The 69,563-nt window shown below is 41.8% G+C and overlaps 8 protein-coding genes across 10 annotated transcripts; 7 read left to right on the top strand and 1 right to left on the bottom strand.

Annotated features, from left to right (window-relative positions):
• Positions 1–27,207: 27,207 nt before the first annotated feature.
• On the top strand, positions 27,208–28,031 carry LOC118488817 (glutathione S-transferase T3-like). The gene is made up of 2 exons (XM_035986189.1): positions 27,208–27,400; positions 27,484–28,031. Exons 1-2 carry the CDS (start codon positions 27,208–27,210, stop codon positions 28,029–28,031), a joined length of 741 nt encoding a protein of 246 aa, XP_035842082.1.
• Positions 28,032–28,676: 645 nt separating this feature from the next.
• On the top strand, positions 28,677–32,873 carry LOC118479260 (F-box/FBD/LRR-repeat protein At1g13570-like). 2 transcript variants are annotated; one of them, XM_022165978.2, is made up of 6 exons: positions 28,677–28,773; positions 29,253–29,882; positions 29,951–30,058; positions 30,148–30,318; positions 30,408–30,823; positions 32,840–32,873. In XM_022165978.2, exons 2-5 carry the CDS (start codon positions 29,286–29,288, stop codon positions 30,738–30,740), a joined length of 1,209 nt encoding a protein of 402 aa, XP_022021670.1. In that variant the 5' UTR covers positions 28,677–28,773; positions 29,253–29,285; the 3' UTR covers positions 30,741–30,823; positions 32,840–32,873. The 2 variants fall into 2 exon arrangements, with proteins under 2 accessions (XP_022021670.1, XP_022021671.1); XM_022165979.2 differs by having other exon boundaries at positions 28,686–28,773; positions 28,922–29,882.
• LOC110921637 (glutathione S-transferase T3-like) lies at positions 30,853–32,639 on the bottom strand. 2 transcript variants are annotated; one of them, XM_022165984.2, is made up of 3 exons: positions 32,267–32,639; positions 32,100–32,221; positions 30,853–31,896 (listed from the first exon to the last, which is right to left on the bottom strand). In XM_022165984.2, the coding sequence occupies exons 1-3, from the start codon at positions 32,500–32,502 to the stop codon at positions 31,148–31,150; spliced, it is 1,107 nt and encodes a 368-aa protein (XP_022021676.1). In that variant the 5' UTR covers positions 32,503–32,639; the 3' UTR covers positions 30,853–31,147. The 2 variants fall into 2 exon arrangements, with proteins under 2 accessions (XP_022021676.1, XP_022021675.1); XM_022165983.2 differs by having other exon boundaries at positions 30,855–31,896; positions 32,100–32,639.
• A 5,136-nt stretch (positions 32,874–38,009) lies between the features above and the next one.
• On the top strand, positions 38,010–39,589 carry LOC110923460 (F-box/FBD/LRR-repeat protein At1g13570). Its single transcript, XM_022167546.2, has 4 exons — positions 38,010–38,651; positions 38,717–38,827; positions 38,910–39,068; positions 39,146–39,589. Exons 1-4 carry the CDS (start codon positions 38,268–38,270, stop codon positions 39,386–39,388), a joined length of 897 nt encoding a protein of 298 aa, XP_022023238.1. The 5' UTR covers positions 38,010–38,267; the 3' UTR covers positions 39,389–39,589.
• Positions 39,590–43,650: 4,061 nt separating this feature from the next.
• On the top strand, positions 43,651–46,031 carry LOC110924098. Its single transcript, XM_035986817.1, has 3 exons — positions 43,651–44,103; positions 44,503–44,565; positions 45,466–46,031. The coding sequence occupies exons 1-3, from the start codon at positions 43,914–43,916 to the stop codon at positions 45,726–45,728; spliced, it is 516 nt and encodes a 171-aa protein (XP_035842710.1). The 5' UTR covers positions 43,651–43,913; the 3' UTR covers positions 45,729–46,031.
• Positions 46,032–46,104: 73 nt separating this feature from the next.
• On the top strand, positions 46,105–46,809 carry LOC110922749. The gene is made up of 2 exons (XM_022166961.2): positions 46,105–46,312; positions 46,394–46,809. Exons 1-2 carry the CDS (start codon positions 46,229–46,231, stop codon positions 46,709–46,711), a joined length of 402 nt encoding a protein of 133 aa, XP_022022653.1. The 5' UTR covers positions 46,105–46,228; the 3' UTR covers positions 46,712–46,809.
• A 4,737-nt stretch (positions 46,810–51,546) lies between these two features.
• On the top strand, positions 51,547–52,724 carry LOC110924099. Its single transcript, XM_022168137.2, has 2 exons — positions 51,547–51,823; positions 52,099–52,724. The coding sequence occupies exons 1-2, from the start codon at positions 51,547–51,549 to the stop codon at positions 52,722–52,724; spliced, it is 903 nt and encodes a 300-aa protein (XP_022023829.2).
• Positions 52,725–53,956: 1,232 nt separating this feature from the next.
• Positions 53,957–57,655, top strand: LOC110923035 (F-box/FBD/LRR-repeat protein At1g13570). Its single transcript, XM_022167224.2, has 5 exons — positions 53,957–54,088; positions 55,434–56,107; positions 56,178–56,285; positions 56,375–56,533; positions 57,284–57,655. The coding sequence occupies exons 2-5, from the start codon at positions 55,460–55,462 to the stop codon at positions 57,578–57,580; spliced, it is 1,212 nt and encodes a 403-aa protein (XP_022022916.1). The 5' UTR covers positions 53,957–54,088; positions 55,434–55,459; the 3' UTR covers positions 57,581–57,655.
• The last annotated feature ends 11,908 nt before the right edge of the window (positions 57,656–69,563 follow it).

Genomic DNA, 69,563 nt, shown 5'->3' with positions numbered 1-69,563 from the left:
ATGCTGACGCGAGATCTGGGACCATACCCCTTCAAGTCCCCCCAGTCTAGTGTTGCTGCCACATACAAGTTGTATGTGGGAGGAGTACTGGACTATGGTGTTTGGAAGGTAGTTTGGAGTCTGGAGAAGATCCTAGACCATGTGGATGGTCTTTTCTGTATGTAAATCAAGCTGGAGGTCTGGAAGGGTCATCGGACGCCTCTTCCGTATCGGTGAAGGAATTTCGTCTGATGCGAAATTCTCAGCCGATTTATGTCACCAGGTGGGTTGCCACCTGTTGTTGTGCCGAAGGTCTCTTAGAGACTTTGTTAGTAATGCTGCACAAACTTCGAACCAACCTCTGAGATGGTGGTTTGAAGGTATGCACAGGCTTTCAACCTCTGAGAGGTGGTCTTGTCTTCAAACCAATTGTTGAAGTGGTGCATGAAGAACAAAAGAAACTTTGGATCAATCTCTGAGATCGGGATCAAAAGTAGTTGATGCTTGTAAGTGCTTTGCTCAAGCTGTATGTTCAGCATCTAGTCATGAGATGACGATCCCTTTTTTGTTGGGTTTTCGTGTTCGTCGTCATAGCTCTCTAGTAACCGCACGTCCTTTGCGGTTACCTCGTTGCGTCATTGTTGGCTATGTTTGGTCGAACAATGTAGATTTGTACTATGGGTAAATAAACATGGTCATAGGCAAGGGTATACCCACCATTGTTTATTCTATGCGGCCCATAGGCGGGCAAACAAAGTCATAAGCAGACTTGTTACCGGTGTTCGGACGCTTGCTGTTCGACAAGGGCTTGTTTAGAGCGCTTATCTGCGTTCTTTCTGGAGCCACTTACCTTCACGCTCCAATACCGAGTTTGCCTTGAAGTAGCTCCGCTCGGTGATGTGGAGTGAGCTTGGCTCTTCCGTAGCAACCAGTCTGCGGAAGCTATGGTTATGTCCGTAGCTACCCGTGAGTGTCTGCGGTTTTGCATTACCATATTCGCTCGAAGCGGGTGTGTTGCTCGGATGTAGCTCTTGAAGGTTCAGGAGTCAGGGTTGCTGATGTGCGCGCGCGTACATTCCCTTCCTTCTTTATGTTAAAGAAGGTGTTCATGTACCCTCTGCGGTTGTGAACCGGACAGGAGGGATTTGAAGCTTGAAGAGAATGAAGGCGATGCGGTTTACCTGTGTCTGAGATGCGGTTCAGTCCAAAGAACAACGCTGGTTCTGAGCATCTGACACACCTGAACGGGCTCGTGTGTGTCATGTCCGCATATTCCACGTGTGCTCGTGGGTAGTGCGGATAGGTATTATACCCCCTTATAGTGTAGAGATATATTTTTTTACCTATTTTTAGGGGTATGTTAAAAAACGACATGCGGTATGGGTTATGGTGCGGTATACCAGAGAAACCGCATGCCGCTTATAATTGGATAATTTGTCGCTTTTTGTTGCATACGTGGCTGATCTCACGTGTGAGTTGGTGGAAGTTGGTGAGATCTTCCTGGCATGTGCTGAAATGAAAGGACATTTGCACTGCCCGAGGCATTAAATGCACTGTAGCAAGGAGTGTAAACGTCTCCTATGTCAGGCGCGTGGGCGGCCACGCGCGCGTGATAACCGTCAGCGAAAACGGCGCTTGACACGTGGTGTCGCGCAATTCGCTCTTGTTGAATGTGATGATTCGTTTCCTCCCTCCGCATTAATTGCGATGGGTATATAAGGGGAAACCGTTCGAGGTTTCCCCTCACTTGTTCGAAATTTCAAAAATTTGCCGGTGAGAGAAAACTTTTTCTTTGTCTTCTCCGACGATATTTCTTGAAGTTCCGGTGAGGTTTTTAGTTTTTCCACTCACTGTCTTGTGTTTATTTGATATATCTGATGGCTGAACCATCAAGTCCACATAATGTGGAGGGTGAAAACCCAGAGCCTTCCTCGCCGGTGGCGGCAGAGGAGGAAGAGGGAGGAAACGCCGGTGGTGGTTGCGCGGTGTTAAAGTGGACCAAGAAGAGCTTTGATCGCCTGCTTCTTGATGTCCAAAAGCCCCCTGAATATGGGGCCTGTTACCCATCGGAGGGTGACACTGGTGCTGATGCTCCGGCCGGTTACGTGACCATGTGGGCAGACTTTTTTGGTGACTGTAATCTCCGGTTACCTTTGACTGTTTTTGTTGTCGAGGTTTTGGAGTGGTACAAGGTCCACATTTCTCAACTGAGTCCGTTTGGTATGATCCGGATTCGAAAGTTTGAATTCACCTTTCGTGCTCTTGGCATAGAGCCTACCGTTGGAGATTTCCGACGGTTTTATCAAATGACGGTGTCCTTGGGGTTCTTTTCTTTCCGTCAGCGAGAGGGTAGTCCCAAGCTGATGACTCCTCCCAAGGGGATGACGATGTGGAAAAAGAAGTTCTTTTACATCAAGGCTGCTACCATTGTTGCAAAGATGACGTTTCGGAATGTGACTGAGACGATCATAGCAGAGACCATTGCGGTCCCAAGTTTGAAAACGGTGGAGTGGTTTCCGCAGTTGCAGACCATTGAGTCTGTGAAGTTGACCAACACAGAGTTGTGGGTGTTACGCATGATGTTGACACGGAGGAACAAAAAGTCGAAGCCCGTGGTGCGGGAGAAAAGTGGTGGTACGTACTTTTCATTTGTTTAACTTTCTTATCCTTGTATGCGTTACTGACTTGTGCGTGTGTTATCAGAGGACGCTCCTGTATGGAGGATGTTTGCCCCGGATTTCCAGGGTCAGGTGGAAATAGTTGTTTGTGCGGATGGCGAGGACGAGTTTAATGTTATCATTCGAGATAACTTCCGGGTGCCTACTGAGGCCGCATTAGCAGTTGAGTTGCCGCGGGGCAAAGGTATGTTTAGGAATCCTTTATTCTTGTGATAACAATAATGGTTGCACTGACTCACCTCTTGGATGATTTTTATGCAGGTGATCTTGGGGCCTTAGGGGACCCTGCTGAGAAGGGTGTGCCTAAGAGGCAGACGGTGAAAGGCGTGCGCTTTCGCCAAAAGAAAATATCGGAGGTCACTGTTGTGCCTCATTTGGTACCGCAGGCGGCAGGTATCTCTCACTCTTCTTTCCGTAGATACTTGGATTATGTGATAGTATCTGATACCCTTGAGGGTTTGGGTACAACTGCGGGCTCGCAGTCTGGTGCTGGGAAAAGGCAAGTAGAAGAGACGGCTGCTGGTGCCGGTGGACCGAAACGTCAGAGGTTGCAGTCTAAGAGGACTGGTCCGACATCGAGGAAACCTGCGGTTACTGTTGGTAAGTGTAGTGTAGCTTGTCTTAAGTGTTATGTACAACTTGTTTTGACAGCTATTTGACTTTGTTTTGCAGAGCTTCAAGATAAAGATTTTTCTATCTTTGATGCTCCGGAGTCACCCCCGCGTGCCACGGGTGCGGGTGCGACTGAGGGTACCGCAGAGAAAGTTGCGGACCAGATCTTCGATACCGTTGATTCTTCCAACAACCTGATCTCTCCCCCTGAAGGGGATAATTTGGATCTGCGGTTTTCGGATTCTGGGAGGCAAAAGTCTGATGCGGAGGCGCAGAAGACTGATGATGAGCCGCAGAAGTCTTCTGCTGGTGTGAAGGGTACCGGTTCGGGTGCCGGTGGTGCGGGTTATGATGGGCCTCCAATTCAGCCTGGGGAGTCTGAATTGGAGTATTATTACCGCACGTATACCCAGGGTCGGAGTACCGTGTATCACCGCCCCCCTGGACTGTTATGCAGGGGGATGATATTTCCAATGACCCTTCGGCATGTAAGGAGATTCTGGGTGGTCTGGGCACCCCCTTCGAATTTGAACGTGCCCGTGCCGCACCTCGTGAGCTGCGTATAAACCAGCTCTCAACAATGTTAATAGGAACTTCCATTGTGGCGAATGCCATTTTGGAAGATTACAAGGTGTTGGGCCGCCGCGAGGAAGAAGCTGCTCGCCTGCGGGCTGAAGCGGAAAAGTTGGTCGAGGCTGCTCGTGCGGGTGCGGAGCAGCTTGAGAAAGATAGGGCTGCTTTTGAGAAGCAGAAACAGACCTCGGAGTGGGCTGCCACTGCTCAGCTTAAACAGGTTCGTACTCTTGCCAAACTCCTTTCTGATGAACGCAAGAATTGGAATGAAAAGTTGTCCAATGAGCGTAAGAAGTGGAATGAGTCTTGGGCTAAGCAGAATGACACTCTGTTTCGTGCTCGGCAGGAGTTGACGAACGCCAGGGCAGCGAACGTTGCCTTGGGCAAAGAAAAAGCTGCAGCTGAGGCCATTGCGGTTAAAGCGCAGCAGGCGGAGGCCGGGGCCATGAAGGCGCTTGAAGAGGCCAAGGAAGCCGGGGCGCGTGCTGCAAAGGCCCTTGAGGAGGCCGAAGAGAAGGAGAGTCGTTCTTCCAAGGCTCTTGAAGAGGCGAATGCTGAGCGCATTCGTTTGGATAAAGTTGTTGCCAGCCTGCAGGTATGTTTCGTTACCTCTGTTGTATATTTCCTTCATTGTTTTGAAAATGTTTATCGAGTAAACTGTTTTCTGTTTTTTGACAGGCTGAGGTTCAGGCCCGGGAGGTCGCGGTTAAGGACCTTACTGCCCGCGTGTCGGTTGCGGAAGAGCGGGCTGATGCCGCTGTTGAGGCCAAGGATGCCTTGGCGTCCTCTTTGGACCAGCTGAAGGCTGACCGTGAGTGGTTGCGGACTCACGGTATCGCGCGTGTAAGTATCCGTTGCCTTTATATTTGCTTAAATTAGCATCCGAGACTTATGATCCTTTTATTGCAGATTGTTGAGGCTATCATGGATGCCCCTGAGACCGCAGCTGGTTTGGACCTGGTTAAGGAACGTGCCCGCGATGCTGGTTTTAAAGCTGGTTATAACCGCTGTATTTCCCATATGAACGTCATGTCTATAGGCGGTGTTATCGAAGAGCGATCCGGCTTTCGGGACGTGGATACCGAAGCTCACCTGAACGCGGCCGTAGCCTCCTTTTATGATACGTCCCTCTCTTGTGTAGAGGAACTGGACAATTGTTTAGAGGCTGCGGACTATGTTGATCGCCTGCGGATGCTTTATCCTGATGCGGAAGAGGAAGATCCCGCTGGTGGTGCCGAAGGAGGTGCGGGAACCAGCGGTACAAAATAGGGTTCAGGTTGGCTAGTGTGCCTCCTTTTTGTTTTCCTCTTGTATAGAATAGGAACTTTATGTAAATCCATTAAGCATCACGTGGGTGCTTGAATTTTTTGAATATAAAGTTTATTGTTCAGTTTGTACAAGTGTTTTTAATTCTTGCATGTCTGAACGTATGTATACGGAACTTTACCCATTTGTGAATGGGGTCAAGTATACTCCAAACTTTTGTCGTATGAGTACGCGTCAATTCTGTTATTTACCCCGTTAGGTTTTTAGAATCGTGTAAGCTTTGTAAAAGCTTATATATCCGGAACTCCACCCGTTTGTGAATGGGGTCAAGCATACTCCATACATTTGTCGTATGAGTACGCGTCAATTCTGTTATTTACCCCGTTAGGGTTTTAGAATTGTGTAAGCTTTGTAAAAGCTTATATATCCGGAACTCTACCCGTTTGTGAATGGGGTCAAGCATACTCCATACCTTTGTCGTATGAGTACGCGTCAATTCTGTTATTTACCCCGTTAGGGTTTTAGAATTGTGTAAGCTTTGTAAAAGCTTATATATCCGGAACTCTACCCGTTTGTGAATGGGGTCAAGCATACTCCATACCTTTGTCGTATGAGTACGCGTCAACTCCATTGTTTGCCTTTTTGGGCTCAGGAATTGTGTTAAGTGTTAACAAAAAACTTGTTTATCCGGCCGGATAAATATGCAAGTCTTTTTGCCTTCTGCTGGCCTATTACAATATTTGTGTGTGGTTACCACTTTGTATGGGTATCGCGAATGAAGATTTTGCCAATCTGTTTTTGGGATACCGCAAAGTGGAACACGCATTTGTAATAGTAGTAACAAACAATAATGTATAAAATTGCTTATTTATTTATTTGCCAATGGCCTGCGGCCCGATAGGTTACATAGAGAAATGTAAGAACATGGCTTACATATAACAGCGTCGAAGCTGTTGTGCATTCCATGTTCGTGCGATAGGTTCGCCTTCTAGCGTTTGTAATTTGTACGCGCCTTTCCCTAAGACCTCTTTGATGAGGTAGGGTCCTTCCCACTTGGGGGCAAGTTTGCCTGGGCGCTCGGCATTAGATGCCTCATTGTCGCGTAGGACGTAGTCTCCTGGGTTGAAAGTACAAACGCGGACGCGCGTGTTGTAGTACTTTTCAAGTTTGGATTTATATTTGGCCTCGTTGATGGCAGCGTTTTCGCGCCTTTCTTCCAAGAGGTCCAAATCGATCCTGCGTTCCGTGTTGTTGTCTAGTTTTTCAATAGCCAACATTCTAGGAGATGGGAGACCTACTTCCGCGGGGATCACCACTTCTGAACCGTAGACTAGGCTGAAAGGTGTCTCCCCGTTGCTTGTTTTTGGGCTTGTACGGTGAGCCCATAAGATACTTGGGAGTTCATCGACCCAGCCACGCCTGGCCGTTCCCAACCGTGCCTTGATCCCTTCGACTAGGCTTTTATTGATACTCTCAACTTGGCCGTTCCCTTGCGGGTGTGCGACTGATGAGAATATGTGCTCAATATGTAGTTCTTCTAGCCATTTTTGAAATTCGTCGGCAGCGAAGTTGGTGCCGTTATCGGTGACAATGCACATTGGTAAACCGAAACGGCAGATGATGTGTTCCCAAATGAACTTTCTTGTTATCATAGCAGTGGTTAAGGCGAGCGGTTTTGCTTCTACCCATTTTGTGAAGTAATCGACCGCTACTATGATAAATTTAACCGCACCTGGAGCGTCAGGGAAGGGTCCCACAACGTCAATTGCCCATTTCTGAAAGGGCCATGCGGTTGTGACGGGGACTAAGTTGTTCTTTGGCCGCAAGGTTTTTGGAGCATGATGTTGACAGTCAATGCATTTGCGCAACTCTTTGACGGCGTCCAGGTGCATGCCGGGCCAGTAATACCCGGCATTCATGATTTTGGCCACTACCATGCGCGGTCCAGCATGTATGCCACATATGCCCTCGTGTATCTCTCGGATGAGGTATGTGGCATCCTGTGGGTTGACGCATTGCAGGAGTGGCCCAAGGTATGACTTTCGGTATAAGATACCGTCTCCCATTTGATAGTGGCACGCTTTGTGTTGCAACTTGCGTGCCTCTGACTTGCTTTCGGGAGTCACACCTGATTGTAGATATGCGATAATAGGTGTCATCCATGATGTTGTACCGTATTGAATGACATTGACTTGGCGTAGGGGTACCGAGGGATTTTGCAGAATTTCGATGCGTATCTTCTTTGCCAAGTGTTGGAAGCTGGTAGATGCAAGTTTTGATAGTGCATCTGCGGACTTGTTTTCGCTTCGATTAATATGGCGAATATTGAACGAAGCGAATTTGGATATTAGTTGCAGGGCTTGCTCGAGGTAGAGGATCATGATATCCCCTTTTGCGGCATAGTCGCCGCGTATTTGGCCTGCAACTAACAAAGAGTCGACGTGTGCTTCCAGATGTTGCACGCCGATTTTGACTGCTAAACTTAGCCCCGCTAACAGGGCCTCATATTCTGCCTCGTTGTTTGTGCTTTTGAAATCGAGGCGGATTGCATATGTAAGCTCTTGGCCGTCAGGGCTGACGAGTCGCAGACCTGCACCCGCACCTTCCTCGTTGGAGGCACCATCGGTGAATAGTGCCCATGTTTCTGAGGAGGATGGCGTTGGTGCAGGAGTTTGTGCTTCTTCGCATTCTTGGATGCGATTCACCGGTACTTCGGCGGCGAAATCAGCTAAGATCTGGCCTTTAATCGCGGGGCGCGGTTTATAGTGTATCGTGTGCGCGCCCAGCTCGATTGCCCATTTTGCTAATCTCCCAGAGATGTCAGGTTTGGATAGGATCGGGCCGATCCTGTAATTGGTTAGCACTGTGATGACGTGGTTTACGAAGTAGCGTCGCAACCGTCTTGAAGCGTGCACTAATGCTAGCACCAACTTCTCCATTATTGAGTATCTCATCTCTGGGTCGTTGAGCATCTTGCTGATGTAATAGGTGGGTGTTTGAATGTCACACCCCCAAAAATCCACCTGCGGAGTATCACCGCTTGGGAGCGTGACTGACCAGGATCAAGCCACCAATCATACAGAACATTGTATAAAGTAAAAGTAATCACATTATAATCCAAACCATTTCCATATGAAAGGTGTTTCCAAAACATAAGTAAGTTAACATTGTTTAGCGGAAGCGTATTATTGTAAAACCCATAGCAAATAAGTATCAGACATCAAAAGTGTTTAACGAGGTGATCACGATCCAAGCCCCACAACGACCAGCTCCTCCGTGTGCAAGCTCCAAGTACCTAACGATCTGCAAGGCATGTAACAGAATGATCAACAAACTAGTTGAGCGAGTTCACAGAAAGTAAATGCGTAATAGTAAGTTCGTTTGCAACAAGTGGCTCTACTGGGCCGATTGTATGTTCTATTGGTGGTGTTCCACGTTACTGGTGGTGGTGTTCCACGTTTCCTGTGGTGGTGTTCCACGTTTCCTGTGGTGGTGTTCCACGTTTCCTGTGGTGGTGTTCCACGTTTCCTGTGGTGGTGTTCCACGTTTCCTGTGGTGGTGTTCCACGTTTCCTGTGGTGGTGTTCCACGTTTCCTGTGGTGGTGTTCCACGTTTCCTGTGGTGGTGTTCCACGTTTCCTAACCACTAGACTACTCGTAACTATAGGTATCCTTCACAACCGAGGATAGTGATGTGGTAGTCTAGTCATAGTGTCAATAGAGTATCTAATCAACCTTCCAATCCCATTCCCAACCCCGGGAACCCCATGCCTTGGTAAGAGTGTGAACTCACCTTGGTTTGCTCGGTATGCTAAATAAGTGCTCACAGTTAATTAATCACGTCCGGGATAGTAAGCAAAAGAATTGATCAGCAAAGTCTCCGTAAGGGTTGTGGTTGCCGTCACAAATTAAAAGTGTTCTAGGGTTTTTCTCCAAAAAAAACTGCCGACTATGCATGTGTTTCGTATATAACATTTCACAGTAATGGGCCAAGCCCATTTAAAATGACTGGGCCGAAACATATCGAAGGATATGTTTCGTGATTCTTCGGGCCGAAAGATGTCGAAGGATATGTTTCGTGCTCGAAGGATATGTTTCGTGGTCCTTCGAGTCCTTCGAATCCTTCGAACTATGTTTCGATCTAGACTAAGTGTTTAATAATAATTCTAATAATAATTCCAATATTATTTTCTATTATAGCAAGTAATCACATATAGGCACAATGACGATATGTCTCATTAAAACACAACGAGTACAATTACAAATCCATAATTCAAACAGCTAGACAGTCAAAGTCAACGCGCATTAAATGCGAAAGTGAAAGTCAGAAACTCAAGTTGTCACATTATCCCCAACTTGAAAGAAATTTCGTCCCGAAATTTGGTACGCACTCACTGAGGAAGCTAGGTAAGCTGTATTATTCACTGGTTTTTCCCTGGGGTGTCACATCATCCCCCCGTTGATTTGGAATTTCGTCCCGAAATTCAGTAGTCGTAGCTTCAGCCTCAGTAGTGGTTGCATGGTTTTCGAATAACTGGGGATACTTTTCTGTCATTTGATCTTCGCGTTCCCAGGTGTACTCTGGGCCACGTCGGGAGTTCCAACGAACTCGAACAAGAGGGATTCTCTCGTGTTTGAGGACCTTAGCATCCCGGTCCGTGATTTCAACTGGTTCCTCGACGAACTGCAACCGCTCGTCGATAGTCGGTTCCTTAAAGGAACTATGAGGGTCTTATCTGACAGACACTTCTTCAGATTCGACACGTGAAATACATAGTGAACTGCACCGAGTTCAGTTGGTAGGTTCAGTCTGTAGGCTACTGGGCCTATTCCTTCAGTGATTTCAAATGGTCCAACATACCGTGGATTGAGTTTGCCTCGTTTACTAAATCGAACCACACCCTTCCAGGGTGAGACTTTCAATAAAACCCGGTCCCCGACCTGAAATTCCAAGGCTTGCTACGCTTGCCCGCGTAGGCTTTCTGACGGTCGCGTGCTGCCGTCATGCGTTGTCGTATCTGTGCAATCTTTTCTATAGCGTCCACTACAATCTCTGGACCCGTAATTCGACTATCCCCCACCTCTGCCCAACAGAGAGGTGACCGGCATTTACGTCCGTAGAATGCCTCGAATGGAGCGGCTTGAATGCTGGTGTGATAACTGTTATTGTACGAAAACTCCACTAAAGGGAGGTGCTTTTCCCAGCCGTTGCCGAAATCAATAACACACGCTCGAAGCATGTCTTGAATAGTTCGCTCAGACTGCCCATCCGTCTGAGGGTGATATGCTGTGCTCATGTCTAAACGTGAGCCAAACGCTTTGTGCATCGCATGCCGTAGTTCTGACGTGAATCGTGCATCCCGATCCGAAATAATAGAAATGGGCACCCCGTGCCTCGAAACAACTTCCTTGAGGTAGATATCTGCGAGAGTGGAGAACTTATCCGTTTCCTTAATAGCCAGGAAGTGTGCAGACTTGGTGAGTCGATCCACGATCACCCATATTGTGTCGTTCCCACGCTGAGATCTCGGTAGGCCTGTAACAAAGTCCATGGAAATTTCTTCCCATTTCCACTGTGGTATCGTAGGCTGTTGAAGTAGGCCAGCTGGTTTCTGATATTCGACCTTGACTCTCGCACAGGTCAAGCATTTTCCAACGTACGTAGCAATGTGGGCCTTCATACTAGGCCACCAATATGTAGTGCTGATGTCGTGGTACATTTTATCCGACCCTGGATGTACCGAGTAGCGAGACTTGTGTGCTTCGTCCATTACGAGTTCGCGTAAACCGCCATAGAGAGGGACCCAAATCCGGCCCGTGACATAGTAGGCGCCGTCCGCCTTTTGTTCCATTTGTTGTCGTGAGCCGCGTAAGGCTTCAGCCTTGACGTTTTCGGGCTTCAGGGCTTCTGTCTGAGCAGCTCGTATCTGAGCAGGAAGGCTAGACTGAATCGTAAGCTGTAGCGCTCGCACGCGCCGTGGTAAAGTGTCCTTTCGACTAAGGGCATCCGCCACAACATTGGCTTTGCCTGGATGATACTTGATAGCGCATTCGTAATCGTTAAGTAACTCGACCCATCGTCGTTGACGCATATTCAAATCCTTCTGCTTAAGGATATGCTCGAGACTCCTGTGATCGGTGTAAATCGTGCACCTGGTACCGTACAGGTAGTGTCGCCATATCTTAAGCGCGAAAACAACAGCTCCCAGCTCTAAATCGTGCGTCGTGTAGTTGCGCTCGTGAACCTTGAGTTGACGAGAGGCGTAAGCGATAACCTTGTCGCGCTGCATTAACACACATCCCAGTCCCCGAATGGATGCATCACAATAAACCACGAAGTCGTCTGTGCCCTCTGGCAATGAGAGGATAGGTGCATTGCAAAGTCTATCCTTTAGGTGCTGAAAAGCAGTCTCCTGGGGCTCTCCCCAGCGATAGGTAACACCCTTCTGTGTCAGTAGCGTAAGTGGTTGCGCGATCTTTGAAAAGTCTCTAATAAACCGTCTGTAGTAACCTGCCAGACCCAAGAATTGACGTATTTCTGTCGGTGTACGCGGTGCAGGCCAGTTTCGGATCGAATCTACCTTGGATGGATCGACATGTATCCCATCCTTGTTCACTACGTGGCCTAAGAAGTGGACTTCACGAAGCCAGAAGTCGCATTTAGAAAGCTTGGCGTACAACTGTTCCTTCCGAAGGAGTTCCAAAATAAGACGAAGATGCTGCTCGTGCTCCTCCTGACTCTTGGAGTAGATCAGAATGTCGTTGATGGAGTCAAGAACATTTTGTCTAGGTAGGGTTTGCACACTCTGTTCGTAATGTCCATAAATACGGCGGGTGTGTTCAATAATATCAAACCATTTATCACATCAATCATAAAATATAGTAGTTGAAATAATTCATAAAACCCAAAACATTTGATGTTCAAACCAAACTTTGTTCGAATAGCGGAAACATAATAATGAAAAACCCCAAAAAGAAGTCATAAGTTCAATTAGCGTTCATTGCGTCTCCTCCTCCTAACATGAAAACTCGACCTCTTGCCTCGTTGCCATTGTTATTGTTGTTTCCCCCGTTGTTGTCGTTGTTCCCGTTGCCCTGGTTATTGTTGTGGTTCTGATTCTGGTTCAACTGAGGACAATCGCGTTTGTAGTGTCCTTCTGCCCCACACTGGAAACATCCCCGGTTTCCACGCTGTGGTTGCTGCTGCTGGTTCTGTGGAGCTGGCGGTGGGAGTTGCTGGTTCTGATTTGCAGGCCGTGGACTCCTACAGTCTTTGGCCTCATGACCCATCTTGAGGCATCTTTGACAACGAACCTTATTACACTGGCCACTGTGATGTTTGTTGCAGGTGTTACACTTTGGAAGGTTTCCTCGATACCCTCCTTGTTTATGGCTGCTAGAGGAGTGCTGACTTGGACTCTGGTAGCTGTCCGTCTTTCGCTGCTGAGACTGCGCCTGCACTGAAGCTGACCCCTTGCTAGAATCCCCCTCCCATTTTCTTTTACTTTCACTGGGAGTAGCAAGTGTAGTAGAAGCAGTAGCGGTAGCAGTAGCACTGATACGCTTTGGCAGTTTGTTCTGATCCACTGCCTGATCGGTGATGCGATGAGCGAGACGCTGGATCTCCTGAATGTTGTTGAGGTTAGCCGAGGTAACGTGGCTCTGAATCTCTGGTACAAGCCCCTTGAGATACAACTCAATGCGCTTGTATGGTGGGTCTACCATGGTTGGACATAGCACAGCCAACTCGTTCGACCTCTTGGTGTAAGCTTCAATCTCTGAACCCACCATCTTCAAGTTGTACAACTCATCCTCCAACTTGTGAATGTCTTCTCTAGTGCAGTATTCCCTCTTGATCAGTTCTTTGAATTCATTCCAGGGTGTGGCGTTAGCAGCCGCCAACCCTAAGATCTGCACTTGTGCGTTCCACCAAGTGAGCGCAATCCCTTCAAGTGTGCCAGTGGCGAACTTCACCCTGCGAGCCTCAGGGCATTCACACATTTCAAAAACCGACTCGAGCTTTTCAAACCAGTGGAGGAGTCCAACTGCCCCCTCCGTGCCGCTGAACGAGCTAGGACGACAGTCCATGAAATTCTTGAATGTGCACCCAGGTTGTTGCTGAGCGGGTTGACCTGCTTGGGCGGCTGCAACTGCCGCAGCAACGAGAGCCTCTAGCTGGGCTTGAGTCATGGTAATTCGTGCGGCCATTGATCTTCACATCAAAGGCAACATAAGTGAGAAAGGTTCGCGAATAGTGCGATGACAGAAGAGTGTAAGCACATAAGTATTCTCATGCTATGACAAGTTGTGAGCAAGGTAATGTAAGCATACTACGAGCAAAGTTCTAAGCAAATTCTAGCATGTAGGCAATAAACATAAACCTTATTACCTAAGAAGTTGAGTCTTGCACGTGGAGCGAAGCGTCGTTGTGGATCGTTGAGAGCACTGTTCTGGTTATAGTCTGGTTTTAATAAAAACGTTTTCCCCTTATTAAAACCAAGTTCTCTATAACCAATGGCTCTGATACCAATCTGTCACACCCCCAAAAATCCACCTGCGGAGTATCACCGCTTGGGAGCGTGACTGACCAGGATCAAGCCACCAATCATACAGAACATTGTATAAAGTAAAAGTAATCACATTATAATCCAAACCATTTCCATATGAAAGGTGTTTCCAAAACATAAGTAAGTTAACATTGTTTAGCGGAAGCGTATTATTGTAAAACCCATAGCAAATAAGTATCAGACATCAAAAGTGTTTAACGAGGTGATCACGATCCAAGCCCCACAACGACCAGCTCCTCCGTGTGCAAGCTCCAAGTACCTAACGATCTGCAAGGCATGTAACAGAATGATCAACAAACTAGTTGAGCGAGTTCACAGAAAGTAAATGCGTAATAGTAAGTTCGTTTGCAACAAGTGGCTCTACTGGGCCGATTGTATGTTCTATTGGTGGTGTTCCACGTTACTGGTGGTGGTGTTCCACGTTTCCTGTGGTGGTGTTCCACGTTTCCTGTGGTGGTGTTCCACGTTTCCTGTGGTGGTGTTCCACGTTTCCTGTGGTGGTGTTCCACGTTTCCTGTGGTGGTGTTCCACGTTTCCTGTGGTGGTGTTCCACGTTTCCTGTGGTGGTGTTCCACGTTTCCTGTGGTGGTGTTCCACGTTTCCTAACCACTAGACTACTCGTAACTATAGGTATCCTTCACAACCGAGGATAGTGATGTGGTAGTCTAGTCATAGTGTCAATAGAGTATCTAATCAACCTTCCAATCCCATTCCCAACCCCGGGAACCCCATGCCTTGGTAAGAGTGTGAACTCACCTTGGTTTGCTCGGTATGCTAAATAAGTGCTCACAGTTAATTAATCACGTCCGGGATAGTAAGCAAAAGAATTGATCAGCAAAGTCTCCGTAAGGGTTGTGGTTGCCGTCACAAATTAAAAGTGTTCTAGGGTTTTTCTCCAAAAAAAAACTGCCGACTATGCATGTGTTTCGTATATAACATTTCACAGTAATGGGCCAAGCCCATTTAAAATGACTGGGCCGAAACATATCGAAGGATATGTTTCGTGATTCTTCGGGCCGAAAGATGTCGAAGGATATGTTTCGTGCTCGAAGGATATGTTTCGTGGTCCTTCGAATCCTTCGAACTATGTTTCGATCTAGACTAAGTGTTTAATAATAATTCTAATAATAATTCCAATATTATTTTCTATTATAGCAAGTAATCACATATAGGCACAATGACGATATGTCTCATTAAAACACAACGAGTACAATTACAAATCCATAATTCAAACAGCTAGACAGTCAAAGTCAACGCGCATTAAATGCGAAAGTGAAAGTCAGAAACTCAAGTTGTCACATTGAACCCCCTCTCGCTCCACTATCAATACCGCACCCACCGCGTTATGCGCGGCGGATAGGTATAATATGAGTGGCTCATCCTTGCGTGGTGCGGTTAGAGTTAGGAGTTGTATCAAACACTCCTTCATTTCCCGGAAGGCCTTTTCAGCCTCTGCGGTCCGCTGGAATTGTTCTTTCTTTGAACAGCTCCGCAGGGTCTTGATGAAAGGATAAGACTTAGCTGCATGGTTGGCTAAGAATCTGTTGAGTGCCGCTAGTCTGCCGGCTAGCCGTTGCATATCTTTCATCGATGAAGGCGATGGCATGCGCTCGATCGCCTGGACTTTCTCCGGGTTTACCTTGAATCCATCTTTAGTCACGATGAACCCAAGGAATTTGCCTTCTTCCATTCCAAACGAGCATTTCCCTGGATTGAGCTTTATGTTAACGCTTCGCAGAGTCTGGAATGTTCTTTCAATGTCTGTGAGCATGGTATCTTCCTCCATGCTCATGACGAATAGGTCGTCCATGTAGATTTCGACACTTTTGCTTATTTGGCCGCGGAAAGTGTCGTTCATCAGCTTTTGATATGTTGAGCCCGCGTTGCGCAACCCAAACGGCATCTTTGTATAACAGTAATTTCCGGTGGGAGTCCGGAATGCCGTTTTGTCTTCATCCTCGATTGCCATTTGTACTTGATGGTACCCTTTGTAGCAATCGAGGAAACACTTCCACCTGAATGGTGCGAGATTATCGACTTTTTCGTCGATTTCTGGAAGCGCGTAACAATCCTTGGGGCAGGCTTTGTTAAGGTCTTTGTAATCGACGCACATGCGCCAGCCCCCGGAAGGTTTCTCTACCATGACTGGGTTGGATAACCAAGTCTGGTATTTGACTTCCCGCAGGATGCCTGCGGAGAGCAGTTCTTCGATCTGCTCTTGCATCGCCTGATTTTTAGCTGACCCAAGGTGGCGTTGGCCTTGGATCACTGGCTTAATACCTGGCAAGGTATTCAAGTGATGTTGCGCAATATCACGTGGGACCCGGGTCATGTCTGCGGGTGTCCACGCGAAGATGTCTTGGTTCCTGAAGAGAAGTTGCTTCAGGTGCGCTTTGGTGGCTGGGGACAAGGCGTGACCCAATGTGACCTTTTGTTCTGGGTATCTCGCGTTGAGAACCCATTTTTCTGGTTGGTCGTTGGGAGTGGGCCTTGCGACCTTGGTCGGACGTATTTCGTCCGACATCATGACGTCCCTGCGGGCATAGATTATCGCGACCCCCGATTCGGTTGGGAAACCGACCGCAGAGTGGGGGACGAATGTAATCATATTGAAATCTCCTTGGGATTCTCTCCCGAGGAGTACGTCATATCTGGAGGTGTGAGGTAAAACCATGAAGTTTACCTCTTCTGTCCTTGTGTGTCTTCCGTTGGAAAGACGCACAGGAAAAGTAATCTGGCCCAGGGGAAAGACAGTTTCCCCTGCGAACCCGGCCAACGGGTAATCTACCGCTTGCAACCGATCTTTGTCCTCCTGGTCGAACTGGTTGAAGCATTGTTCGTAGATTATATCAGATGTACTGCCCGGGTCGATGAATAGACGCTCGGTGCAGTAGTGTGCCAGTTGGCCTGAAATAACGACGGCGCGCCTATCGCGCGGTCCGCCTCGGACTTTTGGAAAGACGACTTGCTCGTCTTTCCAGTCATTGTCCGGCCTTCTCGCCGCTTTGCATGGCCTACCTTTCCCTCCGTGGATCATGTGGGTGGAAGCCACGTACATGGTTTTCTTCCCGGAGGAGGTACCTTCGCCATGAGGGGTGATGCGCTTGGTGGGTTTTTGCCCACCTGGCAAAAGGTGTTGCAGTTTCCCCTCCTTTAAGGCCTGCTCAATCTCCAGCCGGAGACTGATGCAGTTGTTGGTGGTGTGGCCCGAGTCCTTGTGGTACTCACAGTAGAGTGTGAGGTCCTGATTTTTCTTGGACTTCATTGGTTGGGCCGGTCGCAAGAACTGTGGGTCCGCAAGGAGGACCTCACTTGGCGACATGGTGATCTCGGTCCAGTTGCGGTCCCGAGAATCTTTTTTTGACGCCCGACTGTCTCGGGCGGGGTTGTAGTTCCTTGGGTCGAACGGGTTGGTTCGCGGGAAATACGGTTTGGAAATATCACGATTTCCAACGTCCCGGTTGCGTTTATTGTTACGCTTGGACCCTTGTTGGGATGTTTCGGCTTGGGGCTTTGCCTTTGCCACGTGCGGTTCGAGTGACCGCTGTGTCTGGGCGTATGTCTTGACCGCGGTCATGACATCCTCCCATTTTTTGGGCAAGCCCTCCTTGCCAGAGATAGTCATGATCATCTCTCTGTCTTTGACGGCCCGGATGAAGTGGTTTCGTGCCATCTGGTCTGCCACATCACCTATCTCCAGGCACTATTTATTGTAACGGACGACGAATGCCTCGAGGGATTCGTCGTCCCTTCGCCAGATGTTCATGACGTCCAACGAATCACGTTCGTGGCGTCGCTGCTGGCTAAAATGGGCGAGGAACTTGGTACGCAAGTCCTCGAATGAATCCAGTGATCCCACTGGCAAAGAATCGAACCATTACCTGGCCAGGCCCGTAAGGGTCTGGGGGAAAAAATTACACCAAGTGGGTTCATCCCACTGGCCGTTGATGCCCGCGCCCATGAAGATGTTCATGTGGTCGTCCGGGTCGGTCGAACCACTGTATTTCCCAACGTTGAATGGGAACTTTGTCGTGGTGACCTGGGCGTTGGCGATCCGCGGGCCGAACTTGGAATTTTCGGCCGCTGCCTTTGGCCTGTATGGTTCATTCGCAGGGCGCTTAGCCGCCCTGAGGTATGTGTTGCGGGGGTGACTGGGAGGAACATAGTTGCGTCCTCCCGGTCTGCTGCTGGTGTCATGTGAATCCCCGCGGTAGGTATGGTCGTCAGGGTCGGTATGACCATACCCTTCGGTGTATGGTAGTGGGCCCAATCGGCTCTGAATGCCTGGGCCGCGTCGGGAGGTTGATCGCCTCCTGTCCTCGCCATGAGGCCAAGGCGGGTATGCACTGGTCCTCTGGTGTGGGACCCGTACGAGGAATCGTCCTCGTTGAGGGTGCGGACCGAACAGTAAGACGATCCGCGGTCTTCACGTCGGCTTCTTGAAGCCGGGCGTGAATGTACCCTGCCGTCGTATTGTAAAATACGATCAGCAGGGGTGTGCGGTGCTGGGGTAGGCCCAACTTGTATATGCGCTTCCGCACAAGCGCGGTTGTATGTTGCTGTCAGCAGGGCTGCCTGCTGCTCGTACCAGGTATGAACGTCCATGTCTGGTGGGATCACAGATGCGAACTGTGATAAGTCATGTCCAAACGTAAAGGAGGGACCCCTTTGTGTGGACGTGCCGATGTGTCCGGGTTGGGAGGTCGAGGCATTGACCCCTACCGGAGGTGGGATTGGGGGATTTGGGTTATCCGCAGTGTTGTTTTGGTGATCAGTCATGATCTTGAGAGAGGGAAAAGGATAGATGAGAAAATGCTAAGAGTAGCGGTGGGCGCCAATGATGAAACAATGGTTAACCGGGCAGGGTTATCACACTGGTCTCGTCAAGAAGGGTTAATCCCTTTCTCTCGAGGATCGCTGGCTGGATCACCGGTGGTCGATCTCCTGCACAAGGAAACAAGCCGTGACTCGTAACAAGGAGGATGGGGTGGGGGGTGCTCCTTGTTACCACTCTCCGGCGTGAGAATCAGTAGTTTGCTTGAGAAGCAAAGTAAGATAGTAGTAGTGAGAGAGTTGCGAAGAGATACCTCAAACCTGGTTTGGGGTTGGTATTTATAGCCGAGGAGTGAAGGAGGAGGATGATGGATGGACTGACGACGTGCTGCACCTTTGCAGGTGTGTCAGGCTTGTCGATTGTGGAGGTTACGCCACGTCAGTCCATTGCTTACGTAGCTCTGACAGGTAACTGCCATTGGTGCCACTTGCACTGTGGTGTCAGTCCCACTTGTTGAGTGCATAGGATGCGGTGCAAGCCGCATCGCTGCATGCGGTAACGTCTGAGGTTACCGCGTCTCCTACTTGTGATCAAGAAATACGCGAGATGCGGTGCTGGCCGCATCGTCGTCCGCGGAGACTACTTGCCTGCATCCCTTGTCGTGACGAAAATGCCCATATGGTGCGGTGCCAGCCGCACCGTTATGTTCATCTTCTTCTATGCCTAAGGTAAGGCTTCCTTGTATTGATAGAAGTGTTCACTGGACGCGGTGCGAGGCCGCATCGCTGTGAATACTTCCGTTTTCATACACCAGATGTGATGCTATGTCGCATCATTCTACCGTTCTCATGTTCCATGTAAGTCCTCCTTCGTTACTAGATAGATTGGATTCAACCCTTGTGCCGACGCGTTCTCGCATGGGCACAAGTAGGTTGTTAGCTTGGTGGGGGTTTTGATAAGGGTAATGGTCACTCGTGGTCGATGCTGACGCGAGATCTGGGACCATACCCCTTCAAGAGGCCTCTACAGATTGAAGATAGAAAAATTAAGAATCTCAAGCATAAGAGATTAGTTCTGGTCAAAGTGAAATGGGACTCCAAAAGAGGACCTGAATACACATGGGAACTTGAATCAGAAATGCAAAAGAAATATCCACACTTGTTCCAGTAGATCTCGAGGACGAGCTCTAAAACAAGGCGGGGAGGATATAACAACCCTCGGTAAAACCGACATCCTCATAATATTTCTGACACCCTAATATATCTTAAAATACCCAATATGTCTTTATATGTACCCCGTATGTGAAAACCGAGCCCAAAATAAAATATAACATATTAAATAAATTAAAAACAATAATTATTAAGCTGAGGCGGGCCGCGTAGGGCCTCACCTCAAGCTCATGCGGGCCGCATTAGGATATAATTGGACTCCGTTTAAACCGTTAGTTGATGCGGGCCGCGTACAAGATCGCTTAAGTTAAAGCGGGCCGCGAGTGACCTAGAATGTGGCGCAGCCTGGTGATGACACGTGTCATCACCGTGTCAAGGCTAGAGGGTGATCCGGACGAGCTACGCATTGACCGGAGGTCAACGCGGGCCGCGTAGGCCCTGTGCTCATTGAACGCGGACCGCCTGGATGTCCGATTTCACAACTATAAATAGATCGCATCAGTGTTCGTTTTCCGTCGCTCACATTCTCAATCTCAAATCACAATTTCTGTAGGAAGTAATTATACGCGGGCATTATACCCCCTAAAATAGCGAGGTTCTGCTACGATGTAAGTATTATAACCCCTGGAGACGTATTAGATACGCTGCCCGATTGATCTAGGGTTCCGTAACGGCTGTCGTGGTTCTGCCCGACGTAGTCGTTGGAATGCCGTCTCGGGGAGGGTATTACTAATGTTAAAATGGGTTATTATACTAACACACGTGCATTTGTGTAAATTATAGATATTCACCAGGAAACCCTAAAGAATAACCTAAGACAGCAATGTGAGTAATCTCCTTTTTGTTAACAGTTTTTACAAAACCTTAACCTTTTTACAATGCAATTTACCAGTGATTGAGTCTTTGTAATTCTACAATTACTGCCGGTATGTTGGGGTTTTGTATACAAAATGTGAGTAACGTTACCATTGGACGAAGAGTTAGCCAAATATGACCCTCAGTCAGACTTGACACTACTGAATGAGTAATTGGGTAGATATAAACATTGTAATCGCCCTCAATACTGTTTAAAGTAAATTAATATTTCTTGATTAAACTGGGATTCACTCACCAGTATTTCCCACTGACAAAACCTTTTTAAAACGCGTTTCAGGTAACACAATGTGAAAGCCAAATAGAAGCTAGCTGGACAGCACTGAAGGCTTGGAAAAGTGGCTATAAAAGTTACCTAAATAAAAGAAAGCGTTTATTTCAATAAAGTGGGATTTATCCCTGTAAATCAGTTTGTAATAAAAACTTGGGTTTTACCCATTTGTTTAATACTATAAAATATGGTGGTTTACTCTGATTAAAATATTTCCTAACTACGGTCCTGATGAAAATTTCCGCTGCCAAATTGGATAAATAAATGTGATACCACCGAAACTGGCTCACGGCCGCCCGTTCCCGGGAGATAGGGATCGGGGGTTGTGACAGTTTCGCTTCGGTGGCCCATCCCCAGGCTAATGGACAAGTGGAAAGAGCCAACCGAAGTGTCGTGGAAGGCATCAAAAAGCGATTGGGGAAGGAAGGCGTATCGTGGGCAGATGAGCTCCCGCATGTCCTATGGGCACACAGGACCATGCCTAAAACGAGCAACAAAGAAACTCCTTTCAGCTTGACGTACGGCACCGAAGCTGTCATACCCGCAGAAGTAGGGATCCCCACACCCCGCATACAACAGGGCCAGCAAGAGAATGAGCGAGATCTCCGTCTAAATCTCGATTTAATTGAATAAAGGAGAGAACTCGCAGCAATCCGGGAAGCCAAGTATAAAAAAGAGTTGGAAAGACACTATAACTCTAAAATAAAAGAAACCCGGTTCAAGGTCGGAGAGTATGTAATGCGGAGCAATGAAGCAAGTCTAACTGAAGGAACGGGGAAGTTAGCCCCCAAGTGGGAAGGACCCTACCAGATCAAAACGGGTGGAAAGGACGGCGCGTATACTTTAAGCAAAATGGATGGAACCTCCGTCCCACGTACTTGGAACGGAGTGCACCTGAAGAAATGTTATCTTTAGAAGTTTGTTTCGAAACAAATAATTGTAAAGCGGAAGCTACGAGCTCCGTCACCTTTTAAATTTCCTTGTAAAGCGGATGTTTTTGCCCGCACAAGTTATATTACAAGAACCGCAGAGGGTTATACCTGCGGATTGTTTAACATGTTTTTACTTCGTACTTATCGGAGAAATTTAACTCCGAGCCCAATAAATAGAATGTTATAAATCTTTCTATCAACAAAAGTTGCAACTTATAAATAATCACCGGCCGAACTCAGGGATCCAACCCTAAAGGGAAAGGACGAACTGGCATCGTTCGTATTTCCCTCAAAATTATCCTTAACAAAACACAAAACGGATCCGCATCTAACAAAGAACGTTCTAAAAATTCAAAATGTACACATCAAAACATGGACGCATGTGCAAAAATAGTTACATCAAAATAATCCGGACATAAACAACCGGAATAAATATCGATACCATTCACGAAAGGATAATTGTCAAAAGTAAAAGCATCATTACAAATTATAATAAGGCACCTGTCAAGGTACCGATTGTATTCACTATTCAAAGTAAGGATATTATCCGGACTAACTAAAAACTTCCAAGGTGCATACCCCAAGGAGCCGGGCATGTCCACCTTACTCATCCGTAGAATCGGCATTGGCAAAACGGAGAACTTTCTTGATCTCACTAAGAGGCGCGTCTCCAAGCTTCGGAAGATCCTCAATCACCGGAAACTTGAGAGTATCAAAGCAAGCAATCGCCGCCTTAAGCTCCTCCGTGCATTGCGATTCAGTAACGGAACCTCCTTGAAAGGGGTCTTTTTCTGCAAGGCATGAACGTAACCAGCATGCAGGCCTGAGTTGATGCCCACCGCACTCATCGCATTGTTGACCCCAGCCACGGCGGCGGTCATCTCTTTACCCTTGTGGATATTCTTTGCCAAAAGCTAGGCTCCCTCCGAAAGCATCCAAACTTTTGTCTCGCAAAGACCGTCCACTTTTGCTCTCAGAGAAGCATTCTCCGCCTTCATCTCCTCAATTCGGTCTTTTAAATCAGCTTCCCCTGATTTAAGCGCATCACGCTCTGGGGAAAATGTTAGAAAAACAGGAAAAATAAGAGATAAGTAAAGCAGAAAGATAGACGTACCAGCCATCATGCTCTCATAAGCAAGACGAGCCTTGTTGAGAGATTCCTCCATCTTAGCCAAAACCATCTTATGCTCTTCATCCTTCTGTTTCATCGATTCAGAAAACACTTTGAACTCCGAAGAGATCTTATCTCTGTCCTCGGCTGCGGCAGCAGCAGCCGCTTGGGACGACTGATTCTGAGCAGTCAAAGAATTGACCTTCTCTTGCTGAGTTCGAAGATCCTGGGTCAACTGAGCTATCTTCTTTTCCACCTCCGGACTCCTCTGGACTTTGCGCTTCAACGAACGAATTTCTTTCTCTAAATTCTCCCGCACAGATTCCGCCTCAATCCACCTACGGTAAAGCTCCGTCACGAAAATGTTCGATTGAGCCTGGTTAGTCAAAACCGCAACTCCCAGATCCGGATTCTTCATCTTTCGGCTTCTGACATGATCTATCGGAGTGTTTATATTAAAAAGCATGGTCCTAGCTGTTAAAGTATCCATCACTGTATCTTTGTTCCGGATGTCCCAGTCAGGAATAAATTTTTCCTCAGCAGTCACTGGGTCAATCTCCATATCATCCGAAAACAAATCTGCATATCGAAAAAAGGACATCAACTCAGGTCCGAACCAAGATGAGGGAAGCGAAGACACTTGATCTTCCTCATCATCCAAAAAACAGTCCGGACCCAAAGATGATCCCAAGTGCGTACCTGAAAAAGTCACCACCTTCGGTTCACTATGGGCTTTGCCCTTATCTGTACCCACCGGATTCTCCACCTCCATGCTCTCCACTTCGCTGTCCGGAACAAAACCACCTGAATAAACAGGAGCCGGTTTGTTACGAGCTAATGCTGCCTCCTCCCTCGAAAACTTACCTCCGGTTAGGTGTTCATCTAGCTCTTCCATTATATTACCTTCGGAATGAGAATCCCCCTTTGTTTTCTTCAACTTTGGCATTAGGAGAGGATCACTGGAGCGTATCTGTACCGTTTCATTCTTCCTCTTGCGGGAACGAATCGTTAAATCCGCACCCAGCTCAATACCTTTGCTTTTTAAAGACGAATGCCGAGATAGAAGGGCCTCATCCAAACCACGAATCTCCGGATCGTCATCCACGTCATCAAGGATAGATTTCCGGCCAGTTTGGGATCCGGATGAACCGCCAGCTTCCTTTGAAGATATCGGAATAAGGGAAACAGTTTTAATAGCATCTCGTTCGGACGGACTCTTAGGAACAGAGGAAGTCGCCTCAGCAGCAGATGACGTGGTTACGTTCGGATCAGTCTGGCCACGGATTGGATGAGCCGAGGGCGCCACATGTTTCATTAACGGAACATCCTCCTCGCCCTGTTGCTCGAAATCAAAATAAAAAACATCCATGCTCGGAACTTTTAGAGCATCAAGAAGCGACATTGCGGCACCTACACTCCCAAAACAAAAAGAGAGTTAGCAAAACAATTAAGCAAGGGTGCCGAAGGGGATATAAAGAGCCGAAACTTACGATCACTCTTTCGGCGAATAATCGGCCAATCCTTATCCCCTCGGGCCCATGAAAAACTAACTCGACCTAACCAAAGGAAATGCTCGGGAAGAGGACGAATAGGGGACTGATGCTCAACCAGGGCACGGCCTAGACTCTCGTTAAATACAAAGTCTTCGTCAAGATCAAAGGACATCGACTGGTCTTTAAAACGCCACCTCATGTCCTCCAGAAGACAACGGTCGTCTAACCAGAAGAAATTATCTTTCCAGTTTTTCAAGCTAGACCGTTCGTTAGAGGACGGAGAAGGAACGTTCTCCCGGTGCGCAAATGTGTACCAGTCTCCGGCCGTAATAAATTTGTAAAAATATCGGAAAACGTTTAAATCTGGTTTCTGATCAAGGGCTCGGCAAGAAAGTTCAAAATGATTTACACGGCTAAGACCAAATGGGTTAACCTGACTGATATGAACCCTAAAAAATTGCAAAACCTTAATCAAGAAGCGAGAGAAAGGAACCCTATAGTTAGCAAAATTACAGACACGGGTGTAAAAGGGAAACTTCCCTTGACGGAATGGATATATGACCTCCGTTCTGGAAGGAAGGACCGGATGAAGGTCTAAGGGAATCCTATACTCTCTAACAAACTTGTCAAACTGACGAGGGGTAAGAACACTCACGCTATCCGCAAGGTTATCCTTACCAGGAACCATGTTTTAAAGATAAACAAGAAGGTACGCACCTTTCTTAGAAGAAGAAGAAGAAGAAGAAGAAGGTAAAGAGGATCACAAATAGAGAGAATCAGGAAAACAAGAAGTAAAAAGTGAAAAGGGGCAAGCTTATATAAATGTTTGAGTCGGTTAAGGGGGTGTCAAATCAGACCGTCGCATCAGGCATGCTCCCACGAATTCCAACACAAGGATTCGTAAAGACCACGTGTAGGTGACTGACGGACAAATCACAAAAATCACCCACACCACATCACCGCCACTCAAAACACACCACGTCATTTATTTAAAACCATTCCAGCAACGACACGTCATCCGCATAAGACAAAAATTTGAAACTTCAGTTTGCAAAGTCTTCACCAAGACTTAGCAAACTAGGGGACTTGAAGATGCATATCCGAAGCCGGATACTATCCTCAGGACGAATCATGCTCCACTGGGACGGGCACCTAAGACGTGTCCGTTCCACATCACGCACCTCCGAAGACGAACCTCCATTCGAGTGCGTCTGGCCGGATGACGTCATCTCAGTTGACTACTATAAATACCCTGCCAAGTACAAAACCAAGTACAGTTTTCTGAGCTTCCGTCCTTACTTTCTCTCTCTATTTTCTCTCTCTAAACAAATACTTATCCTCACGCCGGAGGGTGGTCGCAGAGGGGCCCTCCCATCTCTGCGGCGAGCCTAACGGTTTTCTGTTTTGCAGGAACCTTTCTCAACCTTTGACAAGATCCAAACTCTCGTTTGCAGGCTCCGGCCTAACCACGGTTTTTTGGTTCTTCAGTTACAATCAGCGTTGTCGTTTTCACATTTTTTCGACATATCTGTAATCGATCCAAATGCAGCTTCTAACAGTATCGTCAATTTGTCCCCGACTCACTCACCGTCCTCAGTGGAAGTTAAAGGTCATCGAGAGAGTGGATTGAGGATGGGATCACTTCATCACCGCCCCCATACTGCTGATTTGGATAGGAGGTTGAATTTAGAGCCCTAATCTGGTAGTGTCGCCGATATCTTTGCTGTTCGTGGCCACCGGAAAACGACTACCACCAAGCAACACATGTATCTTCCTTGTTTGTGGCCACCGATAAACGCCGCCGATATCTTCCATTTCAAGTTCTTTATCTCCGGCGGCTTGGGATCTAGGGCTTAAAGGGTGGGGGCGCGGCGGTTTGTAAACAACGATGGTGATAGTGATGATGGTTGATGGCTGGTGTTGTTGATCTTTGTAGAATAATTCAGGAATGTAGAGAGAGATAGATAGTTGAAGGGAGAGTGAGTTAAGATGATTTTTATTCAAGCTTTTTGTTTTTATAATATTAAAATTACAATAATACCCTCATACGCCTTGCACATGTGATATTTAACTGAAATTTCTAATTTGGTTAGTACTAAAGGACTTACGGTGTAATGAGTTTTACAAATTATTGAAGTTAAAGGTCATCCATTGCAATCTGATACAAACATAAAGGACGAAAAATGTAATTTACCCAAAAAATAATAACTAGACGTTAGCCGACAACACTTCAAAAATAACCAGTGGTGGTCCCATCTTTTCACATATTGTAAACCAATAAACCTTTACTAACAGAACCTTAATATCTGTTTGTCTCCTTTTCCTTTTCTGTTAGCAAAAGGTCCATTAGACCAGAAGGTATGGGGGCTGGCTTAGGCCCGGCCTGGCCCGGCGCCGGACCCCCACATCGCCCCCTCTGGCCCGGCTCGTCCAAACCAGCTCCCACACGACGCATACGACGGGGCTAAAATTCAAAATTCTAGCCGTTAAAAAACGACTATATTAATTAAAAAAAACTTTTCCACTTTAAATAAATACCCCTTCTCTCATCCATTTTTATATCAAATTCTCAATACTTCTCCCATTCTCATCCATTTTTATAAAAAACACTCCATCTTTTTTATAGAATCATGAATCCATTCAACCTAAACAACCCCAACCCGAACCAATGTAACTTTTTTTCGACTCCCGCTTACACTCCGACTATTGATACTTCATGAGTGTCTCCGCAATTTACGTTTTCGGGTTTCCAACAATCACCCAACGCCTTCAAACAAATGTCTCAAGTTCAACCAATGCAACATTACCAAGCACTACAACAAATCATGCAACACAACTCGTTTGAATCTCTAGCGCAATTCCAATCGCAACCGCCAACATCCCAAGTGCAACCCTCGGTTCCACTTGACGATGATGAAGAAGTCGTCCCCGAATCGCCACCTCAAGAGCTCAAGCGCAAAAAAAAACAAGGGGAAGGGGAAGACGGTTGAAACCGTAGCCGAAATCAAAGATGATTCGAAAGCAAAGCCGAGACCTTGGACAAAAATAGAAGAGGAGGCGCTAGCAATGGCGTTTGTTAAGTCCTCAACTTGCCCGATTGTTGGTATGAATCAAAGTTTATTTTTTTAATTGAAATTTTAAAATATTTATTTTTTATTTTTACTAATGCATTTTTTTTTAATTTAGGGAACAACCAAACGGGTAGTAGTTTTTGGAAGGTGATAACGGGAAGATTTAACGAGATTATGGAGCAAGGCCCGATGCGTGATCTCGATACCGTCTTGGGCAAGTGGCGTAAAATGAGCAAGGCCATCAACACCTTTAGCGGGTATTATAACCAAATTTACACTAATTCTCCTAGTGGGAGTAACAACGAGGACATTCTTAACCTTGCTTTGGCTAAATGGGATTCTAAAAATTCAACGTCTTTCCAACACCTCCGACCATGGAACATTTTAAAGAAAGAAAACAAATGGAAGCCGGTTCCAAATGAGGTCGCGACCGCCAAACAGAGTAAAACTTCCGAGTCCGGAAGTTATAGTGCCGGAGGCTCCACCGCTCGTTGTCAAATCGACATAAACGACGACCCGGAATATGACGAGGATGTGTTGCCTGTTCACGAGTCGGAACGTCCCCCGGGAAGGGACAAATCAAATAAGAGGCGACCGGAAAGCGAAAAGGGGGCGGCTCGAGCCAAACATCTTCTAGGGCAGGTTCGAAAATGGACGAGTTGATATCCGAATTCCGTTCGTTCAAAGAGCTCACGGCGGAAAAATATAGTTACAAAAAAACCTTGTCGGCCGATTATACTCGAGCGGAGGATTTTAGGATTATGAGGTTGGATCTCGACTTGGTTCCGAAGGATGAACACGAGGTTTACCGGAGGATGAAAGAGGAGGTTAAGAAAAAATGGACGTCGTAGGTTGTTTACTTTTTTAATCGTATCGTTATTTTTTTCGCTTTTATGTTTTCCGTTTCTAGGATTAGTAATTTTAATTTTTAGGAAATGTAATTTTCTTATGTTATGAAATGAATTTAATTATTTTGTTTTATGTTTTAGTTTTATTTAATTTTTATAAGTTAACCAAAAAAAGTTAGAAAATAATTAGGTGGGGTAGGTCCATCTTCCACCCTCCTTAAAATGCAAGGAGGCCTATCCTCCGTTAGATGATGATGTGACGCTTACGTGGCAGCCCATCCTCATGGGGCTCTCCATACCTTTTAGTAAAATATGAGACCACCACTAGTTTTTAAAGTTTTTAAAGTTTAGACCGTTAACAAACGATTAATAATAATAAAAAAACAAACGATTAATAATTAAGTTTATTAAAATCAATTATTCATTATAAATTATAAAGAACTATAATAAAGAATGTAAAGGAAAACCAAAATAACAGGTAACATTACAACCAGATAAAATAGGTTTACGCACGTTCTTCACTCACCGAGTGTGCAGGTGTAACTCACCTCAGTCAGGTATCTCCTTCTATTGATCGCCTTTGTAGTTAATTAATTGTTTTATGAGGTGTTTCATGCCTTATGTTTTCATTTTCAGTTAGCTTCTTTCTTTTGATTTTGATTTTGTTTTTGTTTTTGTTTTTGTCTACACATTTGGGGATTTTAGGGCTTACGACTGTTCATATCGGCTACTTTACTTTGGTTATATATGGATACTTTGTGGGTGTTTGGATGCGTGCTTAGAAAGCTTTTATGTGAGATTAATTAAACAAGTTAAAGCGACGATACAGAGTGTTCATCAGATAAATCTTTTTCAATGAGCACAAGAAATTAGTTATTCTGGTCACATGGGAAAACCCAATTAAGAAGCATGGCCGCCATACTGATTTATGAATTTTTTTCTTTGAATTGCCTTATTGTTAGACTTATTATGTTGTATTTGGCTATTTCCTCTTTGTGAGTAGTAACATAGATCATCTTCATTTGCATTTTCACAGTTTACAGTATCCGTCCCACATAAACAGCCTGAGATGAAAGCGAAACGTTTGTCTAAAGCTCCGCGATTGGATAGACTCACTACACTTCCTCAAACCATAATAGAAGTCATCCTATGTCTCTTACCAATTGAAGAAGCAGCAAGGACAAGTATCCTCTCAAGGGAATGGAGGTACAAATGGACCACAATTCCTAAACTTGAGTTTGATGAGTCCACTTTTGAAACGTCAACCAAAGAGATTACTGTTAAGGAGTTGAGGTGTAAACTTTTCGGTGCTATACACCAAGTTCTGTTGCTGCGCCAGGCCCCAATACTCGATTTCACCCTTTCGATATATACACATCACAAATGTTATGAAATTGATCAAATCATCCTTCATTTGTCGAGGAACCATAATGTCAAAAAAATAACACTTGACTTTTGGCCAAAGAATTCATATCCTTTACCCTTATCTTTCTTCTCGTTGCATCACTTAACGCACCTATATCTTCAATATTGTGACTTCGACCATGAACCCACATTCAATGGATTTGGTAACCTTACAAGCTTATCCTTAAGCAGACCATCAATCTCTAGAAAAAGTCTTCTACATCTTTTATCTAATTGTCCATCACTTAAGAGCTTTAGGCTGGTAAGTTCATACTTGTATATCCACTCTCGTGGGCTTCCAAAACTTATCTGAATATTTTAAGTCTGCAGTTTATAGATTATGAAGAGTTTTACGGTCATGAAAGACCCAACATTATGGAGCTGTTCAAGTCTTTACCTGTGATTGAACATCTAACCACTTGGGGTTATATCGCTCCGGTAATATTTATCCACATTATACGTATATATAAAGTAAAGGAAAAAAGGTCTAACTTAATTTTTAATTGTTTTTTGGTCTATGGTTGTAGTTATTTGTTATAGACTCGGCTCCCCAAGAGCTTCCAACCTCATTAATCCACCTCAAATACTTTTGTTTCGAACAAATGGGTATTGTCAACCGCGATGGATATAGCTTTGGATTGACTTTTCTTCTTGTTTTGCTCAAATGCTCCCCTAACTTGGAGAGAATTAAGCTAGAGGTGAATAGCATAACTGTATAGGTCTATCTTGTATCCTATTTGTTTTGATTCAGATGCCAGAATTCACCAACACAACATTCGTGTTGTAGGTGGATACAGATGAAGATTTTGATAAGGGGACGCTTAAATTGGAAGAATATTCTGTTATATTTGAAAACTATTCAGATGTTTGGTTGGAGCATCTGAATGAGTTGAAGATTCAACATTTCAGAAACTTCAACCCTGAGTTGGAGCTTGTGAAGTTTATCTTGGCCAGATCGCCCAATTTGAAGAAGGTGATATTGATAACCTGGATAAATAACAAGAATGAAGAGTTGGAATTGTTAAATGTTCTGTCACATGCCGCACGTGCATCACGGGTAGAAATTGTTGTTGAGAATCTCTGGACTGAATCTGACTCTGACGATTACGAAGATGTTTAGATCACTCAAGTTTCTTGAGAAGCAATGTAGAAATTTATGATGATAATCTTGTAGTGCTACTTGTTTTTCTGCAACTTTTATCTGATTAGACCATGCGTAATGGTAATCAAGAATAATGCCCCCAACATGGGGCATTATCCGCCACGTGTCGCCTAGTCACACTTTGGGCATTATAGGAAAAAAAGGTGTAGTGGGGCATTATCCAAATAATGCCCACTCAATCATTTTACATTTATTTTTTTTTTAAATATAAAAGATAAAGTCTTCCATAAATTAAAATATAAATTACAATACTTGAAAAAAAATACTAAAAAAAAACAGAAAATTAATATAACCGAAAAAAAAAACAGAAAAAAAAAACAGAAAATTAAAATAACCGAAAAAAAAAAAAAAAAAAACTAGATGATCTAAAGTCCATATTTTTCTCGTATTTTTTGGCGACGCATTTGAGCCAAGATCAACGCGTCGCCTTGGAGGTGGTCGATCGGTTTGGACAAAAACTCAATGTCCTTTTCCATTTGTCGCGCCTCTTGCAACTCGTTGAACTTTTTGGTTTCAACTACTCGGTCTTTCATAATCTCCCAACGTTTGTGGCCGAGGTCGCGAATATCTTGGAGACGACGGTTCATCTCCTCGAAATCATCCTTTAGTTCGAGATCGGAAGACGACTCGACCGTTTTTTTCCCCGTTCCCTTTCTTCTACCGGTGGGTCGGGCCAACTCTTCTTGAATTTGCTCGTCGACGTCCAACGTTTCATTTAAATTAACATTACGGGCATCGGATGTCGGAGTTGACGGGTCGGCGGAGGATGATGTTTTTGACCTTTTAGCCCGGCGTCTACTACTTGACGTCATTGGATTAACAAGCGCCCACTTTGGACTTTTTCGTAGAAGCTCCCAACACTTATAGTACGTGAAAGGGCTTTTCGTCCGATCGAACTCCTCCAAAGTCTTTGTTAAAACCCCGACGTCACTTTCACCGCTCGGGCGATTGTCGTAGTTACGTTGGTAAACTTCTTGAAACGCGTGACATTTGTTGTTGATGTCGGTCCATTTGCTAGAAATTGAATCCTTGTCCCGATGCTCGCCTTGACCCCACGAGCTATAAAAGAGTGCACGCACCCTATCCCAAAAAACGGGGCCCGTTTGAAAGTTTGCTACAAATTTAAAAACAAAAAATAAAAAATATTAGTTGCAATTTAAAATATAAAAAACAGAAAAAAAACAGATTATAAAAAATAGAAAAAAATAACCGAAAAAAAAAACAGAATTTAAAAAAACAGAAAAAAAAAAACAGAATATAAAAAATACAAAAAAAAAACAGAAAAATAAAAAAACAGAAAAAAAAAACAGAATATACCGGTATCTTCGTCCTCCGAAATATCGAGCCACGCCCGACTCAACGTGTATTCCTCGTCCTTCGTCCATTTAATGGTTGTTTTTGCACGTCGAGGCTCATCCTTTTCCTTCTTTTTATGCGACCTTCTGCCGCGTTTCGATTTGTCTTGCACCGGTTCGGGTTGCGACTCCGGCACGACCTCGACATCGGGTTCGGATTCGGGTTCGGGTTGTGACGGTTGCGACCCGCCGGCTTGACCAAAGCCGTAGGTGGGAGGAACAAAAGGAGAGGCGCCACTCAAGAAAGCCGCGTAAGTTAAAAAGCTCGGGTCCATGTCTTGTAGGTTGTACGGGGTTTGCGGTTGGGTTGTGTTCGGGTTCGTGGGTCTTGCGGGGCCACCAAACGGGGGTCGGTATGGATGCATACTTGTAAATAAATAGGAGAAAGTGGAGGTTTTTTTATAAAGTAGTAGAAGAGAGTGGGTTAGAAAGTAGTAGAAAGTTTATAAAAAAATGAAGAAAATGGATTGATATATATATAGTGGGTAAAATTTAGAATTAAAAAAAATAAATAAATAAGTTTTTGACCGTTGGCAACGGTCGAATTTTTGCCACCTTTCAATTTAACAGCGTTTTAATAACCACGCCAACTCAATTTTTTTTAAAAAAAAACGCCCGGAAACGCCCCGTGTAATGGGGGTTCCGGCGTTTTTGGGCGTTATTTGGCAATTTTTTTTTAAAAAAACGCCCCGTTACGGGGGGTCTTAGTAAGTTTGAAAACGTCCTTGATGTTAAAGAGTAGAAGATCTTCTTGGACTCAATTAGTTGCTGCAACAAAACAACTTTATTACAGTTCTTGTAAGATGTTAGGTTGGAGGGTATGGAATGGAACCCTAGGGGCTCCATTGTGCCATCTCAGCTCCTTCCTATCAATACCCCCCCCCCCCCTTTTTAACTTGGAGGGTATGGATAAAGCCTCCATTTCTTCAATGGCGCCCCCTCCCTCACACACAGATACCCCGTTATTGCTCGCTATTCAATTCACAAACCAACAATAGCGCCCCCATTCAGTTGAGGTGGCATGGTCATCATGCCCTTACAATATATTTACAACCTATCGGTCTATTTTGACTTGCCAAATTATTACACCAAAATTTGTTATCTTTCATTTTACCCTCTTTTATTAGTCTTTTTTTTTTGTTAAGCGTTGGGCATGACATTGCCCGCTTGGCGTGGGGATTTAGCCTGACGTGGCGCGGGGTGGGGGGGGGGGTGAGATGGCTGGCTTTGGTTGGCTGGTTCAATATAGCGGTTGGGGGTAGTCGTTGCCAATTTTTTTTTTACAATTTTTACTACTTCTCTACTTCTTCTACCATATCTCTTTATGTTTTATAAATTCAACCCACAACATCCTACAATGTATCCTTTTAACCGCACCTACGACCCAAACAACCCCTTTGGATACCAAGAAAACCCGAATCCTAACCCGTCACCAAACCGTCCACCACCAAACCCAACCCAAATACCCATTACACGCGGCCATCCACAACAACCGCCAAATGGTTTAGTATACTCATTGTGTACTGATCTAGCTGGAATCACATCGTATACAGGAAATCGTGGATACACAAACTTTCCATACAACAACTCGTCTATTCCAGTTAGCCTATCCCAACTGGAATTCGTGCCCGAAACTCAACCGCAAGACGTTGGTGGTTCGTCATCAACCGCAAGCTTTAGCGGCCGCTCAATGAACACAAATAAAATAGACGGTTCAAGAAGAAGTTACTTTGATAAGATGTTGGATCGACGAATCGCAAAATCCGATTCATGGTATTTTTTTAATATAACATATTTGATGTTTACAATATTATTGTTTTAAGTTTTATTATAATTTTTTTTATAATGTTTATAATATTATGTGTGTTTTGGAATAGGGAATTCACGACACAAAAAAAGATTTTTGGGATTCGATCAAAAAGCATTTCATACACAAATGCAAATGGGGGAGGTGTATCGTGAAAATGATAGTCTCTCGTCGAAGTGGGGGGATATAAATATCCACGTCACCGCGTTCAACACATGTTTCCATAAGGCGAATCGCCAAGAAGCGGTGAAACCGAGGTTGAAACACCATTACGACGGTTCCAAGGAGCAGCATCAAGATTTCCACCAAGGACATGACGAGGGAAGGCAGAGGTGAGAGAGATTAATTTTATATTGTTTTTTAGCTAATCATGTGGTGTCACGTCACACATCTCTTTCAGTCAAACTACTACACCCTTGTAAACATATACTTTAATTAAATCCTACGTGTATGTGGTATAACTCTTGCACTTTTTAGTTAACACACTACATGTAGTCTAAATTATTATATGGTATGCATAGTACCACAATGTTGTAAATTTCAGTTGATTACATCTAAGTTATTTTTATCCCTAAAACTAGTGTTTTTTTCTTACAAATGTTTACTCCATGACACAAAAAATGAAACTAGAAGCTTAATTTAATTCATTCATAATTCAGAATTATATTTTAAATTTACTATACCAAAATTAAAACAAACCTAAATTAAATAAGCCTAAAATTGATATATTAGATAAGCTTAAGTGCTTAATCCAATTCAATTAACCAAATATTCCTAATGATCTATATATGATAGATCCTTAATCCACCCAATATCTTATCTTGATGGGATTTTGAGATCTGAATTGAGTTGAACTTGGAGGAAGAAGCTATAAAATCCTGCAAATTCAACGAAATGTTTGATATTGGTTTGGAAATCTTTAGGGTATTTAATCCTATTTCTTGCCTTTGTTTGTTAAGAGTTTTGGTTCTTAGCTTCAAGGTTAACTTTGATCCATGTTCTTTGAGGCTAATCAATTTAATTGAGGCTGATTTTTCTGATTGAGAGGAGAAACATGTGATTTGTTATTAATACTAAGGGCATGTTTGGCTAAGCTTATTATAGTTAAAAAGGACTTTTGGAAAAGGACTTTTGGGAAAAAGACTTTTTGAAAAGGAGTTTTTAAAAAAAGTGTTTGGATTAGCTTATTGATGTAAAATGACTAAAATGGACATTCTTTTAGATATAAGGGGGTAAAGAAGGGGTATATTGGTAATTTGTAGTTTGAAAAGTTAAAAGCTGGCCAAGAAGTCAGAATATTGTGACTGCTTGAAACATCTTTTTTCTTCTTTGCAAAAAGTCATTTCTAAAAGGACTTTTGGCTTAGCCAAACACAAAAACAACTTATTGGCTTTTTGATAAGTCAATAAACCAATAAGTTGTTTTGAAAAGCTTAGCCAAACATGCCCTAATATTAGGTATAATATTTATTTTGAAAAATGGTATTTTTAAGAAATTTAGAGTGGTACATTTATTTCTCCCTTAATCTAACCCCAAATAGATGATTCTAGTTAACTAGGGTTGTTCACGAGCTAAGGCAAACAGAGTAGACCTTTTCTCGTGCTTGGCTTGTTTTCAAATTGAGCCAGACCGAGCCGTTCGACTCGTTTCGTTTATAACCGAGCGAAAATCAAACGAGCATTTTCCGAGCAAACGACAAAAGATTGGGACAACCCTACTATCTAGTGTGTGACGCAGTTTAAATTTGCAGAGAGATATAGACATTGATAATTATTTTTTGTATCATCATCATACTCAGTAAATCCCACTAACAACAAAGCTAAAGTAGGGTCTGAGAATGGTAAGATGTAGACAACCTTACCTCTACCCGTAGGAATAGGGAGACTGCTTCCAGTGAGACCCCGGCTCGATAGTAGTTTTGCATTAAGCCTTGGACATAAGGCACATAACACTCAGCAATTGAGACAACTGCGGATTAGTGCATGTACCCCCTTGTCTTTCGGCTATCAACGCCACCACATGATGCATGATTAACCACCCCCCTTTTAACGTTCTTTTCACGAAATTAGTAAAAATTACGTTAAAATTAGTGCATTTTCATTTTTGCCCCCGAACGCCTACACATATATACATCATATGTGCATTATTTTTGTATAGCTATTCCAATTACTCTACTACAATAACTATATAATTTTAGGACTAATATACATGATTGACTAAATGTGAAAAAAAAAAAAGAAAATCACTCTTTAATTCTCACGTTTAGCACGTTAATACACATCTGTACAATAACCTTACTCAATATGGTGTAAGAATCAAAGTATTCACAATCTGTCCCCTAAATTCTGTGTGAGAGCTTTTTATATTATGTAAAGTGATTGTAGGTGGTTGGAAGTGTTTGTGAGTAGAGGGGAGATAAAATGTTACTGTTCATCTGTAAATTTGAGGTGACACTGTTTACCCTCTATAATTTTTTAATATATTTTGAAAGTGGTTGTGAGTGAAGGAGAGGGAAAAGGTAATGATAAAAGTATAAAAAAATATTATTTAATTGAAAAGAGATAGAAAATATAGTTGTTTTAGTGAAAATATAGGGTAAAAATGATGGAAGGGATGTGAATGCTCTCAGATAGAATATAATGGTATTTATAAAACTATAAATGTAAGTTATATTTGTGTGTATACACACATATAATAAATTAAAATAATAATTCGAGCCGAGCATATCTTTTCTCGTGCCTGGCTTATTTACAAACCGAATTGAGCTAGGCGGCTTGTTTACAGTCGAGCTAAATATCGAAACAGAGAGTTACGAAACAGTAAGTGACGAGCAATTTGTACATCCCTATCTTTGCTCGTGCCTGGCTCTTTTACAAACCGAACCTCGTTTACAATCGAGCCGAAAACCAAACAAACCACTAACGATTGGTTAGTGGTTTGGAAAACCCTATTATTTACCCAATCACCCACGTACTCATATTTGAAATGAGCAGTTTGGAAAACCCTATTGTTAACGCAATCAATGTTTTAAAAACTGGTTTTTAAATCATACCGGATTAGACTCAGAAATGGTTCATCCGGTTGAACCGGTCTGACTAATTAATACTAAAAATCCATAAAATACAATTTTCACTCAAAAAAATAATCTAAAACTACATCATTTCATAATAAAAATATTACAAAAGTTAATCCATAATAAAAAATAATCCAAAAATTTACTACCGATACCTTTTTGGACGCTAAATTTTACTAAGAAGGCAAATAATAACCTTTTCGGGCCCATAAAAGATTAAAACTCCAAATTTTAATTTTTGACCCAGTACCGGTATATTGGTTTAAACCGATATAACCCAATTAACCGACGGTACAACTTATTTGTCATTCCCTCAGTTTACCGGTGTGATTCGTGTCGGCCAAACTTCCGACATCCGGTTTAACCGGTTCAACCGACCGGTATAAACCAGTTTTTAAATCATTGAACGCAATTATCCAGGTAGTTATATTTGAATCTACCCACATCTTCCACAAAACGGTAGGAATTCTCTATTTTCTAACCTAAATCCACCGCTGAGAGACAATCCAACTGATCCACGATCGTCTCTTGTGAATCGCCTGATGCCCTGATCGCCGACCTCCTCCCGACCCCCGTCTACTTCCGGTTTGTGTTCTTTTTTTCCACTTTACCACTTTGAAAATTGAATAGTATGTTACTTGATTTTATATTGAAACTTGCTTATGTAAACTTCAAAGTTAAATACTTGATCGTTCATGATTGTAGGTCCCATGAAGTTTCCTTGTTTATATACAATAACCTAATCTAAACTGAAACATGAAGTAGGTATCTAAAATGAAACAAAACAAAAAAAAAAAAGAACTAATTTGAAACAATAGTGCTATGAGCGAATGGAACAAAATAATGTAGTATCATTTGGATCTCCAACTAAAACAAACAGTGCCTTCAAGCTGATCTAGGACTTGTTATGTTGTATGTGGTCTATTTACATTGTGTGTTTAGTAAACAGAGTTCATCTTAAGTTGTTTTTCACAGTTTGCAGTATGATCTGACGAAAGCAATCTAAGGTGAAAGGCAAACGTCTGCCTAAAGTTGAACGAGTTGATAGAATCACCACACTTCCTCGAGCCATAGTAGAAACCATCCTATGTCTTTTACCGATTGAAGAAGCAGCTAGGACAAGTGTCCTCTCAAGGGAATGGAGATACAAATGGACCACTATTCCTAAACTTGTGTTTGTAAAGTATGATGATGTGAAAGAATCGTCTGATGGCAGTGAAACATCTGACTTAGAAAGCGCAAGGAAACACATGGACAGGAGGTGTAAACTTTTCTATACTATACACCAAGTTTTGTTACTCCACCAAGGTCCAATACATGATTTCACGCTTTCGATGGATGCACATCACACCTGCTTTGAAATTGATCAGATAATACTCCATTTGTCGAGGAACCATGCTGTCAAGAAATTGACATTTGACTTCTGTTATTACGATATGTATGTTTTACCCTTATCTTTCTTCTCATTGCATCACTTGACAGATTTGTCTCTTAAAAATTGTAATATCAACCAGAAACCAATATTCAATGGATTTGTTAACCTTACAAACTTATCCTTCACATGTGGAAAGATCTCTAGAAAAGCTCTTCTGCATCTTCTATCCATTTGTCCATCACTTAAGAGCTTGTCTCTGGTAAGTTCATATTTGTATATCTATTGATTTTCAAAACTTATTCTCAATATTTTATGTCTATGCAGTTTATACTTGAAAACGATTTTATCGGTTCTGAATACCCAAGCATTATGGAGCTATTCAAGTGTTTACCTGTGATTGACGACTTGACTACCACCTGGGTTGATACCATTGCGGTAATATTTATCCACATTATATATAATATAAGGGAAAAATAAAACTTTGTTTGTTAATCGTGGTTTTGGGGTATGATTGAAGCCGGTAGTTAAAGCCTCGGTTCCACAAGAGCTTCCAACCTCACTAATCCACCTCAAATACTGTAGTATCGAAGAAATGTTGTTTCATGATGGCTGTGGATTGACTTTTGTTGCTGTTTTGATCAAATGCTCCCCAAATTTGGAGAAAATTGTTCTGGAGGTAAGTTGTATAAGTCTATCTTGCGTTTTGTTTTGCTTTTTATGCCAAACTTCACAAACACAAGACTCCTGTTGTAGATGGGTAATGATGAGATGGAGTCTGATGTGTTGGAAGAATACTCCGTTACGCTGGAAAAATATTCAGATGTTTGGTTGGAGCATTTGAAGGAATTGGAGATTAGAGATTTCGAACATGTGAAGCCTGTGTTGGAGTTGGTGAAGTTGGGGGCCGGATGGGTGGAGAAGAATGAAAAGTTGGAGATGTTAAAAACCCTCAAATGCGCTCCACACGCATCACCGGTGGAAATTGTTGTAGATTGAGAATTTCTTTAAACCTTTTCAAACTCTAATGTTGAGGTTTATAGTTTATAAGTTTCAAGGGTGGGTGATGTTACTGTTCTTTATATTTTGTGGTTGATATGGATGACAATGCGGCCTTATTAAAATAAAGGTTTTTGACACTTGTTATTAAAAAAAATGATTTAACCCAAGAATGCTACTTCTGCATTCATTTTTCTCTTTTATAGTTTTTTGAAAAGGTATGTTTGATTTCATCAAATTTGATGATATTCTGTGTTCAACAGTGGGCTCCCAATTTTGATGATAGCAGGTGTTTTCAATCTCCATTGGGCTAATTCTGCACGTCTTAATATGGGCCAAGTGCAGGGGCACCTCAATCCGTGGGTGTGTGAGCGCACCCCTTGAAAATAAAATTAGTGTTATTTGCCGTCGAAAATCCTGACCGCACCCCTTGAAAATTTTCAACCGCCCGTTTAGAAAAAAAAATATTATGAATTTATAAAAAATAATAAATAAATTGTAAATAGTGATTTTTATTAATATATAGGTATATAACATAATTTATATAATTATTCACTTAACCCAATCAAACTATCAAACCCAATCTACAATCCATTTTTATTAACGCAAGCCCAAACCCAACCTCAAAGAAATTAGAACTAAATAAAATAACCCAAACCCATCTAGTCATTCCAATTCCATTCTCTCAATCTCCCGCCCCACAAAATCCCGATCGACGCAATGTGCTCAACCGGACCCATTTTTTTGCCGGAAAACCAAAATACCGGTCGGAACCGACCCATATTTCGCCAAAATTCTCATATAGAACGGGTATGGTTTCTTTATTGATTGTTTTTATTTGTTTTATGTGATGATTAAGAGAAATATAGATGTATAAGGGTTTGATCTTTGTATGTTTTTTTTTGCTCTATACTTCTTGTTAATGATGTTGTTGTTTTATTTAAAGCTTTGTCTGTTTAGATGATTAGCTACAAATAATCAACACTTAAAACCAAAGCTTCAATGTTTGAAACTTAAAATTGAAAATTAGGGACTATGTTTGATGATTTTTTATTTGTTTAAATGTTTAGTGTTGTTTTATAGACTTATGGAAGGATTTATATGTCATAGGAACCATGAGTAGGGATGTTATATAGAGAAAGACTTGCTTAGAAAGGTATTTCTATATGAAGTTTTAGATAGATTTCAAAAAATGAAAACTCGTAGGGCCCAATTTTAAAGATGTTTGTAATGACGTTTGACATTTTGACATACTTTTCGATGAATATTCAAATTTTAGTTTGGGTCTGGCCAATTGGGAATTAATTTGGTGTTATTTTGTGTGCCTAATCAGTTGGTTTTATACTTTTATGGCCTATCGATAGGCGCAATGTGAATGTTTTTGGCAGTGGAGCCTTTGTTTTTAAGGTCTTGTCATATTTGGTGGATTAAGATTTTGTTTGAGCTGCTTTATTGGAATCCGAGTATGGGGCTTTGTTTTTTGTTTTGTTGCGGGGGGGTTTCAGGTGGATTTTCTGGTTGATTTTCTGGGGTTTTCTTCGAGCTCGACCCAGGCATGTCTGCCTTGGACGGCCGCCTTACACGCCTCCAAATCAGGTCTGTCAGTCTTGCAGATTTTGGAGCTGGTTGAGAACAGAAAGCTATGTCCATATTGTTATCCATTATAAGAGTAAAGAGTTGTGGAAGGGGGTAAGGGAGTTGTGGAATTGGGGGGGGGGTATTTATAGATGAATTAAGATATGTGGAAGGGGTAGTGGTAATTAAAAAGAATATAAATTTTGCCATACAACATGTTTTAACATTGAACTCAAGATACAACATAAAATGCCAAACTACGTGCCACAAGGAGGCCCCCTTCCGGCGTTAGTACGTCTTGTTCTACAAAGCGGGAATACATTGACATCGTCGGTGTCCGCCTCAACATTTAGGTCAATCTCTATGTTTCTCTTTCCCGTGAATTGAGTCTCCGACCCTTGTTGTTGTGTTCTTGGTACTGGTGGATTCAATAACCCGAGGTCAGTGAATGGATCGCCGTTGTAAAATGGGAACTCAAATGGAGGAGACAAAAATTGGGGTTGACTGGCTTGGTTGACGTGTGTTGACGAACCCCCCACCTCAAAATTAGGATTCGAAAAGTTTATAAGCTCAGAGAAAGGGGTATGAATTTGTTCGGCTCCTGTATTTGTTTGAAAAACATTTGGAAAACGATGCATTGGAGGTCGATTCCTTTGCACTTGTCGGGTAACGGGGGGGGAGTTCCTCAGTTATGGCATTCGTCTCAAACATCGGCCAATAACCCATATGGGGGTGTTGGACATTTCCAAAATTCATATATCGCGAAGCCATATTTCTAATATGTTCTTCTCCACTGCTCTGGAAAACTTGGCTCGCAAACTCCCCCTGCACATGGGTAAATAAATATTTTTAAAATCTATTATAAATTATTTTATAGTTTAATATATGTTGACCTACCAACATTTGCACCCTCCCACCATCATTGGGAAAACCTTGTCCTTCTGGCACTTCGTTCCTTGGGTTACCGATAAATAAAAGACCATGCGAAGAATACCACCGCATATATTGCTCACTGGCATTGATGGAATCAGACGCTGGTTAGGCAACAACGCTTTGATGACGAGACAACCACGACTGAATGTACAAATTGTGTTCATCGCGCCAGTTACGATTTTTTCCCTCAACACGTCCAGGAATGTGAAGAGCCTGATAAATGTCCTTCGACATAAGACTATTATTAGGGATCGGTTGAAACATGCGAAACTGCCTCAACACCCGACTTGGAGCATGTAGTTCCACAACATTCCAACAAATAAGGTAGGTCTCGCTTCTCCAGCAACCTTCACCACTTCGACACATTTCTGGTAATCTTGAAAGAATCGAGTCATACGGAGTCCAAATGAAGTTGGTCTCTGACAAGGAATTAAATTGAGACCGGTATGCCTTTAACACGTGTGATGTTGTATCCGAATGACGCAATCTAAACTCTTGCCACCTGTAATATAAATGAAAACGTGTAAGTTTAAAAATAAACTAATAAAAATGATAACTAATTAGACAAATAATATCACGTTGTTTAAATACAATTACCTAGCACCATACGGTCTATTCCAGTTTATGATTCTGTGCAACTTGGGTTTTGTGCAAGGCAGTCTTTCCCAGGCCCATAATTGTAACAGAAACACCGAACCACTAATCTCATGGGTTCTAACACTTGTAGCCCGGCTTAGTTGATTATACAAATAGGCCAAAACCGCACTTCCCCAACTGTACGCTCCACATATGGACAAATCTTCTAAGAAGCCTAGATATCTAATATCGACCCACTGAGACCCAGAACTAGGAAACAAATGAGAACCAATTAGAAGATAAATAATCGTCCTGGCGCGTTGAAGACATTCGTGGTCAGTTGGATTTTCGGGAAAAACAGTTGACTTTAAAGCATTTAAAACATATGGCATGTTAATTTTTTTATTATTTAAAACAGCTCTGTCCTCCAAAAAAATTCCAGTTAAACTGTAAAATTTTTCCTTAATCTGAGATTCTGTATAACTCTCATCATTGCCACAAACCTCATAGCCTTCAACTTTTAAACCCCACAAGACTTCCACATCTTGTAGTGTTATCGTTACCTCTCCGAATGGCATATGAAATGTGTTCGTCTCAGGCCGCCATCTTTCTACTAAGGCGGATATCAACGCACTGTCAGCCCTTCGGTTATCAACCATGATAACTCCAGCAAAACCAGCCAAAGTTATATATTCCGACACTTTGGGCGGAAAGGGGTTTTCCCGAATAAAATTCCATAGCTTCTCGCTTCCTCTTCTAACTCGTAATAACCCGTCGTCTGTCAATACCGTAGGATCCGAAAAAATGTAATCAGCTCTGTGGTCTCCTGTACGACTAAGAAACAACAGCTCCCTGTTTAGAGGACCACCACTATAACGAATCGCCATTACGAATATAGAGAATTGATTAAAAAAAATAAATCTACTTTTTAAAACTTAGAAAATGTGGTTGGAAACTGAGAACTTGAACAATAGTCCCCTTGAATGAGACTAATGAAAAAATTCGCCCTTTTTAATGGAAATGTTAGACTAATAAAATCGTATATTTAAATAAAATCGCCAATAACAATATTAATGATCAGCAACAAACGTAACAGAGATGAAAAGAAGAAGAAATAATAGCAGAATTGAGAACGGGGAAGAAGAACAGTTCGGAAGAGTATTGCCGGAAAACTGGCCGGAAAACAGAACGGAATCAAGAGCTCGCCGGAAAACGATGCTCTGATACCATAAAGGAAATCAGATTTAGGTAAAGTGTTCTATTATCATTCACGTTTCCAATCAGTATATATATAGGCAGCAAACTCACAACTAACTCAAAACAACTCAACTCTAACCCACTCATATATAACAAACGAGACTAACTCATAGGCTATATATACACTCTAATAGGCAATATTAGAATAAATAAAATCGTATATAAATAAAAATCGCCAATAACAATGGCTATATGTGCAGGCTTTTCAGTTTTTCGCCATTATAAATGGCAATTGGTAAGCTTTATCAGTTTTCGCCATTATAAATGGCAATTTCTGCATGTTTTTGGTCCCTTTTCGCCATTAATAATGGCTATTTCTGCAGGTTTCCAGCTTTTCGCCATTGTTAATGGCAATTTCTGCATGATTCCAGCAGGTTTGGCAGCTTTTCGCCATTAATAATGGCAATTTCTGCAGTGTTTCGCCATTAAGAATGGCTTTTTGTGCAGAGACCGCCATTCAGAATGACTTGTGTATGCAGACTATACTTTTCGCCATTGTAATTGGCACTATTTTAAAATTTTCGCCATTTGTAATGGCTGATAATTCCTGAAAAGTTCTTCTGCACAGCCCCTGGGCCAATGATTGGTCCTGCAACACCCCTGAAAAGTTCCCTGCACAGCTACAAGTGCTCAAAAAATCACCGTTTTGAATGGTAATGGCATCAATTGTGAAATATTTTGGCAAGCAGCACTACTTTTGATTAAATTTTTGAAATCAGCACTACTTCAGTAAAAAACTCTATATTCTAAACCTAAATCGACCGGTGCAGTAGCAACTGCTGTGATTCCGGCTACCGGCTGCTCTCCACTGTTCGATCCCTCGGCTGCTTGTGCAGGTTCGTGTTTTTCTTATTTCTACACTTGAAATTTGAGATTACTTGTTAAATGCTACAAGTAATGTAGTATGCTACTACTTTATTTTATTTGAATCTTGATTGTTAGTTGATTTTGCTTGAAGTAAGTAATCTACACATTTATTTGGGGGATTTTAGTGCTTCAAATTGCTCATTACTTCATTATTTGTTGATAATTTTGCTTGCACTTTGGCCGTGCATGTCGAAATCAAACAGCAACTTAAACATCTGATTATGCTGTTAGACCTGGCAAACGGGTCGGGTTGGGTCAGGTCATAGGCCAAATTGGTTCGGGTCAAAACGGGTCAATTAGAAATGGGGTTTGTTTGTTTATGCATGTGTCAATACCATGTCTTTCCTGCAACACAAGCTCAAATGCTTGCTTGTTTGGCCCTCTAAAACTGACTTTTTTTAGCAACATAGACCTTCGCCAAAACAAAAAGAACTCGGTTGTTCATCTATGATTATTACAAGTTAACTGAAGTTAGCTAATAATCTTCTGTTGCAGTTAGCATCCATAACCTATGAATAAGAAACCAACTTATAAAATATCTACCCATACATGATCAGTCTTTTGCTTTCATCCATTTCCATTCTTAACTCAATGTTTTTGTTGCTGATTATGTGACTGTTTATAAGTTAGTCATAAACAAAGGCTGATCAGTCAAAGTAACACGTTAAACTGTGTTCATCACGCGTCCAAACTATAGATTTTAATGAGTATAAGAAATTGGGTTAATCTAGTCACACTGGAAAACCCAATTAAGAAGTATAACTACACCAATGCATGAACATTTTGTTTGAGTCACGTGGTTAACAGACTTGTTTAGTTGTATTTGGTCTCTTTTGTAAACTGGGTTCATCTTAAATTGCTTTTCACAGTTTGTAGTAGCGATAAAAAACGGTGTGAGATGGCTGAAGGGTTGGATATAATCACCAGACTTCCTCAAGCCATAATAGAAACCATTCTATGTCTTTTCCCGATTGAAGAGGCAGCAAGCACGAGTATCTTCTCAAAGGAATGGAGGTACAGATGGACCAAAATTCCTAAACTTGTGTTTTGTCAGTCTATTGTTAAAAGAACAAGTGAAATAAGCAGCTTAATTGGTGGAAGCAATTATCCAGAGGAGAGTATGCAAGGATAAAAAAGGACATGAGGTGTAGACTTTTCTATGTTATACACCAAGTTTTGTTGCTGCGACAGGGCCCAATACATGAGTTCACCCTTTCAATGGATGCACATGACACCTGTTTCGATATTGATCAGATTATACTTCATTTGTCGAGGAACCATACTGTCAAGAATTAACGCTTTACTTTAATGAACTCAGTTCGTATGGTTTACCCTTATCTTTTTTCTCATCGTTGCATCACTTAACGGAGTTAGATCTTGAACATTGTATTATCAACCAGAAACCAATATTCAATGGATGTGGTAGCCTTACAAGATTATCGTTAAGCAATATAAGGATCTCCAAAGAAACTCTTCTACATCTTTATTATACATGAAATAAAGAAAACAAAAATTTAATCTTTGTCTGTTAATCGTTGTTTTGGTCTATAGTTGAAGCCGTTAGTTCAAGCTTCGGTTCCAAAAGAGCTTCCAACCTCACTAATCCAACTCAAATACGTTTGTATAGAACAAATGTGTTTTGTTGACGGCTATGGATTGCCTTTTCTTACTGTTTTGACCAAATGCTGCCCGAACTTGGAGAAAATTAAGCTAGTGGTAAATAGCATAAATGCATATTGTATTCTGTTTGTTTCGATTCTGAAGCCAAAGTTTACCAACACAATACTCGTGATGTAGATTGATACTGATTGGAATAATGAGAAGAAGATAAAGTCCGTTGTGTTGGAAGAATATTCGGATGTTTGGTTGGAGCATATGAATGAATTGAAGATTGATTTTTTCAGAAACTTTAAGCCGGAGTTGGAGTTTGTGAAGTTTATCTTGGCTAAGTCACCCAATCTGAAAAAGGTGATATTGCTAACCTGGATGGTTGATAAGAACACAGAGTTGGAAGTGTTAAAAGTTCTCTTAAGCGCTCCATGCCCATCATCGGCTGAAATCGTTGTTAGGAATCGCTGCGAACGATTTATGATGACAATTAGATCACTCAACTAATTGGAGTTTTATAAACTTTTTTCTGTAATATTTTCTTGTTAGTATCTATGAAAACGTAACGATGTTAAATGGGTCTGTGAAAGATTTCTTGGGCTCAATTGGCTGCTTCAACAATAGGTATGATCGTTGTAAGGCCTAGATTTTAAGTAAGGTAATCCTAATTCTAATAAAAAAAAAAGAATGTGACGTGTCAACACCAAATTATCTCAAAAACAAAAACGCTTATAATCTAAATTAATATTTTTATTATTTTTAAATCGGGTTAATATTGTAGAATGACAACATTGCTTATTTTAATATACGTCCTTACTTCGAATATATCATTAAGTTGATTGATAATTTTTGTGGGAAAGGATTATGTATAAGAGTGTTTTATCGGGTAAAGTGTAGAAGATATGGGTCTTTGATAACGCAATTCAATGGTTGAGATTAGGTGGTTCCCAAATGTAAAATTCATGTGAGACAAAACAATGGAAATGACAAAATAGGAAAATCCAATATTGGTGACTCATAAACGCACTCCTCCATAATTTTTAAACCGCTATAAATGGTTTTGTGGTAACTTTTAAGGTGATTTGGTGGATTAAATTTCCAGCAGGTGTTTTTAATCTCCATTGGGCTAATTCTGGACGTCTTAATATGGGCCAGGCGGGAATTAATTTGGTGTTATTGTGTGGGCGTAATCAGTTGTTTTATGTCTATCCATCGGCCCAATGTTAATTCCTTTGTTGGCTCTAATACCATGGGATATGGTGGGGCTTGGGTTGGGTATTTGGTGACATGTGGAATTGGAGCTCCCCCACCGCCTGGCTACGTGTCCGCGGGGTATTTGGCGAATGCTTCCACCCAGTATTTTGTTTGGTCCGGTGGCCGTCCCTTCATAGCGTCGACGACGCTAGTGACGAGTGTCATTTCTTCTTCATGGGTCCACGATGCCATAGCGGTGTTGGGTTCGTGAGATGGGGGGGGGGGACCAGTGGGGTAGCGGGTTCAAGAGAAGGGGTAGCCGGTGGGGTTTCGGTTCGTGGGATGGGGGACCAGTGGGTGGGGGTTACAAATATATAGAGGGTTGTTGGGAGACCGGGGTGGCGGTTTGGTGGTATGGGGAGACCATTTGAATTTTAAAATTCCAAATTTGAATTGTAACCGCCTGACGTGGCGGGGTGAGCAAATGATATTCCGACAGCTCGCTTGACCATACCGCCCCACGCCCGGCTTGAAAGCCACGCCCCAACCCAAGCCCACCCAGGGTGGTGCCTTGGGCGTTTTACCCCAACTCACGCCCCAACCCAAACCCCATACCCCACGGCCTAATGTTTTTGGCGGTGGAGCCTTTTTAGGGTCTTGTCTTATTTGGTGGATTAAGATTTTGTTTGGGCCGCTTGCTTGGAATCCGAGTATTGGGCTTCATCTTTTTTGCTTTGTTACAGATGGCAGGCCTACTTTTGGTATATTGGGTCGTGGTTTCTCCAGGCCCACTTCTCCTAGTGCTGATGTTGGAGGCCCGTCTCCATGGGTTTGGGCTTGAAAAGGATATTATTCCTACTAGAGCCTCTAGTCGGCTTGTTAAGTAGGTCTAGTATGGTTTTCTTGCTTTTTGAGGTTCGTAAAGTTTGTTTTGACGTGTCCTCTTTTAGTAGTTTCAGAGTATGCCTCCTTAAAACCCGTAACACGTCTTTTTAGGATAATATATTTAGGGTACAGCCGTGCAGGGTATAAGGAGCGGTGACTTAGGCAGGGAGTGGGGGTCACCGATCGGTGACCACCCCCACTTGTTTAAGTCGGGTGTTTGAGTTGGAGAGAGGGTGTAGAATTCGGTGTGTAGTCACCGATTGTGTTGAGAGGAGAGGAGAGAGAGATGAGAGACCAATCAAATTTTTTTGTTTTTGTTTTTTTTTTTTTAATTGAGGGGTGTTTGACTATACCTAGTGATTGAGTGTAAAATGGGGAGTTGACATGACATAATATTACTGGGTAGGATTTCACTTAAACACCCTAGGGTGATTGACTATACCCTCCACCCTTAGGGTGAGCGGGGCACTCCTAAGAGGGGAGTCCCCTCTCTTACGCACACCCAATCGGGTTATGCCACGTCAACTCCCCTCTTAAACTCCCCTCACACCCCAATTTGATGGCGGCACTCCCCTCTTAGGTGACTTGTTTTTTTATTAAAAAAAAAGTTTTCATTGGTTGATTGAATGGGGGGCCCACCTTCTCTCTCCTCCCCTCTTCGGTGCCTCCTCCCCGAAATTGGTCCCCTATTTCACTCCCCGCCTGGATGGCGGCACCTCCCCTCTCGGCAAAATCGGTCCCCGCACGGGGTCACCGAGGGTGCCCCGCTCCCCCTTACGATGCAAAAGCTCATTTACCAAAAAAAGAATGTTAACAACAAAATCCATAAACTCATAATATAACTCGTGTTATTCCATATAAATATGTTGAATAAAAAATCTCTATGGTATCTTGTCACATTTTTTGTTTTAGTAAATCAAACATTTTTCTTGAAAATTTCCTGTGTAAATGATCTGGAACTTCACCTAACACATTCTGATAGATTCGTATATTTCCAATCATATAATCCAAAAAGCCTTTTCGAACTTGATTTCCCTTTCTAACACATCATAGGTGCTGTTCCATTTATCTGAGACGTTAAGAGATAACAAAATTTTCGAATATATTTTTTACCCTCCACTGTTGCCTGCCATACAAGCAAGCATATAGCAGCAACTGATCCACCGACTAAAAGGACTCTGGGATTGGAATCTTGACCCAGTCACACACCAACCACAAGACCGATTTAACAAAGATACAAACATTTTTTTGGCTGGATTCATGGGCGACTGACAGGCCTTTGAAGGAGGAATTTCCGTTGATATTTGGTCTGGCAAAAAACAAGATGAACAAGGTAAGCCATAATTATAAGAAGAATCAGAATGGGGTTTTTTGGGATTGGCAGTGGTGTAGGTTGCCGAACAATGACAGTGAGAAGAATGAGTGGATAGCTCTAAAAGATTTACTCGTGAATCAACCAGTGGGCCGTAATGAAGACGTGTGGAGGTGGAAGGAAAATAACGTGCTGGGTTTCTCGGTAAAGGATGTAAGAAAGGATTTGTCAGGAATCATCGACGTAAACATGGTCCCAACCGATTACGAATGGAGCAAAATCGCTACTTCCAAAGTAAACTTATTTGTGCTACGGGCTGTGGAGGAGAGGATACCGACGATGGTATCATTAAGAAAAAGGGGTGTACAGCTTGGATCGGATCTGTGCAAGGTGTGTGGTATAGAGCCGGAAACGGCCGATCACATTGGTATCCATTGTCCAGCTGCGAAAGAAGTGTGGTTGCAGATATGGCTATGGATTAAAATACCTCTTCGGGATCACCGAGAAAAGATAACAACAAGACTTTCCGAAAAAGCAGAATGGCCCAAGAAAAAGATGAAAATAATATACGCGATACATCTGGCAACTGTTTGGCAGCTCTGGAAAAACAGGAACAATAAAATTTATAACAATAAGTTTACGGACCCATTCAAGATTGTGGAAGAAATCAAAGAAGAGACGTATGACTGGGTAAGAACTAGGGCAAAGCTCTCGGAGATAACATGGAGTGATTGGAAGAACTTCATCTTTATGGAGTAATTTTAGTCTAGTTTTTGGTTGTTAGTTTTCTGGGTGCAAGTATTTTCTTTTATATACTGGGTTGTAAACTGGATTGATAAGAGGCAATATATAGCACCTTGCTGTATGTTGTTTTTCTTTTGTTTTTTGATGGAATAAAGTTGTTTTGTTGTTGTTCAAAAAAAAAAAAAAAAAAAACAAGCTGCGAAAAGATGATCCGCTGTCTCGTTATCAATTCCACAAATTGGGCACATCCCATTCTCAACATCGACGTTCTCTCTGCCTGGGCCGACGCCATCGGGATCCCACCTTTTACCATTTTCCACCCAAAACAATTCACTTTGGGGACGACAATTTTGCTCCCAACGAGCTGCCATTGATGGTTTTCCACACTCAACTTATTTTCAAGATCCAAGCTGACTTGTTTGACGTTAAAATCCACCTTTTTATGGCCACTAAATTTTTAGGGCTTTTTAAATTCTAAAAAAATTAGTTTCAGGTGGTGCAAGTTGGGAGCTAGAGATTTTAAAAAAAAATGGGTTAATAACTGGAACAGTATTTAACTTGAAATGAACCTACGTTGGAAACTGGACCAGAACCGAACCATAGGGCTGCAGCGAATGTGGTAGGTCACGCACTTTGGAGTGTAAGGTTGGTTCGAACTTAGGCTACACGGTATGGGGTCGGCCCCGGCCCGTCGCGGGTCGGCGACGGTCCAAACACCGTGCCGCCCCCATCCGTCCCCGTCCTCTCCGTCGGCTTCTAGCCGTTTGCGACGTACCGAGATGGTGGGCCCCCTTTTGATTATGACCGTTAAAAATAAAAAAAAAAGAAAATTTCCATAATTTGAATAATTACAAACGGCTATATTTATAAAATATATAAATATAACTTCTATTTTCACTATCAATCACCAAATTAACCTCAAAAATTCAACTCTTTCTCACGTAATTTTTATACTCCTTCCACTATTCTCTCAACCTTCTTCCACATAATTTTCATGGATCCGTTCAACAACCCGGAGAACCCGAACACTTTGAACAACCCGAATACTCCCAACAATCCGACCCAACCAAATGTTTTTTCGGTTCCGGGATATTATCCAACGCTAGAACCGAACCAATTCTCCCAATTTTCATCGAACGCGTTTGCTTGATTCCAACACTCGCCAAACCAATTCACTCAAATCTCCCAAAATCAAGCCCTTCAACAAATGATGATGCGGGGTGCTTGGAACTTCCCACCCGTTCAACCTCAACCGATCCCCACACCTCCCGTTCAACCTCAACCGATCCCGACCCAATCCGAACCCGAAGACGATGTGGAGATTGTGCCCGAAACCCAACCGCCTAAAGGGAAAGGAAAACGAAACAAAGGCAAACAAGTGGTGGGTGATCAAACGTCGAAACCGAAGGCGACTAAGTGGACCCCAATCGAAGAAGAAGCCTTAGCCAAGGCTTTCATTGGCACTTCCGACAACCCGGTAAAAAGTTCGTAATTTTTTAAAGTTTACATCTTTTTAAAGTTTACATTTTTTAAAGTTTACATTTTTTAAAGTTTATTTTTTTTTCTTAACAGTGGGTTTATATTTTAGTTTTTAAGTTTATTTTTTGTTTAGGTTTATTAGGTTTTAAGTTTATTATTTTGTTTCTTAACAGTTTTAAAGTTTTTATTTTTTTTTTCTTAACAGTAGGTTTATTTTTTAATTTTGTTTGTTTTAAAGTTTGTTTTGTTTTTTTATTTTTGTTTGTTTGTTTTTTTATAGGTAATAACCAAGCGGGTGAGGGGTTTTGGTCCAAGGTATTGGCCAAGTTTCTCGCCTTGATGGACCAAGGCCCGTATAGAGATCTCGACTCGGTTTCCTCGAAGTGGCGAAAATTGAACTCGGCCATTAATCGGTTTTGCGAGGAGTATAACAAATTATATACAAGTGACCGTCGTAGCGGGTGGAACGACGAGGATGTGTTCAAAATGGCGTTGGAAAAGTATAAGGACAAGAATGGTAGCAACTTTCCTCACGTTCGCGCGTGGATGGTTGTAAAAGACGACCCAAAATGGGCGCCTATTCCTAACGAGGTGGCGATGGCGAAACGCCAAAAAACGTCGGAAACGGGTAGTTTAAGCGCCGGTGGATCGGACGCGAGGTGTCACATAAACTTAAATGATGACGCCGACTATGACGAAGACGAGTATAACGTACGTGAACCGGAGCGTCCACCGGGCCGAGACAAAACAAAGAAGGAGCGGGCCAAGGGAAAAGAAAAGGAAAAGGTGGACCTGCACATGGTTGAGTTTATGGAACACCTAAAAATGTACAACGACGTCACGGCCCAAAAAACGAAGACGAAAAAATTACAACACGACATCATGAAAAAACATCAAATTATTTAACTCTATGTTTATTTTTATTAAGTCTTTGTTTTTTTTTAAGTTTATGTTTTTTTTTATATTTATGTAATGTGGGTTTAATATTAATGAAAATATTTTGTTAGTATATTTCTTAAATGTAAAAAAAATAGAATACTAAAAAAAATAAAAAATAAAAACATAAAAAGTGGTGGAGGACTATGACTAGGACCATCCTACCATGCCCTCTAGTTTTGGAGGATGGACCATCTTGAGGAGGAATGTGACGTGGCGCCTACGTGGCGGATCATCCTCCAAGGATGGTCCATCACCATACCTTGTAGTCTTATGCTACCGTTGTGGCAAGACTAGGCACTTTGCACGTAATTATTCGTATTCCTCCGGATGTTACAATTGTGGGAAGAGGGGCATCATGTCATGGACTGTAAAAAATCTAAGGCAAGTGGATCCGGTATTGCCAGAGCTGCTGAGAATAAGATTGAGAAGAGGCCCGGGCATATGTAGCACGTAGACCTGGCAAACGGGTCGGGTTGGGTCGGGTCAGGTCATGGGTCAAAACAGGTCAACTAAAAAGGGTTGTTTTGGTTCGGGTTAGAACGGGTCGGGTCGGGTTGGTTAAAAAAAATGTTTTTTTTAAAGAGATTGTACATCAAGGGGCAATTTTGTCGGGTTGAAACGGGTCCGAGTTGGTTCGGGTCAATACTTTTTGACACCCAATCATTACAATATCGCAATTGCACAAACATTACAAAATGAAAATATGCAATTAAAGATCAAAACAACAACAAACAAGAAAACAATAAAAGAAAGCTTACATATCATAAAATAGCGTACATAATCAGGTATAAAAAACTCGGGTACAAGTATTAATAAAACCCGGGTATAAATTGGGTTGAAAAAAACCCGCGTTCGGGTTCAGGTTCTCACAACAAATACCATACCCGGACTCTACCCTACGTGTAGAGTCGGGTTCGGGTTTACAATACCTGGTTTTTATAAAAACTTAAAAACCGGGTCTGGGGTTTTTTTTCAGGTTCTAGTTTTTAGTGCACCTCTGCCTAAGTTACCTCTAACTCAAAAATGGGTTTAAGTTATCTCAAAACCAATTAAAATAAAGGGGGTAGCCCAGCCCAATCTGTCTCCTATGGCCCATTTGACATTTTAGTCGGACACCAACCCAAGCTCAAAAGTTTTCAAAATCCCGCTCTTAATATAATCAAAATCCCGCTCAAACTTTTCTTTTCTTTTCTTTATACGACAGGTCCACAACTCCATCATCTTTCTGTTTTTATTTTGTTGTCAGTTGTTCTTAGTTCTGAAGTCAGGTATATGACCTAAAGATCGTCAAAATCGGAACGTAAACACCTCTGTTGTGACTACTCGCGTAGGTTAGTGTGTGTTTCTTTCTTTCTTTCGTTTTTTCTTTTAACTTGACAATTGTTGAGACTTGCTGAGTGTTTACAGTATGCTACTTAATTGCTTATTTAGTTAAATACTTGATTGTTGACAATCAGATGCTTTTAGTAAATTGTAATGTCGTATGCTACTTGATTTTTTTAGAACGTTTTGTTGGTAATCATACACAAAACTGAATGAACAAATTGAATAGATTTGATAATACTTGCTTTAATTGAAAGAATAATAGAGAATTTGAATGAACAAAAATGAGTTTACCGGCGACTTCAATAATTGGGGCTTTTACTAGAAAAATGTTTCTAGAGCTCCGTAATAAGGTTACAAAGAGGTTAGGGACGAAAAATTTGAGTTTTCCGGCCAAAAAGGAGTTTTCCGACCAAAAACTTTTTTTCGGCAACCGGAGACTAACGACGTTAGGGTTCTGTTAGTCAGGGCACATTGGAGGCCAATATGTTAATAGTTGGGACTGCTAGTGGCTATTTTTGAAGTTGAAACTATTAGCGGCCAACGGCGAATAGTTGAGATTATTAAAATCCAATGTTTCTTAAATTTTTACTTCACCGGCCCGAAAGTCAAGTTGATACTTGATAGACGTTAGGACACCTGACAAAGAAGATTAATTAGTGACCGTAGCAGGATATGCATAAGCAGCCTTGCCCAATAATCCCCTCAACCAAAGGGTGAAGGTTCAAAACCCGTTGTGGGTATTTACTATTTCGAGCCGGGGGTCTCATTGGAAGCAACCTCTCTATTCCTACGGGGTAGAGGTAAGGCTGTCTACATCTTACCCTCCTCAGACCCTACCTTAACTTTGCTATTGGTGGGATTTACTTAGTATGATGATGATGATGATGAGTTTTAGGTGGTGTAGAATTAGGCGGTGTGTGTGTCGTTCTGAAAAAATAGAAAAAAAACCTTGCCTAGGTTGAATGGCTGTTTGAAATATTACAGTAGCCACACTAACAATAGATACATACTCTAGTGTCGTAAGTTAGTACCGAATAAAAAACATAGAAGTTGTTTCAACATCAAGAGTTGTTCATGTGTTGTAATTACTTATTTGTTGACAATGATTATGGCTGGTTGCTTTAAATTACCTGAGAACAAAGGTAACCAATTAAAAGGAATATAAAGTATACAGCACCCATGAAAAAGAACCGGACCATAGGCATAGATCTCTTATTGCAGAAAGATAAAAATTGAAAAAATAAAACTTAAGGCTGTAAATCTGATTTAGACTCGTTATGTGTATTTGGTCTAGTTTCTATGTGTGTAATAAAATGGAGTTCATCGTAAATTAATTTTCACAATTTGCAGTATCGATCCAAAAAAGGCATTGTGAGATGATTGCTAAACGTGTGTCTAAAGCTCAAGGATTCGATTTAATCACCACCCTTCCTCAAGCCATAATTGAAACCATTCTATGTCTTTTACCAATTGAAGAGGCGGCAAGGACAAGTATCCTCTCAAGGGCATGGAGGTACAGATGGACCACAATTCCTAAACTTTGGCTTTGTTTGGCTAGTGTTAAAAGACCAAGTTACATGGATGTGCCTGATTGGTGGAATCATGTATCCAACTTAGAACGTGCAAGGAGAGCGAAAAACTTGAGGTGTAAACTTTTCTATGCTATACACCAAGTTTTGTTGCTCCGACAAGGTCCAATACATGAGTTCACCCTTGCAATGGATGCACATGACACGTGTTTTGAAATTGATCAGATAATACTTCATCTGTCAAGGAACCATCCTATCAAGAAATTAAGATTTTTCTTTTATGGCTTCACTGCCATTGCTTACGGTTTACCCTTATCATTCTTCTCGTTGGATCAGTTAGCGGACCTAGATCTTGAACACTGTGCTTTCAACTATAAACCAATATTCAGTGGATTTAGTAGCCTTACAAGATTATCATTAAAGAGTACAAAAATCTCTAGAGAAACTCTACTGCATCTTTTATCTAATTGTCCATCACTTAAGAGTCTGTGTCTGGTAAGTTCATACTTATATAACCATTCTCATGGACTTCCAAAACTTATCTGAATATTTTAAGCTTATGCAGCTTGTATATGAAGATGAAGTTCTTAGTGATGTAAAACCCAACATTATGGAGCTATTCAAGTGTTTACCTGTGCTTGAACATCTGACCACTTGGGGTTATTTCATTGAGGTAATATTTATTCGCATTATATATAATGTAAAGAATACAAAGTTTAAAGTTGTTAATCACTTGATCATTGTTTTGGCCTATGATTGAAGGTGTTAGTTCAAGCTTCGGTTCCAGAAGAGCCTCCAACTTCATTAATCCACCTCAGATACGTTTGCATAGAAGAAATGTGTTTTGTTGACGGCTATGGATTGCCTTTTCTTGCTGTTTTGACCAGAAGTTGCCCAAATTTGGAGAAAATTAAGTTACTGGTAAATAGTATAAGCTATGATGCACTGGGACGGGTACGGGAACGGGAAACGGCAAAAGTAAAAAATTCAAGAAGCGGGGACGGGAATAAAAACATATAAAAAAATAAATATATATTAAAGATAATGTAAACATGCCGTCCCCTTCTGCATGTTTCCGGAAACATGCCATCTTTACAAAGCTTAAAATAAAGAAAATAAAGTTTTAAAACCACTTTAATTGAAATATAAACTACAGGGACTAGTTCTGTAAATTCTCAAACTTTCAAAAAAAAAAAAAACAAAACAACACCTTCATCCCTATCGTTTTTCTGGCGGGTTTTCCGGCAACAATTCCGGCAACCACAGAACCGCCAATCGCGGCCGTTTAATCTCGTTTTTCTTGCATCATCTCTATCTCCACCTCTATCCTGACTAACCACCAAAGATCATCCCGTATTTCACGTTATTAGGAAATAGGATTAAAAAAATCTTTTTTTTTGTTTTTAAAACCAAAAAGAAAAATAGGAAACATGCCGGAAACGTTTCCTGCACGTCCCCAAACCCCGTCCCCTTCTGCGTTTCCAAGCCGTACCCAACATGCCGGGGACGTTTCCCGGCCGTCCCCGTGCCGTTTCCGTCCCCTAGCAGTCCCCGGGACGGGAGACGGCACCTCATAGGCATTTCCGTCCTTCCGAGAGTATAAGTATATCATGTATCTTATTTGTTCTGATTTTGAGGCCAAAGTTTACTGACACAAGACTCTTGTTATAGAATAATACTGCTTGGGATGATGAGATAGAGTCTAGTGTGTTGGAAGAATGTTCCGTTCTGTTGGAAGAATATTCAGATGTTTGGTTGGAGCATCTAAATGAATTGGAGATTAAACATTTTGAAGGGTATGCACCTGAGTTGGAGTTTGTGAAGTTTATCTTGGCTAGGTCACCCAATCTGAAAAAGGTGATATTGCTAACCGACATGGATGATAAGGATGAAGAGTTGGAGTTGTTAAAAAATCTCTTAAGCGCCCCACGCGCATCACCGGTTCAAATCGTAGTTAAGTATTGCTGAAAATGATTTATGATGACTGTTTGATCACTCAACTTTCTTGAGAACTAATGTTGGAGTATTCTAAGTTTTTCTGTATTTCTTTTCTGCTTAGTCCTTTTGGTTCCAAATGTACTGGTGTTAAGGGGTCTGTAAACTTTTATTGGACTACATGTTGCAAAAATAAATATGATTCTTGAATATCCTTGATTTTAGAGTAAACTGCAATTTTACCCCCTGGGGTTTAGGCCAATTGGCACTCTGACCCCCTCTAACGAAATAATTGCAATTTTCCCCACCAACGTTGTTGTTATGTCGCAATATTACCCCCTGCTGCCAAATAAGTTAACAGATCTGTTAACTGGAATGTGAAATGACTATAATGCCCTTTTATATTACCCCTATGTTTTTTTCTATTCTGTAATATTATCCCCTGGTTCATCAAGAACTCAAACAACCATCTCTCTCCTGTCTCTCTCTCATCCACCACAATGGCCATAGTTATAAAAAGGAAAGAATGGGTGTTCCTGCACAAATACAAACCTAAAAGCAAAACCAACAAAACATCTATCATCATTACTATGAAGGGTCACAAGTTTACAACTTTAGACTGATTATATGAAAGTCAAACCAAATTGGATCCCAGAAAACAACTTTTATGATGTAAGGAACGATCATGGAAACAAAATCAAAAGGCATAATTGAAGTTTCTATGATTTATTCAAACTTTGTATAAATCACTTTGATATTTATAAAGTCAAAACCAAACTTTGCTGCTTATTTACTCTTTGGTGCAGTTTTTTAAATTGGGGTTCGTTGAACATCTACTTCCAAATCAAAAGAGCAAACACTTTCTAGAAATCTATTGTATTTGAATTTAAGCAACAATATGGGCAAACAGATTCCAAAGTTTGATTAAATAATGGATTTTTTCCCTAAAATCAATCAAATAATAAAGTATGAATGATAAATATAATAAATGACAAATTGGGGTTTTAGTATAATAAGGATTCAACGAATTCGAGTCTATCTTCATCTGATTGTGAAGGAAATCGTTAATCCTTGATACAGAGAACCATACGATGACTGCATTGAACAGTGGGTGATGAGGGAAGCAGGAATACCCATTCTTTTTCATCAAGAACTTAAACAACCCTGGTGTATGGATCTTGAATTTGAAGATGATGATGATGGATCTGGGTTATTTGAAGATGATGATGATAATTTGATTTTATAAATAATAATAATAATAATAATAATAATAATAATAATAATAATAATAATAATAATAATAATAATAATAATAATAATAATAATAATAATAATAAATATGGTATAAGATTGCCAAAATACCCCTACCTATAACAGTCAAATAACTGTTGACTGACGACAGGGGGTAAAATTGCGACATAACAACAACGTTGGGGGGTAAAATTGCAATTATTTCGTTAGAGGGGGTCAGAGTGCCAATTGGCCTAAACCCCAGGGGTAAAATTGCATTTTACTCTTGATTTTAAATAAGGTGATACTGACATTGGTTGATAAGGGTGGGTGGTGCTTTGATTTTTTAAATTTTAGGCACGAGAAGGGTTAGATATTCTCGTCACGTTTTGGTCTTAGTTCCTAGTGACCAATTTTTTCGTATCCAATGGCGGCTTTATTAATAAAATAAACAATAGCACTTCTCTTATAAGAAACATGTTTACTAAAATGCTACTTTAGGCTTAAGCAAGGAAAATGTGTTAATGGCTAGTGATTATTGTTTTTAGAGAAATGCCCGGATAGTCCCTGTGATTTCGCCTTTTTTCACCTATAGTCCCCAACTTTCTAAAACTACCTGAATAGTCTCCAAGTTTTCATTTTTTGTTCCCGCATAGTCCCTGGGTCTAACTTCAGTTACTTTTCTCTGTTAAAATGATGTGAAATGACAAAAATACCCTTTCCTTAAAAAATAACATATAAATAAAACATCTCTATACTCCTGTCTCTATCTATCTTTCTTCTCTCTCTCTCACTAAAACCCACCACCACCGTCACCTCCGGCGAGATCTTTCTTCTCCGGCGACGGCCTTTCTCCGGCGAGTTACTTTGTATTCCGATTTGCTTTGTTTTGATTTTTCGATCTGTTCTTCATCATTTTCATCTCAAAACTCTTTATATTTTAGATCTGTTCTTCGAGAGTAATCTGAATAGTGGCAACAGAGTAATCAAAACTCTTTATCATAATCGTACCTAACGAAAACGACGACGGTAGTTTAGAAGCAACGGCAGATGTAGCGAAAGCGATGACTGGATTACTAATCCGAACAAGGTCGGTTAACTCCGATTTGGTTGAAATTGGATTAACAGGTGAGACAGTGATGCCCAGGGCTAGAAGAGAGAAATACAAACGGACGCCACCCACTTTGCTTCTCTCTCTCAATCGACAACAGCAATCAAATTTCCTATCTTCTTCTACTCCTTTCTCTCTCAACACAATACCAACAATATCACCGTGAAAGGGATATAGAAAGAGGAGAGGTGTTTTGAATGTCATGGCCAGAGCCTCGATGGCCGGAATATCACCGTCAACAATCCGCAGTCTCGCGGTAGCGGCGGAGGTGGTGGTAGGCGTGACGACGGTGGTTATGGTAGTGGAGAACGGCGTTTCCGGATGACTCCGGCGGTGTAGGTTCGAGTGGGAAAGGGTTGTGTTAGCGAAGATGCAGGTGGTGGTGACCGGTGTATGATGGTGAGCGGTGTTTCTTGATTGTGTTCAGTTTGTTTGAAAGTAACACTTCAAAAGCAATCTCTTGTTTTGGTATAAAAGTAGCACTTCTTTGCCTTTCCGTTTGATTTTTAGGGTTTGGATGTTGTTGTTGCAGAGAGAGATGGTGTAGGGAGTGATTGTGGCGGTGACAGAATGATTGTTGGAGAGTGATTGTGGCGGTGATGGTGGAGGGTGGAGGAGGGTGATGGTGGGTGGAGGTTGTAGATGAAGTGTGGTGGTGGGGTTTTATAAATAAAAATGAAGAAGATGCCCGGATAGTCCCTATGGTTTGGCCTTTAAAGGGTATTTTTGTCATTTCACATCATTTTAACAGAGAAAAGTAAACGAAGTTAGACCCAGGGACTATCCGGGAACAAAAAATGAAAACTTGGGGACTGTTCAGGTAGTTTTAGAAAGTTGGGGACTATAGGTGAAAAAAGGCGAAACCACAGGGACTATCCAGGCATTTTTCTCTTGTTTTTATGTTAAACTTGATGTACATGTGTTGTGTTATCTGTATAAAGAAGTTTATATGGATATAGGCTCTGTCCTTACTACCATAGGGGAATTCATTTGTTCACTGCTCTCTGATGTGAAAATATACATGCATATTTAATTTAAGAAGTTAATAGTCAAAATGGTCCCTGAGGTTTGCTCACTTTTGCCACTTTAGTCCAAAATCCAAATTTTTTAAATCTGGGTCCCTGAGGTTTGCATTTTGTTGCCAATTTAGTTCAAATTTCAAAAAAGTCAAATTTTGTCAATTTTTTTACTGAAGTTTGTCTTTATCCTCATTTCTCATAAGGGCAGAATTGTCATTATACATTATTATAAACTAATTTATATTAAGAAAATAAAAAAAAACCTCTTTAAATTGCCCTAATCAATCGATTCAAACACTCACTTTCCCCATCATCTTCTCCATGGGATTACCCTGGGATTCAACAAACTTTTGTGACAGGTGCCCTAGTGTCCAAATGTCAACAATTACAAGATTCACATCTTAAACCAGATCATTACCAAGCTCATAATAGAAATCACCAATCCCCAACAGCTCAGCCCAAAAACCCTTATTCGACGCTAGTGGATCCACACCTACTTTAGCACACATCTCATGAAACTGTGATCTAAAAACCAGGATTCTTCTTGATATCATTCTGCAGTAACCAGTATCAACAATCAGAAGAAGAAAAAAACACAATCTCTCTTAACTATTCTATCATTACAAAGAAACAATCTCCCACTCAAACAATAATAACCTAATTATTATTAACCGATTGAAGCAGCAAATCTGAAGAAAATTATAGTAGAACAAGTAAGTACCTTGTGTTTGTGAGCAAAGTCTTCTAACTGAGAACGAAAAGTGGAGAGTTGTTCTTTCATAAGATCGGTTCGTAATTTGGCGACATTCTCTCCCAATAGTCTGTATTGATCCTGATGTATGGATAGATACATGAGAGAGACTTATATAGTGAATGATACATGTAAAAAGGGGGAATTGATGCGAACCCTAGCAGCGGCGACAGTTTGTAAACCGCCAATTCCTGGTCGTCGTCTCATCTCCGATCAACGTTCGATGATGATTTCAATTCAAGCAGATTTCTGTCTGTTGACAGAAGAAGAATTCAGGATTGCAATTTCTATAAATGAATTAATAGCCAAAATGGATACAGGGTAATTTAAAGAGGTTTTTTTTTATTTACTTAATATAAATTAGTTTATAATAATGTATAATGACAATTCTGCCCTTATGAGAAATGAGGATAAAGACAAACTTCAGTAAAAAAATTTGACAAAATTTGACTTTTTTGAAATTTGGACTAAAATGGCAATAAAATGCAAACCTCAGGGACCCAGATTTAAAAATTTTGGATTTTGGACTAAAGTGGCAAAAGTGAGCAAACCTCAGGGACCATTTTGGCTATTAACTCTTAATTTAAGTGTATTAAAGCTAAAACACAAGGGCTTTATTCAGATACATTTGTTTTATAGTATTGTTGAGTTAAACTGACATGTATTTATGTATATGTGTGTGTATTGGAGTTAAATCTTCATGATGTGGTGTTATAAATTGAATTGTGATCGAATGCAGTACACGGGTATTGACTTCAGGAAGTCAATATAATGCCTATACACAATTTTCATGAGGAAACCCAATAAATATGGAAAAAAAATCCACCTTGTTGGAATCGAGCCCACTTTGTATTAAAAAGGTAATTCCTATTTTTAACCTAAATAAATAAAAAGGCCGTTGCAGCAAAGTGGGCATTGAACGGCTGTGAATCTGGCTCCTTCAACTTGTCTCAATTTCTCGCGCAGGGTTTTTTTTTTTTTTTTTTTTTTTTTTTTTTTTTTTTTTACTATTCGAAAATTGAAATTACTTGTTAACTGTTTAGATGCCCGCAGTATGCAACTTAATTACTTGAAAGTTTAAGCTTTGAAACTTGATTCTTCATTGTTGATAACTAGAAGCTACTTGATTTGATTTGAATGTTTATTTCTGCTGACAATATTAATTGGGTTATAAATGGATGATACTTAAGAGGTGTTTGGATTTGTGTTTAGAAAGTTATTATTGTTTTGGTCAAAAATTACCTAAGCAATTTAATGATCAAATTAGTTAAGTGAGGTAGTGTGCTAGAAAGTGTTGTTGAAAATGTGCTTGCTAAGTTGTTTATGAAAACAGTATTCGGGATACGGCTCAGGATATCGAGCTGTATTATTGATCAAACAATGAGCAGAAAGTAAAGTAAATGACACGAGATGTACGAGGAAAGCCCTTGATCAATCTAGATCGCCGGCATAAAACCTCGGGAGCTGACAATCGCAGGTGCCTTGTTCTTCTATTGCTTCAAATATCAGGATATAGTGCAAGATGTGGTGCGGATCAACTAGGTGTTACAATGAGATTTGAATACAAGTGTTTGTGTGTAGTGGTTGCTGGCAGCTAGAGAGCAAAAGTGTACGGAAGTGTTGGTGAAAAAGTGTGTGCCTTAAACTGATCCGCCACATCTATTTATAGTAAAGATAAACCAACAAACTACCCTAAACTTGCGGGATCCACCGGATATTCCCTCATTGAACATTGTAGACCTGGTCTTTCGGGCTCAACATCTCTTCTTCAACAAATTCGTCCGAGTCTTGAGGAGAAGAAGTCCTTTCGACCGTTGGTAAGTCTTAGTCTTCAACCTGCACGTGGTTAATTAACAAATCTCAGGATATTACCCAAGATGTCAGTAATATCCTCTTCCAGCATCCTGGTCACAAATGAACAAACAAAGGCAGGATATTGGTCAGGATATGTATGCTTAGAAAATGACCCATAACAATTGTCCCCAAATATATTTGTTGGTGTACCAATCCAACGGATGTATTTCGAAAACCTTATCCCATAACTCATGGCATTTAAAATAAAGCGATGGTCATGATCACATCGTAACTTCCAACGCGTTTTTTACTCAATGGAGGTTTACGATGCCCCTATATCTTCTCTCTTCTTGTTTGAAAAGCAGATATCTCCAACAGATCCTTCAGGTAATTTCTTCATTTCAAATTTTCTTCTTGTCAATCTACTTCATTTCACTTGCAATGGATAGCGAGACCTTCATTTAGCAGAATCTCCTTAAAAATCCCGACAAGGAGATCTGCGCTTTTGACAATGCGGACATCGCAGCTTTAAGAGCTTCCGGCGCTTTCCCCGACAGCACAGTCTTCAGGTCATTCGATCGGTCAATCCGATCGGATGTTTCTTCTACCGAATGGATTTGTTTTCCGGCATATCCCTTTTCACTAGGTCTTCGGTACCCTTTTCCTGAATTCATGATGCAATTCTTTCGAACCACTGGCATCTCTTTTGCTCAAACCATGCCCATGGTTTGGAGAGTACTGATTGTACATAACCAAATCAAAAATCTCCACTGCTCCGACCTTTGCATCTAGGATTTGTCTATCGCTTATCGTCTCCGATCCCACGGCTCTAGCCGATTTTTACTTTTTTCGACATCCAGCAAACCCTTGATTCTCAAAGCCACCAAAAACGAAGACGGATGGCAACACAAATTTTTCTTTGTCAAACGAGATTCCATTGCCGAGGGTGCCAACCTTCCGGTGGAGTGGTTAACCACCGGTAGGATCATAAATATCCTCACAGACCATTTAATTGTTATCTTTTATTAATACTCTCCTTTTTGATCTTTATGCAGTGAACTTTAAGGAAGTTGCTCCCCCTAGCGCTGATTCAGAAGAGAGAATCAATACCATTTACCGGTTACCTGCAATAGATAGAACTTTCACCACACACGTCCCGAGTTCCAGCCAATACTCATCATCTGAGATGTCTGGTAAGAATTTCTTTCAGAATAATTAGTCACAATAGTATAGTGATAAGAATAAAAATTAAAACTTTTCCCTTTTATGCAGCACCAGCTAAGATCCCTGAAGTCTTTGACCTTGACGAATTGGACAGCTATTCTGATCAGATCCAGGTCAAGAGAGAGCTTAACCCCAAAACTACAGCTACGTCCAAACCCAGCAGCTCCAAGGCCATCGTCATACCTAAACCTTCACCGGCCACCAAACCCCGGAGTTCAAGTTCCCGCAAAAGGAAAGAACCTGATTCCCCTGTCATTTCTGACACATTTCCTTACGAGAAGCACGGGTTCATTGAAGCTAGCGGGTTTATGACTTCTTTTCTTAATCAAGTCAGTATTCTCATACCATATCCTGCAATTTATATTACTATCAAAGGTTTATTAATATCTATCTTTTTACTTTTGTAGGGTCTCGAGCGTTTGGTTAACTTATATCAAGAATCCTGCAAGCTCAGCAAGACACTCGAATCTAAATTAAAGGAAGCAGAAGTCACGATCTCCGACCAAGGTATGATTGCGGCCGCCAAATCTCGTCATTACGAGGAGAAATATAAAGCTATGACCCAAGAACATCAAGCTGCTCTCAACCAAGCCACTCTTCAAGCCCAGGCCGATCTAGAAGCCGCCCATGTGCAATACGAACGGGATATGGTCAGCTACCGGGAGAGCCTCAAAAGTTCCGTCGTAATTTCTCTCCTTCAAGCCAGGTTGAAGATGGCTCACGAAGCCAAAACACTAGGCTTTGATTGTCCTTCCTGGGATGTTGCTGCTTGGGAGACCAAACTAAAGAACCTTGGCGGCACCTTTTCCAAATCAAATGCCGATGAATCTTCCAAGGCGGCCGAAAAAGCAACCGATGCCGAGAAGGATGCTGGGACGGATTCCAAGACGGATGCCGCCGAAACCACTATGGACCAAGAAGGAGCTATCCCCTAGAACTTATTTCCTTTGAATTTCTCGAACAATTTTATGTTTCTAAGAACAATTTGCATTTCCGTATCTAAACAATTCGATAACCGAAGGTGGATGGGTCCTGGGTTTCAGGATGAAACCTTCGGTTATCAAAGAATAATTTCATCTCTTTATATTTCTAAGTATAAATTTTAGCTTTGCAAAAATTCCATACTGTTATCTTAATATCCTGATCAGTATGCTCAGTAATATACTGTAAACTTTTTATTAGATGGAACTTACAAACATCGCTTCACTTTGTAGAAGGTTTTTGATTAATAACCACTCTTAAATGATCAAAATCCCAAACTATTATTAGTTTCAAACATCCTAATCAAATATTCTGAAAAGACTTTGAGAATATATCAGGATATTTGTCCTTTTTATAAAACATAATGTCACTTAAAAACTTAATCGATGTTTACAAAGGAAAGATCATACCAGAGATAGGATATAAACCTATTATCAAACTTCAATCCCTTTGCCATTCTTCCCATAAAGATGTCCCCTGTGCAAGGTACTTAGGGCATTAGTTCCAAATCCTATCTTTTTAGCTTTTGCACCACCACCTTAATGGGAATGTCCCCTGTGTACAATGCCTTCAAATACATTGTTTAAGCAATTTTTTATGTCCAAGGGCAAAACCCAAAGGTGTACTGGAGATAAATCCCTTGTATCCTGGGGAAAATCCCAAATTTTCATGCGCTACAGGCGGGAGTGTATAAACTCCAAGACTTAGAAAGGTGAAAACCTTTAAACCTTAGAGAGTATGAAAATACCCTTTCGTGAGAGAGGGTGATCAATCCTCATATACCTTTAGGATTCAGGATATAGCCAACAGTGACGAAATTGTCAGCCACTTTTACATGGACTGGTCCCGCCACCTTGAACTATCTCTGAATAACTTGCGCTCCAGGCGGGGTGTTTAAACCCAATTCGGAAGAAAGGTGAATACCTTTAAACCTGTGAAGGGATCAGTATCCCTTAAACGTGAGAGAGGGGGCCAATCCTCTAATCTTTCGAGTTATCCTGAGCACATATCCTGGAGCTACATCCTGAAACATATCTTGCAAAACAATTGTAAACTAAGGTGGGTGTTAGCTTGGCTAACACCCCTCCGATACTTAAGTCAGTATTGGGTTATAAAGAATAAATTAAACCAAACATATTTAAAAAAGGTAGAATTCATACCATCCTGAGTTAGAAATTAAATTCTAAACTCACTTGAAATAGAGCTTGAGGTGTATAGCATTCCAGGACATTGGTAGCATATCCCCCTCCATATTCTTGAGTCTGTACGCTCCTTTTCCTGCTTCTGATTCAACCTCGTATGGTCCTTCCCATTTTGGGGCTAGCTTGCCATCGGCAGGATTAGTAGTATTCTGAAAAGCCTTTCTTAGCACCCAATCTCTAACCTTAAACCTTCTGGTCCTAATGTTCTTGTTATATGCCCTGGATATTCTCTGTTGATATGCTGCCATCCTTAGCCTTGCCGCATCTCTTTTTTCATCTATAGTGTCTAAATCTTGACACAAGGCTTCAGGATTCTGCTCAGGATCACTGAGGGTAGATCTTACAGTGGGCATTGTCATTTCTGTCGGGATTACTGCCTCTGCTCCAAATACTAAGGAAAATGGAGTTTGCCCAGTAGCATTCTTCACAGTTGTCCTGTCAGCCCATAGGACAAATGGTAATTCTTCTGCCCATCTTCCCTTCTTAGCCCCAAGTCTCTTTTTCAAATTGTTGACAATTATCTTGTTTGAGGATTCTGCCTGCCCATTCGCTTGAGGGTGTACTGGAGTGGACGTTATCATTTTGATCCCCCAACTCTTGCAGAAATCAGTGGTCCTCTTACTTATAAACTGGGACCCATTATCACAGATGATTTCAGCTGGTACCCCAAACCTGGTCAGGATATTCCTTTTTATGAAGGATACTACTTCTTAGTCTCTAACTTGAACAAACGCTTCAGCTTCAACCCATTTAGAGAAATAATCCGTCATAGCTAGCATAAAGACTTTTCCTCCCGGGGCCTTTGGTAAATTTCCTACTATATCCATGCCCCATTTCATAAATGGCCAAGGGGAAACAATAGGATATAACGGTTCAGCGGGCTGATGCATTATGTTACTATGTCTTTGACATGCATCACATCTTCGAGCATACTCTGCGGCATCTTTTCTCATTGTTGGCCAATAATATCCTGTCCTTAATACTTTCGAAAATAATGACCTGCCCCCAGTATGGTTACCACAATCCCCTTCATGTATATCCCGAAGTACTTCTTTGGCTTCAGTATCCTCCAAGCATCTCAAGTATGGTCCTGCAAGAGATTTCTTATATAAAATATTATTTATAATAGTGAATCGTGATACCTTCATCCTAAATGCCTTAGGATTTTCATCTTCGGGGATATGTCCTTCCTTGAGATATCTCATAATTGGAGTTATCCAGGATTTAGGATCCTCTTCAGGATACACCACTCCAGGATTTTGAATACTTGCTACTTCCTTATGCTGAGGATCCGTTGCAGGATACAGGATATGTAATATCGGTATCGGGGTCCCTTCTGGTATCCTGATTGATGATCCCAAGTTTGCCAATGCGTCTGCTTCGGCGTTATCCTCTCTTGGTACCTGTTCAAGTGTAAAAATATCAAAATATCCTGCTAATTTTTTAAGAATACCGAGGTATTCAATTAGTTTCTCACCCTTGACTGCATAGGATCCATTAAAATGATTAGTAATTAACAAGGAATCAACATATACATGCAAATTCTTGATATTCATATTCTTAGCCAATTCTAATCCTGCAATTAAAGCTTCATATTCTGCCTCATTGTTAGTAGCAGGGAATTCACATCTGAAAGCCTGGGGTATTATGTCCCCCTGTGGCGGTTTTAGTAGTATTCCTAAACCTACACCCCTTACATTAGATGCACCATCAGTGTATAATGTCCAGGATTCTAAGTTCTCTCCTAGTTGTTGCACTTCTAGGTCTACTTCATTTTGAATATCACTACTGAAATCAGCCACAAAGTCTGCTAGAGCCTGAGACTTTATTGCATTTCTAGGTTCATATATTAAATCATAGGCACTTAATTTTACCGACCACTTAGCCATTCTACCTGACATCTCCGGTTTCCTAAGCACATTCTTAACAGGATAATTAGTTTTAACATGAATCCTATGTGTTTCAAAATAATGTCTAAGCTTTGTTGATGCCATTACTAGAGCCAATATTAGTTTTTCTAGGTGAGAATATCTAGTTTCAGCATTTAACAAACTTTTGCTAACATAATAAACAGGATACTGCTGACCTTCATGATCCTTTACGAGTACTGCACTTACTGCATTCCCTGATACTGCAAGATACAGGGATAATGGTTCGCCATCTTCAGGTTTCATCAATAGAGGCGCGGTTGAGAGATACTGCTTCAAATCCTGTAGGGCTGCTTCATGCTTCTCGCCCCATTCAAATTTCTTATTCTTTTTCAGGATATCATAGAATTCTTTACACTTTTCCGAGGATCTTGAAATAAACCTATTCAAGGCTGCCACTCGTCCCGTTAGCCGCTGAACATCCTTCATATTCGAGGGTGACTTTATATTCAAGATAGCTTTAATCTGCTCCGGGCTCGCCTCTATCCCTCTTTTTGTCACTGTTTTGGTCAAAAATCACACAAGGATAATGCAACCAAACTTTATGTAAATGGGGTATGATGCTTGGTTTGTAGAAAAAGTAAAGGATCACTTTTACTATGAAATATGCAAAGACACAATGATTTATACGAGGAAAAAGCCCTTGATCAATGTATGATCTCCGGCGTAAAAAACCTCGGGTGATGGCAACTACCGATCACCAAACTTCAATATAAGAAAAATGGTTACAACTTCGGATGATAATGAGCTGAGTACAAGGATCACTATAGTTTTGA

This window comes from Helianthus annuus, chromosome 17 (assembly GCF_002127325.2).
Source record: "Helianthus annuus cultivar XRQ/B chromosome 17, HanXRQr2.0-SUNRISE, whole genome shotgun sequence".
NCBI lineage: Eukaryota > Viridiplantae > Streptophyta > Magnoliopsida > Asterales > Asteraceae > Helianthus > Helianthus annuus.
Note: the sequence above shows the minus strand (reverse complement) of the source record. Positions and strands in the feature narration are given on the sequence as shown.

Coding starts and splice junctions, on each gene's coding strand:
- LOC110924098 (XM_035986817.1), top strand. CDS start 43,914: ATGGCTATATGTGCAGGCTTTTCAGTTTTTCGCCATTATAAATGGCAA. Junction 44,104..44,502: donor TTTCTGCATGATTCCAGCAG/GTTTGGCAGCTT, acceptor CCGGTGCAGTAG/CAACTGCTGTGATTCCGGCT. Junction 44,566..45,465: donor TCCCTCGGCTGCTTGTGCAG/GTTCGTGTTTTT, acceptor TGCTTTTCACAG/TTTGTAGTAGCGATAAAAAA.
- LOC110922749 (XM_022166961.2), top strand. CDS start 46,229: ATGTGTTTTGTTGACGGCTATGGATTGCCTTTTCTTACTGTTTTGACC. Junction 46,313..46,393: donor TGGAGAAAATTAAGCTAGTG/GTAAATAGCATA, acceptor CTCGTGATGTAG/ATTGATACTGATTGGAATAA.
- LOC110923460 (XM_022167546.2), top strand. CDS start 38,268: ATGGACAGGAGGTGTAAACTTTTCTATACTATACACCAAGTTTTGTTA. Junction 38,652..38,716: donor CACTTAAGAGCTTGTCTCTG/GTAAGTTCATAT, acceptor ATGTCTATGCAG/TTTATACTTGAAAACGATTT. Junction 39,069..39,145: donor TGGAGAAAATTGTTCTGGAG/GTAAGTTGTATA, acceptor CTCCTGTTGTAG/ATGGGTAATGATGAGATGGA.
- LOC110924099 (XM_022168137.2), top strand. CDS start 51,547: ATGATGATGCGGGGTGCTTGGAACTTCCCACCCGTTCAACCTCAACCG. Junction 51,824..52,098: donor TTCCGACAACCCGGTAAAAA/GTTCGTAATTTT, acceptor GTTTTTTTATAG/GTAATAACCAAGCGGGTGAG.
- LOC118479260 (XM_022165978.2), top strand. CDS start 29,286: ATGAAAGCGAAACGTTTGTCTAAAGCTCCGCGATTGGATAGACTCACT. Junction 29,883..29,950: donor CACTTAAGAGCTTTAGGCTG/GTAAGTTCATAC, acceptor TTAAGTCTGCAG/TTTATAGATTATGAAGAGTT. Junction 30,319..30,407: donor TGGAGAGAATTAAGCTAGAG/GTGAATAGCATA, acceptor TTCGTGTTGTAG/GTGGATACAGATGAAGATTT.
- LOC110923035 (XM_022167224.2), top strand. CDS start 55,460: ATGATTGCTAAACGTGTGTCTAAAGCTCAAGGATTCGATTTAATCACC. Junction 56,286..56,374: donor CTTGGGGTTATTTCATTGAG/GTAATATTTATT, acceptor CTATGATTGAAG/GTGTTAGTTCAAGCTTCGGT. Junction 56,534..57,283: donor TGGAGAAAATTAAGTTACTG/GTAAATAGTATA, acceptor CTCTTGTTATAG/AATAATACTGCTTGGGATGA.
- LOC110921637 (XM_022165983.2), bottom strand. CDS start 32,502: ATGCATCCATACCGACCCCCGTTTGGTGGCCCCGCAAGACCCACGAAC. Junction 31,897..32,099: donor TTCGGAGGACGAAGATACCG/GTATATTCTGTT, acceptor TTAAATTTGTAG/CAAACTTTCAAACGGGCCCC.
- LOC118488817 (XM_035986189.1), top strand. CDS start 27,208: ATGATGAAGAAGTCGTCCCCGAATCGCCACCTCAAGAGCTCAAGCGCA. Junction 27,401..27,483: donor CTCAACTTGCCCGATTGTTG/GTATGAATCAAA, acceptor TTTTTAATTTAG/GGAACAACCAAACGGGTAGT.